General features: G+C 44.1%; 1 protein-coding gene across 1 annotated transcript; it reads left to right on the top strand.

Annotated features, from left to right (window-relative positions):
- The first annotated feature begins 35,145 nt into the window (after nt 1-35,145).
- On the top strand, nt 35,146-63,813 carry LOC145348201 (uncharacterized). Its single transcript, XM_080196434.1, has 5 exons — nt 35,146-35,276; nt 50,470-50,604; nt 52,596-52,773; nt 56,244-57,061; nt 61,941-63,813. The coding sequence occupies exons 2-5, from the start codon at nt 50,488-50,490 to the stop codon at nt 63,516-63,518; spliced, it is 2,691 nt and encodes an 896-aa protein (XP_080052560.1). The 5' UTR covers nt 35,146-35,276; nt 50,470-50,487; the 3' UTR covers nt 63,519-63,813.
- The last annotated feature ends 8,276 nt before the right edge of the window (nt 63,814-72,089 follow it).

The raw sequence follows: 72,089 nt of genomic DNA, 5'->3' as shown, positions 1-72,089 counted from the left end.
ATGGTAGGAAGGACTATTACTTATGTGGCGAAAAACTGCAGCAGGCGATGGTGCAGAGGGACCTCGGGGTCCTTGTGCATGAGTCGCAAAAACCCAGCCTACAGGTGCAGCAGGTGGTCAGGAAGGCGAATGGGATGCTGGCCTTCATCGCGAGGGGGATTGAATATAAAAGTAGGGAGGTCTTGCTGCGGCTGAATAGGGCATTGGTGAGGCCGCAGCTGGAGTACTGTGTGCAGTTTTGGTTGCCGCACTTACACAAGGATATTTTGGCCTTGGAGGGAGTGCAGAGGAGGTTTACTAGGCTGATGCCGGAGTTGAGGGGTTGAGCTATGAGGAGAGGCTGAATGAACTAGGTTTGTACTCGTTAGAGTTTAGAAGAATGAGGGGAGATCTCATTGAGACATATAAGATGATGAATGGGATGGATAGGATAGAGGTGGAGAGGCTCTTCCCGCTCAGAAAGGACAGTAGGACTAGAGGGCACAGCCTCAAGATAAAGGGGGGGGTGGTTTAGAACGGAGCTGAGGAGGAACTTCTTCACTCAAAGGGTGGTGAATCTCTGGAATTCTCTGCCTGTTGAAGTGGTGGAGGCTGCCTCGCTAAATATTTTTAAGACGCGGGTTGATGGGTTTTTGATAAGCGAGGGGATTAAGGGTTATGGGGAGAGGGCGGGAAAGTGGAACTGAGCCACGACAGATCAGCCATGATCTTATTGAATGGCGGGGCAGGCTCGAAGGGCTAGATGGCCTACTCCTGCTCCTATTTCTTATGTTCTTATGAAAACCCTAAAGCTTTCTGTAGGTATGTCAGGAATAAAAGAATGACTAGGGTAAGATTAGGGCCAGTCAAGGACAGTAGTGGGAAGTTGTGCTTGGAGTCCGAAGAGATAGAAGAGGTGCGAAATGAATATTTTTCGTCAGTATTCACACAGGGAAAAGACAATGTTGTTGAGGAGAATAAAGTTGAAAGAGTGCAGAGAAGGTTCACATGGATGTTGCCAGGACTTGAGAAGCTGAGTTACAGAGAGAGATTAAATAGGTTAAGGCTTTATTCCCTGGAGCGTAGAAGAATGAGGGGAGATTTGAGAGAGGTGTATAAGATTTTGATGGGCGTAGATAGAGTGAATGCAAGCAGGCTTTTTCCACTGAGGTTAGAGAAGAAAAAAAACAGACGGCATGGATTAAGGGTTTAGAGTGAAAGGAGAAAAGTTTAAAGGGAATATTAGGGAGGGTTTCTTCACGCAGAGTGTGGTGGGAGCATGGAATGAGCTGCCGGATAAAGTGGTAAACGCGGGGTCACTTTTAACATTTAAGAAAAACTTGGACGGGTTCAGGGATGAGAGGGGTGTGGCGGGATATGGTCCAAGTGCAGGTCAGTGGGAGTAGGCAAAAAATGGTTCAGCACAGACAAGAAGGGCCAAAAGGCCTGTTTCTGAGCTGTAATTTTCTATGGTTCTATGGTTAATACTGAGATACAGGCTATTAGACTAGACAGGATTGAGGTTCATAAGGAGGAGGTGTTAGCAATTCTGGAAAATATGAAAATAGATAAGTCCCCTGGCCCAGAGGGGATTTATCCTAGGATTCTCTGGGAGGTTCGGGAGGAGATTGCAGAGCCTTTGGTTTGATCTTTAGGTCGTCATTGTCTACAGGAATAGTGCCAGAGGCTGGAGGGTAGCAAATGTTGTCCCCTTGTTCAAGAAGGGGAGCAGAGACAACCCTGGTAATTATAGACCAGTGAGCCTTACTTCTACGTTGGGCAAAGTTTTGGGAAGGATTATAAGAGCTAGGATTTATAATCATCTAGAAAGGAATAATTTGATTAGGGGTAGTCGGCACCATTTTGTGAAGGATAGGTCGTGCCTCTCAAACCTTATTGAGTTCTTTGAGAAGGTGTCCAAAGAGGTGGATGAGGGTAAAGCAGTTGATGTGGTATACATGGATTTCAGTAAAGCATTTGATAAGGTTTCCCATGGTAAGCTATTGCAGAAGATATGAAGGTATGGGATTGAGGGTGATTTAGCAGTTTCGATCAGGAATTGGCTAGCTGCAAGAAGGCAGAGGGTGGTGGTTGATGGGAAATGTTCATCCTGGAATTCAGTTACTAGTGGTGTACCGCAAGGATCTATTTTGGGACCGTTGCTGTTGTCATTTTTATAAATGACCTAGATAAGGGCGTAGAAGGATGGGTTAGTAAATTTGCGAATGATACTAAAGTTGGTGGAGTTGTGGCAGTGCGGAAGGATGTTGCAGGTTACAAAGCTGCAGAGCTGGACTGAGAGATGGCAAATGGAGTTTAAAGCAGAAAGTGTGAAGTGATTCACTTTGGAAGGAATAACAAGAATACAAACTACTGGGCTAATGTAAGTTACTTGGTAGTGTGGTTGAGCAGAGAGATCTCGGTGTCCATGTGCATAGATCCCTGAAAGTTGGCACCCGGGTTGATAAGGTTGTTAAGAAAGCGTATGGTGTGTTAGCTTTTATTGGTAGAGGGATTGAGTTTCGGAGCCATGAGGTCATGTTGCAGCTGTAAAAAAACTCTGGTGCAGCCACACTTGAAGTATTGTGTACAGGTCTGTTCGCTGCATTATAGAAAAAATTTGGAAGCATTGGAAAGGGTGCAGCGGAGATTTACCAGGATGTTGCCTGGTATGGTGGGAAGGTCTTATGAGAAAAGGCTGAGGGACTTGAGGCTGTTTTCGTTAGAGAGAAGAAGGTTAAGAGGTGACTTAATAGAGGCATATAAGATATTAGATAGGGTGGACAGTGAGAGCCTTTTTCCTCAGATGGAGATGGCTAACACGAGGGGACATAGCTTTAAATTGAGGGGTGATAGATATAGGACAGATGTCAGAGGTAGGTTCCTTGCTCAGAGAATAGTAAGAGCGTGGAGTGCCCTGTCTGCAACAATAGTGGGTTTGCCAACATTAAGTGCATTTAAATGGTCATTGGATAAACATATGGATGACATTGGAATAGTGTAGGTTAGATGGGCTTTAGTTTGGTTTCAGAGGTCGCCGCAGCATCGAGGGTCTGTACTGCGTTGTAATGATCTGTGTTCTATATGTTCCACACAGACAGTGACCGAAGCCAGGAGTCGAACCCAGGTTCCTGGAGCTGTGAAACAGCAGTGCTAACCACTATGCTACCGTGCCTTCCACTGGGTTCAAATGGGTTACGACTGCACAAATTGCTGAGGAGCAGCAGGGTGAGACCAACCAATCCAATGATGAGGCACCTTTTGCTCGCCTGTGGGAGACCAGCATGGAAATTCCAGCAGAGATAAACACGGACACTTACATAGAGGTGGACGATGCCGTATGGTAAACGATGGAACTCACATTTGAGGTTACCGTTGATGCAGGACATTCTTCAACCAAGGTGGCCGATAGCTCTTAAGAGTTCAATAAATGCCCAGCCACTCACCCACATATCTTCCTGGCTGATGCCACAAAGACTATAGAGATGTTTTATGATTTCACACTGCAGCACGAAAACATAGAGAACATGTTTGATTATATTAGCGATGTGGTGGACCGTTTTGCACATGTCCAAAGACAGCATCTTAAGCAAAAAAAAGGTGTTTTTCCAGTGTGAACTCCCAACATTTTTTAAAGACAAACTTTGAGTCCATTTTAAAGCATGACCAAAATGAATAAAGGTTTTGCTACACACATACTGTTTTATTGTGTTTTAATTTGACATTTGAATCTGTTGTTGTTGACACAGACCACCTTTGTAGTCATATCGTGTTACAAAGATGCAATCATGTGGTTATTCCTTGGTTATCACAAAGCTCTGATCAATCCAAATTTGTGGGTGGATCCCCTGGGTTTCGACTCATTGGGATCTTATTGTACATCTTTGCTTTTAATCTGTAGTAGTTTTGCCCTTTAAGCGAGGCACAGCGCAGCATTAGTCACACTTTGTGATGGAAAGATATTGAAGATTATTTGCTGCAATGAGGAATGGAATTACACAATATAATTTTCTTTGTTGGAACCTACTTTTGACCAGCTGTTGGTCTCAATTCTTCCCTCTCTTGGATGTCAGAGTCACTACACAAAGCCTCTCCTGAGACAGAACCCAGGGAAACTCCTCCCTGTTTTTTATCAACCAGCAAGCAATGATAAAATCTTCATTTCCAAGCTCATGTACACATGCAGTAAATTATTCTCTTGCCCATCAGGAGCATCCCTCCCCATAGTCATACCACCCATTCAATCCTCCCCTTCAGACCTTTCAAACCAAACCTCCCTTACTCCTATGCTGGGGCCCGGCAGCCAACACCCCAGCTAATGTGGATTGCATTGCACATGTTCAAAGGCAGCAAAAAAAAAACACATGGAGCTTGTCCTTCAGCCTGGCTTTCATAACATCCTCTCCTGTGGGAACTGGCTGTAATCCCAGCAGTGGCTACCACTCAAATCCATTGGATTGGCTCTCTAAAATGGGGCTATCCCCACCCCCATTCCCCCAGATGGGGGCAAGGGCAGAGGCCTTGCCCTGAACCAATGAACATCCCACCGAGTGTAAAATGACTGTGGGGCAACTGACTTTTTGTGGGCAGGCTCCCAACTAACATTTGAATTGAGGTGGGAAGGGTGGGAAACACAGTGCCCTGTCATACCCTGCCCATAGAGATTTACAGCACAGAAGGGGGCTAATTGATCCATTTTATCTGGTGCTGACCAAAATGAGGTATTCAGCCTGTTGTACTTTCCTTTTCTGGATCTGTAGCCTTGTAAATTATTGCATTTCCCGTACACATCCAAGTACTTTATTAAATGTGATGAAGGTGTCAGCCTCTCCCACCCTTTCAGCCAGTGAATTCCAGAGCTCCTCCCACCCTCAGGCTGAAAATTTCTCCTCAACTCCCAGCTAGTCCTTCTGCCAATATCTTTAAATCTATGCCCCGTATTGACTTCTCTGCTGAGGGAAATTGGTCCTTCATATCAACTCTTATCTGAACCCGTCTAATTTCATAGACCTCAATTCTACTTCCTTTGTTCCAAAGAAGGAAGTGGAATTTCTGCAGGGCGGAAAATGGGAATTGATTGTGCATTGGTGAGAAGCAGAATGCAAAGATGCCATTAGGCTAGGGGCAGCTTGAGGGACAGCAGCATGATATCACAAGAAAAGAAGTGTATCATGTTTCGCTTGGGCCTGTGAGCAGAGAACACAGCACACACAGCTCTGCTGCTTCTATCCCTGCATATCTGTTCTCATGTTCCTGGTTTAAACAAATTAACCCACAGCATGTTTACCCAATTCCTTATGAGTGATTAGTAATTTAATATCATTATCAAAACACAACGTGGTGCTCAGTAGTGGTAAAATAGCCTGGCAGCAAGATTGCAGATACAACATAGTGAACAGCCTTAGATTGTGCTACATTGCATGAGACGACCCTCGACACATTGATTAGACCACTATGAAACCACGGAGTCTGAGAATATTGAAAATGCAGTGTGCTGTCTGCACAGAAAAGCTTTGAAGACACAGTGCAGAGATCGTGCTTGAATAAAGAGCTGGTGGACAGATCAGACAGATCACCTGTGGTGAGATTGCAATACACAGTCCGTCACTTTGTGAGTGGGACAGTGCATTGAGAGGGCCTGTACCAAGTTAGTTCCGTCAGGAAAGGCTAATGACCTGAGGTGAACTGGATCAATAGTGAGTGAGGGAGAGTCAAATAAAAATAAACTAAACAAATTGTCATAAATGACAGCCAGAGAAGATTGTAATGGGAGACTTTCAGAGTTGATGAACAATAAGTTAAAGAAAATAAGGAGCAAGGTCAAAGGAAGATTGTTGGAATGTCCACAAAATTCCCCAGTTTGAATTGGGATGCAATTGATCTACTATCTGAATTCAAAATGTTTTGATATTTTGGTTCAGGCATGTCGAAACCCGACAAGCAAGCCATAAAAATTTGCTCCACAATGTGGAATGAAGATCTACACAGGCTGAACACATCAGAATTAATAACAGAAGAGCTAATCGATCCCCAGAAGCTATAGACTACATTGGAAGACTGGTCTAGAATTGATCCATAGAGTTCATGGCATTTCAACAAGAACCTACAGAATCCATAGACTACTTCATCAGCAGATACAGAGAAAAGGAACAAATTGTGGTGATTCAGATGCACAACTAGCAGACAGATTCTTGAGTGGATGATTGCACTCACTCCCATGGAAGAATTCAAGGCAGATTGGCCAGACAAGCCCAAAATGTAAAGCATCAATGAACATAACTACATGATTCTCACAGATTAATGAAGTTTACAGGTGTTAAGTACAACCCAACTATTGTCACACCTACCGGAACACCCAAACTGAGCAGGACATGTGTAAGGTGTGGCCTTCTGATGGAAAGATAGCCATCTTTCTATCAATTCTGCATTGCATTTGGCAAAAAGGGCCTTTGGTGGCAGTAGTGCATGACAGCAAAGGTTGTTGTGTTTATTTGGTGTGACTAGAGAGATCATTATGGATATTGGTTTGCAATATATTGATAATCCAGTTCAGGATATGTGTGAGAAGTGAAATATCGAATATGGTCTGAAAGATATGCTGGTTAGGTGCATTGGCCACGCTAAATTCTCCCTCAGTGTACCTGAACAGGCGCTGGAGTGTGGCGACCGGGGGATTTTCACAGTAACTTCATTGCAGTGTTAATGTAAGCCTACTTGTGACACTAATAAATAAACTTTAAATAAATAAAGTAAACTCTATCACTGACAGAGCTCACGTTCTGCACACCAATTTACCTACTCATCCATTTCACTCTCTCAGAAACAAAACAGCAATTTCTGAATTTGCAAGACAAGATGACCAGCATGCATGATAAAAGTGAGGGTACAGAATTGCCAAGTTTACAGTTAGAACAACAAGATCGAATCCCGTAACCCACCAAAGGGACACATTACAACGAGGTAAATGCGCACATTGAAATTGCCAGCACGATGTTGTGGGCATCGCAGAGACATGGCTGCAAGGGGATCAGGGCTGGAATCTAAATATCCAAATATATGAGTCTTATTGAAAGGACAGGCAGATGGGCAAAGGGGTCAGGTTTGCACTGTTAGTAAGGAATGAAGTTAAATTGATAGCAAGAAGTGATATAGGATCAGAAGGCATAGAATCTCTGTGCGTAGAGTTGAGGAATCGCAAAGGTAAAAAGACCCCAGTGGGAGTTATGTACAGGCACCCTAGCAGTAGTCAGGATGTGGGGCAGAAAATAAATCAGGAGATAGAAAAGGCATATATAATAGGCAATATTTCAAAAATTGTGGGGCACTTCAATATGCAGGTGGACTGGAAAAATCAGGAAGGTAGTGGATGCCAAGAAAAGGAATTTGTGGAATGTCTAAGAGATGGTTTTTTTTGGAGCAGCTTGTGACAGAGCCCATTAGGGAACAGACAATTCTAGATTTGGTGATGTGTAATGAGGCACACTTGATCAGGAAACTTAAAGTGAAGGAACCCTTAAGGAGCAGTGACTACAATATGATAGAATTTACCCGGCAGTTTGAGGTGGAGAAGCTGGAATCAGATGTAATGGTATTGCATTAAATAAAGGTAACTGCAAAGCCAAGAGGGAGGAACTGGCCAGAACTGATTGGAAAGGGAGCCTAGGAGTGAAGATAGTGGAACAGCAATGGCAGGAGTTTTTGGGGATTATTCTTATAGAGGTCTATAAAATAATAAGGGGCATAGATCAGCTAGATATCTTTTCCCAAAGGTAGGGGAGTCTAAAACTAGGAGGGCATAGGTTTAAGGTGAGAGGGGAGAGATACAAAAGTGTCCAGAGGGGCAATTATTTCACACAGAGGGCGGTGAGTGTCTGGAACAAGCTGCCAGAGGTAGTAGTAGAGGTGTTTTTTGTTTTTTAAGAAGCATTTACAGTTACATGGGTAAGATGGGCATAGAGGGATATGGGCCAATTGCAGGCAATTGAAATTTGTTGCAGGATTTAAAAAGAAAGGTGCATGGACAAGTTGGGCCAAAGGGCTGTTTCCATGCTGTAAACTTCTGTGACTTTATCTCACAGACACATCTTCACAGCAGTCAGAGGCAGTGACAGCCAAGCCTCTGACACTCGGAGAGCTGTTGGATAACAGGTACCTGCTAAGTTCAAAATCGGATGATGAACATTTGGACTGCACCAGGAATGCCTTTAATCCCACTTTCTGACCTTTTGACCTTATGGCCTCAGTCCCAGGAATACAACTGTCACTCAGCCCCCCCGCGTTACCTTCAAGACTGAACACATCACCCGTTCTTCCCCGGCTCCAGCTCCCCCAGCCCCAATCACCATCCCTCTGCCTGCCACTTTTACCTACCCACCTTCAATATTCCCCTTCCCCCTTCACCCTCATGTCTCTATCAACTCCATCCCCCCACAACTCCTCCTGCTAGTCTCTGCGAGTGGAGTGCATCCCTGCTTGCAAGGTATAGCCAACACTGCAAACAGCCCAGCCAGGGACCCACAAAACACACTGTGAGTAGCACTGTCTGTGTTATTACATACTAACACTCAATCTTTTTGTTGAAATTATCATTGTTTTGCCATCACGACTTATCCAGTAACTTGAAATTTTTGTTGACACTGTAGCATCTCTGATGTTTCTGGAGGTAATAACAAATGTAGTTCTCAGCTTTCTCGTTAAGAGTAGTAATGTAGGCAAACCGAGGATAGTCACACGAGTAATGTTTCTGTAAAATACCAAAAAGTTATTGACACGATATGATATCAAATCTTGCTCTCTTGAAGCATTAAAAAAAATTTTAAGGTTGCATGAATCTCGCAGCTAATCCATTGTAAACCCTGCAGCAAATCCTGTCAGTGGCTGACTGTACATTCTTGCTCATTTTGGGGTTTGTGCTCATTTTAAAATATAAACTCAGGTCTTTTTTGAAGTTCAATGTTTCAGGTGTAATTTTTATTTCATCATCGTGACAGCCTCGGAATGCTTGTGGAAAAGTTTTGATTTTTTTCTCCCCCCCCACCAGCAGTAAAATAACTTTGGCTTCATCCTGGAATTTCCTCTTGCACCCATCACTATTCTGGTCATTGGCAGGGGGTGGCTGCAGCTCCCCACCTTCTGATGTGATCGATGTTATTCCACAATTCATAGCCCTGCAGGTTTATCATGTTAAGATAACTTCCCAGGTACCCAAACTTCTCCCCCCACCCACCTTCAACCCAAAAGTGCTGGACAAAAACTAAATGAAAGTTAAATGAACTGTTTCCTCAAACAGAATCATGATAGTCCTTCTGCGAGGCTTGTTTAGCCTCCATTCTCCCCATCAAATTTGGGAAAACAAGGCAAGGGCAAGTCCTCAGGCTTAGTTAAAGGCTTTCCTTTGGGCATCTGCCCATAACCAACATTGATGGCTTTTTAGAGGACAGTATAAGAGTGCCACAATAGTCGACAAGTTAGGTAGAAAATTGCCATAATAGTTGACCATTCACAGAATTGAAGGACTTCAATTCTGTTACGTTCTTTGGTGCAGGCACCTCTCTTGTTGCCTTTAGTTTTTCTTCTAGTGGATTCAAGCCTTTGGCATTGATTCACAATCCTAAATAAGTGATCTCATTGGCCTGAAAAGTACATTTTCTCTTTTCGAACAAACACCAGCTTTTTTAAGCTTTTGAGGACTTCCTCCAAATTGGCCCGCTGCTCCTTGAATGATGCCCCTGTTATTAAGACATTGTCTAGATACATGACCACTCGGGAATCCCTTGCAGGAAGCTTTCCATGGTGCGCTGAAAGACAGCACAAACAAATGAAATGCCGAATGGTAACCTCGCATGTTGGAATAAGTGTATTAATAGTGACAAATTTCCTGGTCTTTTTCCAGCTCAAGCTGTTGGTATGCATGTGTCCAATTTTGTGTACTTGAGGCCTCCTGCCAGTTTAGTGTAAAGATCTCCTAACGTAGGAATATGATATCTTTCTATTTGGGCAGCACTATTTAGAGTCAGCTTGTTGTTGCTGCAAATCCTCACTGTTCGGTCTGGTTTTAGCACTGGAACTATCAACGGAGCCCACTCTGACAATTGTATTGGGCTAGTTATCCCTAGGTCTTCCAATCTCTTCAACTCCATCTCAGTGTTTTGATGTTGTGCGTGAGGACAGGCTGGACTTGAAAGAGTTTTGGTGTTGTTTCAGGATTTACATAAATTTTAGTCTTGACTCCTTGTATGTGCCTCAGCTCTCTTTGAAAATCTTTTGACAAATGCACAACCCCGTCTGTGATCTTGAATATTTCCAGCCACTTCAACTTAAATTGCTTCAACCACTCTCGTCCCACAAGGCTAGGCCTCTGTCCTTTCACTACCATCAGGGGAGCAGGCTGGTGCTGGTAAGACACCAGTGTTGACATTGTGCCCAAAAACTTAAGTGCCTCCCCCATAAAGTTTGCCAACTGTGCAGAGGTTTTGCTGAACCACATCATCGCTCGGGAAAATCAATCCAGTTGATTAGGAGGTTGAAAGTACATCAAAAAGCTTTGATACTTTTTCGCAGCCAATAAAATAACATCTGAAGAAAAGCAGAAAATTATTTTACTCATGGTTTGTGGGCCTCAAACTTGTAACCTCGTAAGAAGCCTTATATCTCCGGACACCCTGGATACAAAATCCCTTGACCAGCTAGTCACTCAAATCAGAGCCCACTATAATCCCCAACCCTCCATTATTATGCAAAGTGTAATGATCTTATGAGACCAGTCTTCTGTCACCACCACCTGTTAAATCCAGATCAGAAACTTCCAAGTTGATATATGAAGTTAGCCTAGATAATAAATTTTACATTTGATTTTGATATGGGTGAGCACTGCAGGTATCATTCCAGAGACCCACTAGGAAGTTTTAATTTAAGAACACAGTTAAATAAATGAAAAAAAAGCATAACTTTACCAATTACAAGAATTAAATACAACACAATGTAGCTAACAGCTAGTTATCTCTGCTGTTCCAAGTTAAACACCATTCCACAAATATACACCCTTCTTCAGACTTGGCACAGAGGCAAGTATGCTCACATGATGCTGGATTTGCAGTTTTCAACACCTATGTGAATTGGTCCTTTGAATATTAACAGAGACAGAGACACTGTCTTCTTTCACCAGCTTCTAGCAGTGACTTAGAAATAAAATTAGAAACTTGGAACGCTCTGTAAGAAAAAAGCTGCCCTGGGGCATATTGCCTAACCCTTATGTGAGAAATAAAAGAATGACCAGGGTGAGGTTAGGGCTGGCCAAGGATAGTAGTGGGAACTTGTGCACGGAGTCAGAAGAGATAGGAGAGGCGATGAATGAGTACTTTTCTTCAGTGTTCACCAAGGAGAAGGGCCATGTTTTTGAGGATCAGAGTATGATACAGGCTGATAGGCTGGAGGAGGTAAATGTTCTGAGGGAAGGTGTATTAACAATTTTGAAAAACCTGAGGGTCGATAAGTCCCCTGGGCCAGATGGGAAATATTCTAGGATTCTTTGGGAGGCAAGGGGGGAGATTGCAGAGCCTTTGGCTTTGATCTTTGGGTCCTCACTGACCACAGGGATAGTACCAGAGGACTGGAGAATGGCGAATGTTGTTCCTCTGTTCAAGAAAGGAAATAGGAATGACCCTGGTAATTATAGGCTGGTTAGTCTTACTTCGGTGGTCAGTAAGTTAATGGAAAATGTCCTGAGGGATAGGATTTATGACCATTTGGAAAGATACAGCTTAATCCGGGATAGTCAGCACAGATTCATGAAGGGTAAGCCTTGCCTCACAAATTTGATTGAATTCTCTGAGGAGGTAACTAAGTGTGTAGACGAAGGTAGAGCAGTTGATGTTGTATACATGGATTTTACTAAGGTGTTTGATAAGGTTGCCCGCGTAGGCTCATGATTAACTGGCCCTCACTGCACACTAGTCAGCAACTCAACTGGCTTCTGTTAATTTACTGTCTCTTCTTATGTGGTCATGTGACTTGATCAAATTGGTCAGTCACAGGATGAATAATCTTTGGTCATAACTCATTTCACTTTGTGGCTGCCAATAACTGGAACAAGATACAACTAAAGCTGAAGTGAACTAACTTTATTGCTATGGATGCCTTTTACCTAAGGATTAAGGCTCTGCTCACTGATACTTCTACTTGCTAAATCATCAATTCTCTTTCATTGCAAATTTGCGTTTTATTGTTTGTAATGTCTAAATGTGTGTTGTGTAATTTCTATTGTTGCAGTGTTAGGCTCTTGGCCAACTCATTATTCTAAATGACACACCTGGTTAAATAAAGGTTAAATTAATAAAATAAATAGGTTGAGTCTGAGATAATGGAAATAATAACATGGATATAAAATGAGTGAAGTATCATATCTAATAAAGTGCTTCAAGCGCCGAATTGATGCTTGAACAATTTCTGCCAGAGTTGGAGACACAATGCAACTCGCGGTTTTCACAGCGAGTTGTCAAAGTCAGCTAGGTTATTACAATGTAATTGATTCAGTGCATTAGGCGCCAGGAGGAACCAAAGGATGAATCATCCGTGGTAAAATATAGAATGCTGTGGGAGGAAATAACAGTGATTAGTATGGGAACAAGAGAACAAACATTATAACACAGAACCTTATGTCTGGACAAAGCTTCTGTCGCATTTGTCTCAAAATCGCTGTTTAGATTTCGGCTTGTTATCAATAAACTAGAATGCTTCCCGGAAAAAAAAATCTGTTAATTTTCCTGTATTCGTGCCTGAAGCTGCAAATCCACCATGCATTCGACTTTGAAACTGCAGTTGCCTGAAGGCCACTGAACAAGCACTGGATTTCTCGAGAGATCAGATGCACAAAGGTCACACAGTGCCTGCAGCTTGTACTATTTACAGGATCCAGTGCAGCAAGTCACCAAAGTTTCTTTGACAGTGGTTCCCAAACCCAGAAGGACACTATCATCTCCTACTTCCTTATAAATGATGATACCATGCGGACTTGGAAATAAAAGCTGTTCCTTCATCACCGCTAGGTCAAAATCCTAGAAACCTCTATTAGGTTGCATTGTGGAAGTAACTTCACCACACAGAGTGCAGAAACACACAGAAGATGGAAATTTCCTATCCTGCTCGCCACGGGCATCATAGCAGGCAGGACAGGACCATGGAAAGGTCTGTTGACTTTGGGCGGGACTTTCTGGTCTTGGGGAGAACGTGGCTGGAAAATCCTGCCCTCAGTAAATGTTTCAGGTTGGTGATAGAAGTCAGTTGAGGTGAGAGGCAGAATTTTCCACTCTGGAGACATTCACCTTTGGTGATCCTGAGGTGGGGCTATCATCAGTTTGTAGAGCAGGGAGTGTGTTCCTGTGTTCCAGCAGGGACTATAGAAGTTCAGACAAGTGTCAATAGGAGTGCATCATTAGCTGTTGGCCAGTGGTGCTTTCTGAGGAGGATGTTTTCCTTGCAGACATCAGGAGGTTAAATATGTGCGAGCACAGGAAGCCACTCAAGCTGTGTTGGTCTCAACATTCCAGAAATAATCCTCATGACTTCCTGCAGGTGCATATTCACCACATTTGTGTGGCAGTTCCCAAACCATGTTGAGCTGCTCAACATACTGTGCTCTGTACCCTGCTCTATACTTGACTGATTTGATTGCTTTGATTTGGTTTCTTATTGTCCCATGTATTAGCATACAGTGAAAAGTAATGCTTCTTACATGCTATACAGACAAAGCATACCGTACATAGAGAAAGAAAGGAGAGGGTGCAGAATGTAGTGTTACAGTCATAGCTAGGGTGTAGGGAAAGATCAACTTAATGCAAGTCACGCCCATTTAAAAGTCTGATGGCAGCAGGGAAGAAGCTATTCTTGAGTTGGTTGGTATGTGTCCTCAGATTTTTGTATCTTTTTCACAATGACAGAGGTGGTGGAGTCCTTGATTATGCTGGCTGCCAAGGCAGTGGGAAGTATAGGCAGAGTCAATGGCTGGGCAGCTAGTTTGAGTGATGGACTGGGCTTCGTTTACAACCCTTTATAGTTTCTTGCAGCCTTGAACAGAGCACGATCCATACCAAGCTGTGATATAACCAGAAACAAATGTTTTCTATGGTGCATCTCTTAAAGTTGGTGAAAGTTGTAGCGGACATGCCATATTTCCTTAGTCTTCTGAGAAAGCAGAGGCGTCGGTGGGCTTTCTTAACTCTAGTCGGCATGGAGGGACCAGGACAGGGTGTTGGTGGTCTGGACGCCTAAAAACTTGAAGTTCTTGAAGATTTCTACTTCAGTCCCATCGATGTAGATAGGGGCATGTCCTCCACTATCTTTCCTGAAATCAATGACTATCTCTTTTGTTTTGTTGACTCCGAGGGAGAGGTTATTGTTGTTGCACCAGTTCACCAGATTCTCTACCTCTTTCCTGTACTCTGTCTCTTGATTGTTTAGAGATCTGACCCACTATGGTGGTGTCTCCAGCAAACTTGAAAATCAAGTTGGAGGGGAATTTGGACACACAGTCATAGGTGTATAGGAGTATAGTAAGGGGCTGAGGACACAGCCTTGTGGGCACCAGTGTTGAGGATGATCGAGGAGGAGGTGCCGTTGCCTATCTTTACTTATTGCGGTCTGTGGGTTAGGAAGTTCAGGGTCCAGTTGCAGAGGGAGGAGCCGAGCCCCAGGCCACAGAATTTGGAGATGAGTTTTTTCGGAATAATGGTGTTGAAGGCTGAGCTGTAGTCGATAAATAGGAGTCTTTGTTATCTAGGTGTTCCAGGGTTGAGTGATGGGCCAGGGAGATGGTGTCTGCTGTGGACCTGTTGCGACAATAGGCGAACTGGAGTGGATCCAGCCAATCTGGGATACCAGAATTGATTTCTGCCACGACTAACTTTTTGAAGCCCTTCATAATGATGGACGTCAGACACACTGATAATCATTAAGTCACACTAACAAGTTTTTCTTTGGTACCAGGATGATGGCTGTCTTTTTGAAGCATTTAGGAACCTCAGATTGTTGTAATGCGAGGTTGAAGATGTCTGTGAATACTCCCACATAGGATCTGAGTGCTCGTCTCAGTACCTTCTCCTGGCCATCACTAAGGTTCAAGGGAAACTGAAAGATCTGAAGGTGGATAAATCACCTGGACTGGATGGACTACGCCCCAGAATTCTAAAAGAGATAGCTGATGAAATTTTGAAGGCTTGGTGGTGATCTTTCAGGAATCACTGGAGGAAGGGAGGGTGATGAGGAGATGCTGGCATTGGACTGGGGTAGACACAGTAAGAAGTCTCACAGCACCAAGTTAAAGTCCAACCGGTTTATTTGTAGCACAAGCCACTAGCTTTCAGAGCGCTGATCCTACATCAGGTGAGTGGGATTTCAGTTCACAAACTGTCAGTTCACAACTGCCCTGGCTGGAGACAATATACATCTCTTTAACCTGTGCTTAACCCTCTCTCCACTCACATTGTCTGTACCTTTAAGACTTGATTACCTGTAAAGATTTGCATTCCAACAATTATTTGTGTCTTTGTATGCCCTGTTTGTGAACACAACTCCCACCCACCTGATGAAGGAGCAGCGCTCTGAAGCTTGTGGCTTGTCCTACCAACTGTGGGACTTTAAGCTGATGTTGTGAGACTTCTTACTATGAACAGATGGGAAGAGGATTAAGAAGTTCAGTTTGCTTCTGTCTCCTGTCTATAACAGTAGTGTGTTGGCTCTGTTGCCCTGGGTGGTACCCATCAGTTTCTGCACAAGATTCTGCCTTGTTCCAGCTTTGTCTTTTGCACTCATGTGCTGGGCTCCCCCATCATTGAGGATGGGGATACGTATGGGGTCTCCTCCTCCATTGGAATCACCTATCTATCACATACTGCTTCCAGAGTATGACATTCAAGGACCTGCGTTTTATAGCTTCTCTTGGTTGACACCTCATTTTTTGGTATGCCTGGTGCTGCTCCAGGCATGCCCTCCGACACTCTTCGTTGAACCAGAGTTGATTCTCCAGTTTGATAGTAATGGCAAAGTTAGGGATATGTTGGACATAATACAGACTGTTGTGTATAGTTCAGCTGCTGCTGATGATCCACAGCATGGATACCCAGTTTTAGGTTAATATATCTGCTAGACATTTATCCCATTCTGTATGGTGGTAGTGCGATACAATATAATGGAAGGTATCCTCAATGTAAAGATGGAATTTTGTCTTCACAAGGACTGTGTGATGATCATTTTTACTAATACTGTCATGGACTGATGCAAATGCGACAGTTAGATCGGTGAGGACAAGGTCGAGTAGGTTTTTCCCTCTTTTTGATTTTCTCCACCTTCCACAGACCCAGTCTGGCAGCTATAAAACCATAAGACCATGAGATATAGGAGCAGAATTAGGCCACTTGGCCCACCGAGTCTGCTCCATCATTCAATGATCCCCTTATTAATCAAGAACCTTTCTACCTCCGTCTTAAAGACACTCAACGACCTGGACCCCACAGCCTTCTGCGGCAAAGAGTTCCACAGATTCAACAATGCCTGGCTGAAAAAATTCCTCCTGATCTCTTTTTAAAGGATCGTCCCTTTAGTCTGAGATTGCGCTCTCTTGTTCTAGTTTTTCCTACTCGTGGAAACATCCTCTCCACATCCACTCTATCCAGGCCTCACAGTATCCTGTAAGTTTCAATAAGATCCCCCCTCATTCTTCTAAACTACAACAAGTACAAACACAGAATCCTCAACTGTTCCTCATACAACAAGCTTTTCATTCCAAGGCATCATTCTTGTGAACCTCCTCTGCACCCTTTCCAAGGCCAGCACACCCTTGCTTAGATACAGGGCCCAAAACTGCTCTCAATACTTCACATGGGGTCTGACCCGAGTCTTATACAGCCTCAGAAATACATCCCTGCTCTTATATTCTTGCCCTCTCAACATGAATACTGACATTACATTTGCCTTCCTAACTGCCGACTGAATCTGCATGTTAACCTTAAGAGAATAAGAACATAAGAACATAAGAATCAGGAGCAGGAGTAGGCCATCTAGCCCTTCGAGCCTGCCCCACCATTCAATAAGATCATGGCTGATCTGAAGTGATCTGAAGAATCTTGAACAATGACTCCCAAGTTCCTTTGTGTTTCTGATTTCCTAAGCATTTTCCCATTTAGAAAATAATCTATGCTTCCATTTTTCCTTCCAAAGTGCATAACTTAATATTTTTCCACAATGTATTCCATCTCCCACTTATTTGTCCACTCTCCTAATCTGTCCAAGACCTGTAGTCTCCTGCTTCCTCAATACTACCGGTCGCTTTACTTACCTTTGTATCATCTGCAAACTTAGCAACAGTGCCTTCAGTTCCTTCCTCCAAATTGTTAATGTATATTGTGAAAATTTGTGGACCCAGCACTGACCCCTGAGGCACACCACTAGTCACCGGCTGCCATCCTGAAAAAGGCTCCTTTATCCCCAGTCTCTGCCTTCTGCCAGTCAGCCAATCCTCCATCCATGCCAGAATCTTACCCTTAACACCATGGACTTTTAATTTATTTAACAGTCTCCTATGCAGCACTTCATCAAAGGCCTTCTGGAAAACTAAATAAATTATGTCCACTGGTTCTCCTTTATATAACTTCCTTGTTATCTCCTCAAAGAACTCTAACAGATTTGTCAGACATGATCTCCCCTTGACGAAGTCGTGCTGGCTCAGTCCTACTTTATCATGCACTTCCAAGTACTCTGCGATCTGATCTTTAATAATGGGCTCTAAAATCTTGCCAATGACTGAAGTCAGGCTAGTTGGCCTATAATTTACCATCTGCTGTCTCCCTCCCTTTTTAAACAGCGGTGTTACATTTGTTACTTTCCAGTCTTCTGATACCCTTCCTGCCTCCAGTGATTCCTGAAAGATCACCATCAATGCCATCTCTTTTAAAACCCTAGGCCTAAGCTATCTCCTTTAGGACTCAGCCAGCTTGATCAGTCGTGGTGCTATCAAGCCACTCTTGGTGATGCATTTGAAGTCCCACCGAAAGTTCATTTTGTTCCTTTACTCCCTCAGTATTTCTTTTCATTGGTGTTTAACATAGAGGGTAGACTTTCAGTGTTGAGCTGATATATTCTTGGTGCTGGTCCTGTTTCTCAGCTTGGTTGGCCCAGAAAGAATGCATTTTCCAGCGGGATTTTGCTATTTGGACCAGGAGCTCAGTGGCTAGGGTTCACTTGTCTTCTTGACACTATTAGCTCACAGGTTTTCAGGTCAGAAAGCTTGTATTTACAGGAGGACCACATGAATGTTGCTGTCTCCCACACGAGAAATGACCATCAGTGGACAGCTGGCATGAATCAATGCTTTCAAAAGAGAAGGGGTGGAGAATGTTATCTTTTGCAGGCCAACACCTCATCTTTACTATCATAATAAGATGACAAATGTCCATTTCAAAATGATGATGGCATAAGTGGCAAGTGCAACATAACAAGCATTGAAAAGTTCAGTTCTTGAGTACTAGTCCTTGCCCACACATGTTGGATGCATAGTGCCAAGGGCTAAAATATGAAGCCAGTCTCGTATTAGTGCTTCAGGCCTGATGAGCTTTTTCGATCTTTTGTCTTTCTTCTCAATACTCCTTTCAATCTCTGGTTTCATAATGCAGCACAACTCTCTAGTTTGGCTATCTATATTCAAAATTTTAAAGTCCCTAGGTTAGCCCAGAGCCCTTCAAACAGCTGCATATTTGCTGCACAAAAAATATTTTTAAAGATTCATTTACGGGATATGGGTGTTGCTGACTAGGTCAGCATTTATTGCCCACCCCTAGTTGTCCTTGAGAGGGTGATGATGAGCTTCCTTCTTGATTCACTGCAGTCCCTGAGCTGTGGGTACACCCAGAGTGCTGTTAGTTGCTTTGAATACACCCATTATATAGATGATCAAGCTATTGGAATAAGAATAAGAAAAAATGTATGACTCATTCAGTGTCCTCAAAGTCCATACGAACATATGTACTGCACAAATTGTCCTAACATGGAAAATGAAGGTTTTTTCCAAGTCCTTTCTGAAAGCACAAAATGACTTTTTTTTATTTTTCAACAAAATAATTGTATTATCTTTGGTTTAATTGATCCTGTGGTTGTGATACAACTAAAAGGCGAGCCTATGGTCATAGTATTTATACGATCATTATTTTGAAATGGATAATTGTCTTATTCTTATGTTATTTATGGAATTTTATGAAATTGATTCTACATGTTCAGCCAGCATGAAAATAGGAAAGTTCCTGATTCATTTTTTGGGTGTGTTTTCATGCTCAACCTTACGCACTTAACCCTTGAAAAAATTGTGTTGACTGTTCCTGGTTGCTGCAGGCAGTGGATTGGACTTAATTCACCATCCAGCCTGTAGAGGGAGCTACTGTGCATAGGCCGACCTCTGATTCTGCACATGCTCAATAGCAACTGTAGGAATCTGAGAGATAGAGAGAGCAACCTCAACCAGCTCCCCCACACCCCATCCCATATTCGCAGGTGCCTGTGGCAAGTCATGAGTCCCACAACGCATGGGCATCTAGCCCCTACCCCCGCATCCAGACCGATCAGGTTCGCCTCCCAATCCAAACACGACTTCAGAGCAGGAGCCTCTTCCCACCTATCACCAATCTGATCTCGTTGCAGTGGCAGTAGGCCACCCGCCACCACCACCGCACCCCCTCCCCCCTCCCACCCCCCGATCCGTTGCAGAATACACAGCGGGCCCCAATCTGGCCTCCCTTCATGCCCCGCCACCGACACTGCCTACTGGGCACTGCCTAGGTGCCAGGCTGGCACTGCCCAAGGGGCACTCCCCTTTCCCTATGCTTCCCCAGGGGGCCTGAATGGCCTCCGAGCCCACTCAGAGGCCAACAGGACTTCTCCCCGTTCGTGGGGAGCAGTTGTTTTCCTCACCGGAGCGAACCTCTACTGGCGAAGCCATAAAGGACGATCGAGCGCCGGGCACACCAAAAACACGTGGAAATTCAAATTTAAATATATTTAAATAATTTATTCAGCCTCTTGCTCATTTCTGGTGAGAGGCTGACCTTGCCGGAAATCTGGCTCTCGTAAAATCGTGAGAGCTGAGAAATCGGACAAGTCTTGGCTTTCGTGTGTTTTTACTGGCTTGGTGTGTCCATAAATGGGCAGGGTGAGCCGATAACATTCCGCCCAAGGTATCAGATTATAAAAAAGGATGGAACAGTTCATTGTGACATTTTCCCTCCTCCTCTTCAGAAAACACAGAAATACTGGATGCAGTTGCCAGTTGGCCCAACACCCTCAATACTCAGTCAATGCTTTCTAAAAAAACATAACTCACTAAGTTATACTATTAGGTTCTAGATAGTTTCATGCTGGACAAAAGTAAAATACCGTACTGCTGGAAATCTGGAAGAAACAAATACTGTAAAAAGTCTGACAACACCAGGTTTAAGTCCAACTGATTTATTTGATAGTACGCTCACTAAAACATAAGAACATAAGAACATAAGAAATAGGAGCAGGAGTAGGCCATCTAGCCCTTCAAGCCTGCCCCGCCATTCAATAAGATCATGGCTGATCTGTCGCTGCTCAGTTCCACATTCCCGCCCTCTGCCCATAACCCTTAATCCCCTCTCTTATCAAAAACCCATCAACCCGCGTCTTAAAAATATTTAGCGAGGCAGCCTCCACCACTTCAACGGGCAGAGAATTCCAGAGATTCACCACCCTTTGAGTGAAGAAGTTCCTCCTCAACTCCGTTCTAAACCGCCCCCCCTTTATCTTGAGGCTGTGCCCCCTAGTCCTACTGTCCTTTCTGAGCGGGAAGAGTCTCTCCACCTCTATCTTATCCATCCCATTCATCATCTCATATGTCTCAATGAGATCTCCCCTCATTCTTCAAAACTCTAACGAGTACAAGCCTAGTTTATTCAGCCTCTCCTCATAGCTCAACCCCCTCAACTCCGGCATCAGCCTAGTAAACCTCCTCTGCACTCCCTCCAAGGCCAAAATATCCTTGCGTAAGTACAGCGCCCAAAGCTGCACACACTACTCCAACTGCGGCCTCACCAATGCCCTATACAGCCGCAGCAAGACCTCCCTACTTTTATATTCAATCCCCCTCGCTATGAAGGCCAGCATCCCATTCGCCTTCCTGACCACCTGCTGCACCTGCAAGCTGGGTTTTTGCGACTCATGCACAAGGACCCCGAGGTCCCTCTGCACCGTCGTCTGCTGCAGTTTTTCGCCACGTAAGTAATAATCCTTCCTACCATTATTCCTACCAAAGTGGACCACCTCGCACTTGCCAACATTAAATTCCATTTGCCAGTTCCTGGCCCATTCGCCCAGCCTATCTAGATCCTTCTGCAGACTCTCCACACCCTCCGCGCAATTTGCCGTTCCACCAATCTTGGTGTCATCAGCAAATTTCGACACCATACACTCGGTTCCCTCCTCCAGATCATCTATATAAATGGTAAATAGCTGAGGCCCCAGCACCGACCCCTGGGGCACTCCACTAGTCACCAACCGCCAATTCGAATAGCACCCATTAACCCCCACTCTCTGCCTCCTATTTGACAACCAATCCTCTATCCATGCTAACACCCTACCCCCAACTCCATGTCCCCTGACCGGGTTAGCCCCTTCGTCAGGTGAATAGAGAGTTCTGGCCTCAGACAGAGCATATAAAGCACAGACAGTTTACAGATTACTGATTAGAATGCGAATCTTTACACCTAACCTGCTGTTCAAGTCCTAAAGTGGCTGACAATGTGAGTGGAAGGAGCACTGATCACAGGTTAAAGAGACGTGTATTGTCTCCAGACAGTACAGTAAGTGAGGTTTTGCAAACCCAGGCAAGTCACGGGGGTTACAGATAGTGCGACATGAACCCAAGATCCCTGTTGAGACCGTCCTCATGTGTGCGGAACTTGGCTATCAGCCTCTGCTCAGCGACTCTGCGCTGTCGTGTGTCGTGAAGGCCGCCTTGGAGAACGCTTACCCGAAGGTCAGAGGCTGAATGCCCGTGACCACTGAAGTGTTCACCAACAGGAAGGGAACAGTCTTGCCTGGTGATTGTCGAGCGATGTTCATTCATCCGTTGTCATAGCGTCTGCATGGTCTCCCCAATGTACCATGCTTCGGGACATCCTTTCTTGCAACGTATCAGATAGACAACGTTGGCCAAGTTGCAAGAGTATTTACCGTGTACCTGGTGGATGGTATTCTCACGTGTGATGATGGTATCCATGTCGATGATCCGGCATGTCTTGCAGAGGTTGCTGTGGCAGGGTTGTGTGGTATTGTGGTCACTGTTCTCCTGAAGGCTGGGTAGTTTGCTGCGAACAATGGTCTGTTTGAGGTTGAGTGGATGTCTGAAAGCAAGAAGTGGGGGTGTGGGGATGGCCCTGGCGAGATGTTCATCTTCATCAATGATATGTTGAAGACTCCGGAGAAGACGTCGTAGCTTCTCCGCTCCGGGGAAGTACTGGATGATGAAGGGTACTCTGTCCACCATGTCCCGTGTTTGTCTTCTGAGGCGATCGGTGCGGTTTTTTGCTGTGGCGCATCGGAGCTGCCGATCTATGAGTCGAGCGCCATATCCTGTCCAAGGTCAAGGTCCTAGCAAGGAGCTGTCTCCATGCTTGCTTCTACACCACACTGATTCCTAGGTGCCTGTTATGTGTCCTCTTATATCACTGTATGGGTAGAATTATGCCCAGTCTCACATTAATCCTTTATATGCCAGACAACAAACAAAACTGAGATGAGATTAAGCTTAAACTGATTTCATGGGATGGGTTTCAATAAACTGGACAAATCAGTCAATGGGTAAATCAAGAGATAATCAGCACATGACATTCAAAAAAAAATTCATCTAGGTGCAAATTTAGTTTATACACTTAATGGGCAAGAGTTCTACTTCTCAAAAGAAAACAGCCAGTGTTGCCAAAAAACTAAGGGACACCATAAAACTAAGAAAAAAGCAACAGAAATGCAAAGCCATCATAGACCCTAGTATGGATTTGGGAGAGATATGAAGAACCAGAACATGACAAACAGATCACAAGAAATGTGAAAAAATATAAAAATAAAGTAAAAACAGAAGAAATAGATGCAGGAATTGACCATATGGCCCCTTAAGCCTGCCCTGCCATTAAATACATTCATGGTTGATCTTCACCTTCAACTGCACATAAAGCACACAACCTTTGAGGATGTGACAAGGAGAATAGATAGAGGGAAACCGGTGGAAGTCGTGTATTTAGATTTCCAAAAGGCATTTGACAAGGTGCCGCATAAGAGGCTGGTGCATAAAGTAGAAGTCAATGGAATTGGAGGAAGTGTGTTAGCATGCATTGAAAATTGACTGTCAGATAGAAAACAGGGATTTGGCACATATGGGTCCTTTTTTGAGTGGAAAGATTGTTCACTATTTACATTAATGACATAGAACATAGAACCCTACAGTGCAGAAACAGGCCCTTCAGCCCATCGAGTTTGCAGCGACTACAATCCCACTCAGGCCCTATCCCCATACCCCTTCACATTTGTCCGCTAATCCCTCTAACCTACACATCCAAGGACACTAAGGGGCAATTTTAGCATGGCCAATCAACCTAACCCACACATCTTTGGACTGTGGCAGGAAGCCAGAGCACCCGGAGAAAACCCACGCAGACACGAGGAGAATGTGCAAACTCCACACAGACAGTGACCGGAGCCGGGAATCGAACCCAGGTGTGCTACCGTGCCGCCCGACCTGGAGGAAGGAACAGAATGTAAGGTTTCCAAATTTGCTGATGATATGAAGATAGGTATAATGGCATATCTCTAACTTCACTATTACCATCAAGCCAGGGGATCAACCCTGGTTCAATGGAGAGTGCAGGAGAACATGCTAAGAGCAGCACCAGGCATATGTAAAAATGAGGCGTCAACCTGGTGAAGCTCCCAAGCAGCATTATTGCATGCCAAATGGGATAAGCAGCAAGTGATAGACAGAGCAAAGCAATCCTACAACCAACGGATCAGATCTAAGTTCTGCAGTCCTGCCACATCCAGTCGTGAATGGTAGTGGACAATTAAACCACACACTGGAAGAGGAGGTGCCACAAATGTCCCCATCCTCAATGAAGGAGGAATCCAGCACCTCAATGCAAAAGATAAGGCTGAAACATTCGCTGTAATCTTCAGCCAGAAGTGCCAAATAGATGATTCACCTCGGCCTCCTCCAGTGGTCCCCAGCACCCCAGATGCCAGTCACCAGCCAATTTGATTCACTCCACGTGATATTAAGAAATGGTTGAAGGCACTGGATACTGCAAAGGCAATGGGCCCTGATAACATTCCGGTAATAGTACTGAAGACTTGTGCTCCAGAATTTGCTGCTCCCCTAGCCAAGTTCTTCCAGTACAGTGACAGTGCTGGCATCTACCAACAAAGTGGAATATTGCCCAAGTATGTCATGTAGACAAAAAGCAGGACAAATCCAGCCCGGGCAATTACTGCCCAATCAGTCTACACTTGATCATGAGTAAATTGATGGAAGGGGTCATCAACAGTGCTATCAAGCAGCATCCGCTCAGCAATAACCTGATCAGTGACGCCCAGTTTGGGTTCCACTAGGGTTACGGCCTTGCTTTAATCATGGATGAAAGAGATGGATTCCGGAGGTAGGTGAGAGTGACAGCCCTTGACATCAAGGTTGCATTCAACCGAGTGTGGCATCAAGGAGCCAGGGCAAAACTGGAATCAATGAGTATCAGGGACAAATTCTCTGCAGGTTGGAGACATACCTAGTACGTGGGAAGATGGTTGTGGCTGTGGAGGGTCAGTCATCTCAGCTCCAGGACTTCTCTGCAGGAGTCCCTCAGGGTAATGTCTTAGGCCCGACCATCTTCAGTTGCTTCATCAATGACCTTCCCTCCATTATAAGTTCAGAAGTGGGGATGTTCGCCGATGATTGCACAATGTTCAACACCATTCATGACTCTTCAGATACTGAAGCAGCCCATATTCAAGTCCAACAAAATCTGGACAATATCCAGACTTGGGCTGACAAGTGACAAGTAACATTCGCGCCACACAAATGCCAGGCAATGACCATCACCAATAAGACACACTCTAACCACCATCCCTTGACAGTCAATGGTGTAACCATCACTGAATCCCCCACTGTCAGCATCCTTGGGCTTACCATTGATCAGACACTCAGCTGGACTCGCCACATTAACACAGTGGCTACAAGAGCAGCTCAGAGGCCAGAAATACTGTGGCAAGTAGCTCATCTCCTGACTACCCAAAACCTATCCACCATCCATAAGGCGCAAGACAGGAGTGTGATGGAATACTCCCTGCTTGCCTTGATGGGTGCAGCTCCAACAACACTCAAGAAGCTTGATACCATCCAGGGCAAAGCAGCCTGCTTGATTGGCACCAAATCTACAAACATGCATTCCCTCCACCACCGACGCTCAGTGTGTACTATTTACAAGATGCACTGCAGCAGTTCACCAAAGATGTTTAGACGGTGCCTTCCAAATCCACGACCACTTCCATCTAGAAGGACAAGGGTAGCAGATTCATGGGGACACCATCACCTGCAAGTCCCCCTCCAAGCTGCTCACCATCCTGGAATTCCTTTCCTAACTACATTGTGGGTCAACCCACAGCACATGGACTGCAGCGATTCAAGAAGGTGGCTCACTACCACCTTCTCAAGGGGAAGTAGGGATGGGCAATAAATGCTGGTAAGCCAGTGGCACCCTTGTCCTATGAATGAATCAATAAAGTTTGAAAGGACAGGTTGGGATGAAGATATTATCATTCTGCAATGGGCTATAAATACATTGGAGACTGGGTGAAAACCTGGCAAAGGAGTTTAATGTGGGGAAATGTGAGGTCATGCACTTTAGTAGGAGGGATCTAAATGCAGAGTATTATCCAAATGGAGACAGACTGCAGGTGAGTGACATGCAGAGGGATCTTGGTGTTCCAGTACATGAATCACAAAAAAAAAGCAGGTATGTCCAATAAGTAGCTAAGAAATTTCAATCTGCATATTGATTGGTCGACCCATGTTGGACGAGGTGGGCTCGAGGAGGAGTTCTTGGAATGCTGCCGGGATAATTTCCTTGAACAGTGTGTGTTGGAGCCGACGAGGGAGCGAGCTATCTTGGATCTGGTGCTATGTAATGAGGCGGGTAGAATTAGGGACCTTGCGGTGAAGGATCCTCTTGGAGAGAGTGATCATTGCATGGTGGAGTTTCTGTTGCAGATGGAGGAGGAGAAAGTGGGTTCCCGGACACGCGTCCTTTGTTTGAATAGAGGGGAGTATGGTAGGATGAGAGAAGAATTGGCGAATGTGGACTGGGAGAGCGCGTTGGAAGGTAGGTCTGCTGAGGAGCAGTGGAGGATCTTTAAGGAGATCTTTCTTGGTGCTCAGCAGAAATTTATTCCGATGGTCAAAAAGGACAGTAGGAGGAGAGGTAATAAGCCGTGGATAACAAAGGAGGTGAAGGAAAGTGTTAAATTAAAAGCGGAGGAATTTAGAGTAGCTAAGAGCAGTGGGCGAGAAGAGGATTGGGAAAGGTTTAAATGTCAACAAAGATTGACAAAGAAGTTGATAAAGGAGGGTAGGAGAAGCTATGAAGCTGGGCTAGCGCTTAATATAAAAAAGGATAGCAAGAGTTTTTATAAATATATAAAAAGGAAGAGGCTGGCTAGGGTGAACGTTGGTCCTTTAGAGGATGAGAAAGGGGAGCTAGTGGTAGGGGATGGGGATATGGCTAAGGTATTGAATAACTTTTTTGTTTCTGTCTTCACGGAGGAGGACGTGAATAATTTGCCAGGTGTTAGCGATGGAAAGGTGGTAGGACTGGAGGGTCTTAATGACATTACTGTTACTAGAGAGGTGGTGCTCGACAGACTGGAGGGGCTGATTGTGGACAAGTCCCCAGGACCGGATGGAATGCATCGAGGGTTCTGAAAGAAATGGCGGAGGTTATAGTGGATGCCTTGGTGGTTATTTTCCAGACGTCGCTGGATTCCGGGGAAGTGCCGGAAGATTGGAAAACGGCTAATGTTACGCCGTTGTTTAAGAAGGGTGCCAGGCAAAAGGCAGGGAATTATAGGCCGGTTAGTTTAACGTCTGTGGTAGGTAAAATGTTGGAATCCGTCATTAAGGAGGAAATTGCGAGGCATCGTGAAGGGAATTGCTTGATAGGGCAGACGCAACACGGTTTCATTAAAGGGAAGTCGTGTCTGACAAATTTACTGGAGTTCTATGAGGATGTGTCTAGGGCAGTGGATAGAGGAGAGCCGGTGGATGTGGTCTTTCTGGATTTTCAGAAGGCGTTTGACAAGGTACCTCACAAGAGGTTATTGCAGAAGGTCAGGGGACATGGAGTTGGGGGTAGGGTGTTAGCGTGGATAGAGGATTGGTTGTCAAATAGGAGGCAGAGAGTGGGGGTCAATGGGTGCTATTTGGATTGGCGGTTGGTGACTAGTGGGGTGCCCCAGGGGTCGGTGCTGGGGCCTCAGCTATTTACCATTTATATAGATGATCTGGAGGAGGGAACCGAGTGCAGGGTGTCGAAATTTGCTGATGACACCAAGATTGGGGGAAAGGCAAATTGTGCGGAGGGTGTGGAGAGTCTGCAGAAGGATCTAGATAGGCTGGGCGAATGGGCCAGGAAATGGCAAATGGAATTTAATGTTGGCAAGTGTGAGGTGGTCCACTTTGGTAGGAAGAATGGTAGGAAGGACTATTACTTACGTGGCGAAAAACTGCAGCAGGCGACGGTGCAGAGGGACCTCGGGGTCCTTGTGCATGAGTCGCAAAAACCCAGCTTGCAGGTGCAGCAGGTGGTCAGGAAGGCGAATGGGATGCTGGCCTTCATAGCGAGGGGGATTGAATATAAAAGTAGGGAGGTCTTGCTGCAGCTGTATAGGGCATTGGTGAGGCCGCAGCTGGAGTACTGTGTGCAGTTTTGGGCGCCGCACCTGCGCAAGGATATTTTGGCCCTGGAGGGAGTGCAGAGGAGGTTTACTAGGCTGATACCGGAGTTGAGGGGATTGAGCTATGAGGAGAGGCTGAATAAACTAGGCTTGTACTCGTTAGAGTTTAGAAGAATGAGGGGAGATCTCATTGAGACGTATAAGATGATGAATGGGATGGATAGGATAGAGGTGGAGAGACTCTTCCCGCTCAAAAAAGACAGTAGGACTAGGGGGCACAGCCTCAAGATAAAGGGGAGGCGGTTTAGAACGGAGTTGAGGAGGAACTTCTTCACTCAAAGGGTGGTGAATCTCTGGAATTCTCTGCCCGTTGAAGTGGTGGAGGCTGCCTCGCTAAATATTTTTAAGAAGCAGGTTGATGGGTTTTTGATAAGAGAGGGGATTAAGGGTTATGGGGAGAGGGCGGGAAAGTGGAACTGAGCCACGACAGATCAGCCATGATCTTATTGAATGGCGGGGCAGGCTCGAAGGGCTAGATGGCCTACTCCTGCTCCTATTTCTTATGTTCTTATGTTCTTATGTTCAAACAGCATTTTGGCCTTTATTGCAAAGGGGTTTGAGTATAAAAATTGGGAGGTTTTGCTGCAATTGTATAGGGTGGGGCCTCACCTGGAATACTGCATACAGTTGTAGAATCATAGAATCTACAGTGCAGAAGGAGGCCATTTGGGCCCTTGAACCTACACCAACAATAATCCCACCTACTTACTGTCATATCCTTGTAACCCCACATATTTACTCTCTTCATCCCCCCTGACCTTAAGGGGCAATTTATCATGGCCAATCAACCTAACCCGCTCATCTTTGGACTATGGGAGGAAACCGGAGCACCCAGAGGAAATCACACAGACACGGGGAGAATGTGCAGACTCCACAGAGACAGTGACGTAAGGCCAGAATTGAGCCTGGGTCTGTGGCGCTGTGAGGCAGCAGTGCTAACCACTGTGCTACCGTGCCACACTCACTAGTCTTAAAAAGGATATAGTAACATTGGAGGCAGTCCAAAAGAGATTCACCAGGCTAATTCTTGGGATGAGAGGGTGTTATTAAGAGAGACCAACTAGTCTGGGTCTGCATTCTTGGAAATCAGAAGGTGACCAAAGCTGACCTTATTCAAAAACATAAGATCCTGAGGGGGTTTGACAGGATGGATAGTGAGATGTTTTCACTGGTGGGAGAGTCTCAAACAAGGGGACATAGCAACTAGATAAAGGGCTGGTCATTTAAATCTGAGGTGTACAGAAACTTTTCCTTGTAGAGGGTGGTGAATCTCTGGAATTCTCTGCCCCAAAACGTGGTGGAGGCAGGATCATCAGAAGTATTTAAAATGGAGAGGTGGATAAACAGGGCAAATATAGATACAAACTCAATTACAAGATAATAGTCGGAATGCAAGTCTTAACAGGTAACCCAGTCTTTACAGGTGCAGACAATGTGAGTGGAGAGAGAGTTAGGCACAGGTTATAAAGAGGCGTGAATTGTCTCCAGCCAGGACAGTTACTGAGGTTTTGCAAGCCCAGGCAAGTCATGGGGATTACAGATAGTGTGACATGAACCCAAGATGCCAGTTGAGGCCGTTCTCATGTGTGCAAACTTGGCTATCAGTTTCTGCTCAGTGATTCTGCATTGTCATGTGTTGTGAAGGTTGCCTTGGAGAATGCTTACCCGAAGGTCAGAACGCCTTAGACTGTTGAAGTGTTCTCCAACTGAAAGGCAATACCCCTGCCTAGTGATTGTCGAGTGGTATCCATTCATCTGTTGTCATAACGTCTGCAATGTCTCCCCACTGTAGCATGCCTCGCAACATCCTTTCCTGTAGTATATCAGGTAGACAATGTCACAAGAGTGTGTCTCGCATATCTGGTGGATGGTATTCTCACATGAGCTGATGGCATTTGTGTTGATGATCCGGCACGTCTTGCAGAGGTTGCTGTGGCAGGGTTGTGTGGCGTCGTAGTCACTGTTCTCCTGAAGGCTGGGCAGTTTGCCGCGTACAATGTTCTGTTTGAGATTGCATGTTTGTTTGAAGGCAAGTACTGGAGGTGTGGCAATGGTCTTGGCCAGGCATTCGTTTTCATCGATGACATGTTGAAGGTTCCGGAGAAAATGTTGTAGCTTCTCCACTCTGAAGAAGTATTGGACGACATGTCCCGTGTTTGTCTTCTGAGGAGGTCTGTATAGTTTTTCATTGTAGCACATCGGAACAGTCAATCGACGAGTTCAGCACCACATCCTGTTCTTACGAGGGCTTCTTTCAGCATCTGTAGATATCTGTTGCCATCTCCATCAAGGACAGTCAACTAAGCACTTCACTGTACTGCAAGCCTACAGATAAGCTCACGATGCTCCACTTCTCCAGCTTTCACCCTAAACACGTTAAGGAAGTCGTCCCCTACGGACAAGCCCTCTGCATGGACAGAATCTGCTCAGATGAGGAGGTTCGCAACAGAAGGATCGTCCTTGTAAGAACAGGATATAGTGCTCAACTCATCGATCAACAGTTGTGACGCGCCACAGTGAAAAACTGCATAGACCTCCTCAAAAGGCAATCACAGGACATGGCAGACAGAGTACTGTTCATCGTTAGTACTTCCCCAGAGCAGAGAAGCTACAACATCTTCTTCAGAGCCTTCAACATGTCATTGATGAAGATGAACATCCCCACACCCCCACTTCTTGCCTTCAACCAACCGTGCAACCTCAAACAGACCATTGTCCACAGCAAATTACCCAGCCTCCAGGAGAATAGTGACCATAACACCATACAACCCTGCCGCAGCAACTTCTGCAAGGCATGCCGGATCATCGACACGGATGCCATCATCTCACGTGAGAACACCTTCTACCAGGTATGCGGTACCTATTCTTGTGACTCAGCCAACATCGTCAACCTGATACACTGCAGGAAAGGATGTTCCGAGGCATGGTACATTGGCAAGACCGTGCAGACGCTACGACAATGGATGAATAGACACCGCTCGACAATCACCAGGCAGGAGTGTTCCCTTCCTGTCAGGGATACTCGAGTGGATACTTTATTATCCAGTAACAAGTATAAAGCTGTTCCCAGCTCCCAAGCACATGCTGCATTTTACTTTTCCCAGCTGGGTAACTTCCAGAATTAACATTCACTGTGAGGGTTACTTTGGAAATTCCTTTCTCTAACTCAAGCTAGCCTCTGTTAAATGCTCATTAATTCTTTTCAATCAGAGTGCAAACACCCACCTACATTCTGTGTGGTGAATAATAGTCAACATTTTCTCTGATTCAGGTACAACACTGGCTGCCTGTATCTCCTATTCTTTGCCTTGCAAGCTGCTTCAAATAGACATGTGAATAGCTATAAATTAAGATAGGAGAGTGTGCAATGAGACCTGGATGTCCTTGTACACTAGTTGCCGAAGGGAAGCATAGTATGTTGGCCTTCAGCTACAGAAGCAGAGATATCTTGCGGCCTTGGTCATGCTACACCTGGAATATTGTGTGCAGTTGTAGTCTCCTTATTTGAGGAAGGATGTTTTGCTGTATGTAGAGGGAGTGCAAAGAAGGTTTATCAGACCAACTCCTGTGTAGGGGGAGATTGAGTTGATTAGGATTATATTCATCAGAGTGTCGAAGAATGAGGGTGAATCGCATAGAAACCTATAGAATTCTAACAGGAATAGACAGGGTAGATGCAGGAAGTATGTTCCTGATGTTCCAGAGCCACGAGTTACAGGAGGACTGAGATGAGGAGAAGTTTCTTTACTTAGAGAGAGGTGGGCCTGTGAAATTCGCTACCACAGAAAGCAGTTGAGGTTAAAACATCTTATGTTTTCAAGAAAGAGTTATATATAGCTCTTGGAGAAGGGGATCTAAGGATATGGGGGAAAGGTAGGATTAAGCTATTGAGTTGGATGACCAGCCATTATCATAATGAACTGTGGAGCAGGATCAAAGGGCTGAATGGCCTACTCCTGTTCCTAATTTCTATGTTTCTTTGTAAATGCTCCAATGTGGATTAATTAACAAAATAAATAGAATCATTAAAAGCAAATCATGCTTAAGTAATTTTGTTTGTTTTTTTGACAAGATAACAGAGAGGGTTGATAAGGGTAACTTGTTAGTTGATAAGGGTAATTTGTGAATATGTGGACTTCCAAAGGCATTTGATAATATCATATACATAAGAAGCCCATTGTGCAGCTTCTTTGATTTTCTACCTGTTTGTGTATGTATTACTTCTGTTCCCTTGAAATAGCTAGACAAGTCACCGAATAGTTCAAAATGATTTATTCTATACTATAGGACTCTGGGTCATCAAGGCCAGCCAGAATACATAATTCAGGAATTCACAAGCAGTTATAGTTTCACATTCAATTGCAAGTAATTATCATATACTAATCAAGGTATAGGAATTATCTCTATCCATTCACAGCTATTGAATAAGGTTACATCATCTATAAGATAGATATTAAAAACAACCACAGTCATTGCACGCCAGCTCAATTGTTTCTAACATAGAAATCTGTTTCTAACATAAAAGTCCTACAGTACAGAAAGGGGCCATTTGGCCCATCAAGTCTGCACCGACCACAATCCTACCCATGCCCTACTCCCACATCCCTACATACTTACCCACTAATCCCTCTAACCTACACATCTCAGGATGCTAAGGGGCATTTTGTTTTTGTTGCAAGGCCAATCAACCTAACCTGCACATCTTTGGGCTACAGGAGGCAACCGGAGCATCCAGAGGAAACCCACACAGACACAAGGAGAATGTGCAAACTCCACACAGACAGTGACCCAAGCTGGGAATTGAACCCAGGTCCCTGGAGCTGTGAAGCAGCAGTGCTAACCACTGTGCTACAGTGCCGCCCCAAATATCCAATATTGTAATAGCCAATCAACGTGAAGACTTAATCAAATTAGCTGACCTAATTCATCATTGTTACAAGTTATCAATTTGTGTCTGTGGCTATCACTCCCTCCTCCTATGTCTAGATGTCTGATTTAATAAATTCTCTCATTCTAAAGCCTTGATGTTTATCTATGTTAACTTTTATGAAGACTTCTGGTTTGTCTCACAGCAACTTAAGTTATTTTTAAACTTGTGTGATTATTAACCCTTTCAAGATTTATTACCAAAGTTGAAGCCCATAGAATGTGGCTGTTTGGGTAGGGTAGCAGAGTAGTGGGGAACTGTTATTTTTTGGACTAGAGGAAGATAAACAGTGGTGTTCACCAGGGGTTGTTACTTGGGCCATTGCTTTTCTTTACATATATTTATGACCTAGGTATGTGTTGATTATTAAGCCTTTTCAAAATTTGTAGACGATACAAAAATTTGAAAAATTGTCAAAGGGGTTAAAAATGATTGAGTGTTGCAAACTGGGAAACTGCTCAGGCTGCAAGGTACAGCTGCAAAAGCAATAGACGGGGGGGGGGGGGGGGCTTTGATCAACCACAATGTAGCTAAAGCCACTGCTTAAGAGTGCCAGACAGTTATGGACCACAGGCATGTGTTTGCTGATAGTATAGCTATGTGTGTATGTCTCGTTTATGACTGGAAATTGTAATTAGGAAAGCATAGAGTTGCTATAATTGATTATTACTATGGGAAATAAATGAAGTAATCAGAACTATTGGTTGTGATTGGATATTGTTTACCTTTCAATATTACAATTTTGTTGTATGTTAAGTACTTGTAGTTGAGCCTAAAGGTATAATTACCATTATATCTTTTTGCTTGGGGAGCTTGTGGACCACATGGTGGAAAATAGGTTCCTTGTTACAGCTTGAATAAAGATCCAAAATGAGAACTCTCCGAGTGTCTCCTGATCATTCAGGGGAGTGAAAGTACCAGATAGCTGAAGCGTTGTGTAACTCCCCTAACAATTGTGAGATGGGTAGTGACAGCATTGAATTGTGCATACGATAGGTTAGTTGAATGGGTGGGCATGTGGCAGATGAAATTTAATGCAGAGAATTGTGAAGTGATACACTTTGGTAGGAAGAGTGAGGAGAGGCAAAACAAAATAAATTATACAATTCTAAAGGGGCTACAGGAACCGACAGGAGGTATACGTGCACAAATCAATAAAGATTGAAAAATAATTAAAAGGGCACATTTATAATTAAAAATTAGTTACAAAAACAAGGAAGTTATGATGAACCATTATAAAACACTGATTCAGCTTCAACTGGAAGAACGTGTGACACTGGAAGGATGTATTTTAGAAAGGTTGTAGAAAAGATTTGCAAGAATGGATTCAGGATCGTGGAAATTCATTTATGCGCATAGAGCGGAGCTTAGTTGTTTCCTTGGAGAAGGCTGAGTGGAGATTTGAAAGAGGTATTTAGAATCATTAAGGGTCTAACTCGATAGAGTGGAGAGAGAGACATTCCATTGGTGGAAAGGTCGAAGATCAGAGGGCACAGATTTAGATCATTGGTCTAAAAAAATTAGTTGCGACGTGAGGAAAAAAAATCTTTTACTACTCTGCCACCCAAACAGCACATTCTATGGGCTTCAACTTTAGTAATAAACCTTGAAAGGGTTAATAACCACACAAGTTTAAAAATCACTTAAGTTGCTATGAGTGTGGTTGGTTCTGGAATGCAGCGCCTGAGAGTTTGAAGGAGGCAGACCGAACTGTAGCTTTCAACAGAGAATATTGAATCATCGCCTGAAGAGACAACATTGCAGAGCTATTGAGAAAGAGCGGGGAGTGGAATTAAGTGCCTCGCTCCTGCGGACAGCCTGCATAAACACCACAGAATAAATGGCCTCCTTCTGTGCTTATAAACATACTTAGACAGGAGGATGGAAATGTGAAACATTGCTACTGGTTTAAAATTGGCAAAAAAAGCCCCAAAAGCAAAATACCGCGGATGCAGGTGACCTGAAATCAAAACTAAACAAAAAGGAGCAATCTGAGATAAGAGGTCCCTGGAAGACCTTTTGTCAGACTTGAGCTTGTTGTTATCTTCCATATATGGAGTTGGACTGTTCGGAACTCCACCTCCAGCTGCATTCTGTGGGTCAATAGTTACAGTATGAAAAAAATCATAGGCTGCTCAAACTGTGACTGATGTTCCAGCTGGCGAATCGGACAGGCGAGCTACTTGTCTGAGCGAGGAGTCGGGAGGTGCGGCTGGGCGGATCTGTACTTTGTCTTGAGCTGAAGGTGACTTTCCAGGAGAGTGGGGCACATTCGGACAAGGGCCAGACTGAGTGTCAGAACAACTCATCACACCTTCAACACCAGGTCTGATTTGCTTTTAGCTTAACGCTTTTGGTGCGACTCGTTCTTTACTTAACACGGCGGGAGATCCACGGGTTAAAAACTTAATTGTTTAGAGAACATCCCCGGACCCCCGCCAAGGCTTATTTAATTAAAGAATGCGACATTTTGCAGGAAGTTTAATTGGAGGTGGCTCGATTTGTTGACGCTGCTCTGCTGAACTGAGGGGGGTTGGAGTACGTGTTTGCAACAAAATATCTGCAATTGTTATTATTCTTTTAATTTTACGTGACTAATCCAAAAATCTACGCCATCTCGGAAGAGAATATGCAATGCCCCGTGTTGTAGAAAAAAATTCAAAGCACTTCCTGGATCGACTCCTTGACTTCCTAATTCAGAATGTATCTTTCTTTGCACACACACACACACACACACACACACATAATGGTTTGTGATGATTTTGTTTTTTTTCAATCCTATGTTAAAGAGGTCAAAAGCGCTTTCAATTCAGCTGTGAATTGAAAAACATGCAAAGAAAAATGAAGGTTTTAGACCAAAAAAACCTCTCATCTCTTAAAGACTATAATATCCAAGAGGTGATCTTATATCTTGTTGCAGGGCCAACCAACACCTGGGAGCGTCAGTAAGCCAAGTTTACATTTTTTCATATCCATTCAGCACAGTTGGTCATTGTGCTGAAGAATTTCAGGCACGCCTGGGAAACATTTTGACCAGGTCTTTAGTTCTACACCATTTTGTCTTTCATCCCCTGTGAGTACATTTGCCGGGGACAGCAATTCTACCCGCACCAGCAGGTGGCCTGTGTCACTATTCCTGCTGTTTTTATGATGATTATAAAGTACAATACCATACATGGCAAACGTGATCTTTTTAAGTTGACCTTGTACCAACCGCTGGACCAGTTTATTTGCCCTCTCAGAAGGTGGCCAGAAAACATCAGATCAGCTTGCCATCTTAATGGGCTAATTCCTTCCCGGATTGTAGACAATGTGGTGTAAGTAGGAAGGACGTTACAGAATTTTGAGGTGATGAGATGTTACATTTCCAAGTCCAGCTGGTGTGTGACTTGAAAGTGCTGGTGATCCCATGTACTTGCTGCCCTTGTCCTTCCTGCTGCTAGAATTGTGGTTTTGGGAGATGCCTTCGAAAGAGCCTTGGCAGATGCTGCAGTGAATCTTGTTGATGACACATATTGCTGCCATCATGTCAGTGGTGGAGGGAGTGAATGTTTAAGTTGGCGGATGGATGCCATACAAATAGACTGCTTGTCCAGGATGGTGTAGAACCTCTTGAGTGGTTGTTGAAGCTGCACTCCTTCAGTCAAGTGGAGAGTATTCTATCACACTCCTGACTTGTACCTTATAGATGGCTTCAAGGCTTTGGGAAGTCAGGAGATGAAATAGTTGCGACAGAATTCCCAGCCTTTGATTTGCTCTTGATTTACTGTCAACACAGTATTTATATGACTGATGCAATTCAGTTTCTGATCAGTGGTGACCTGCAGGATGCTGATTGGAGCGGCATGATAGCATAGTAGTTAGCACTGCTGCTTCACAATACCAGGGACTGGGGTCGATTCCTGACTTGGGTCACTGTCTGTGTGGAGTTGTTGCCATGTCTGCTTGGATTTCCTCCAGATGCTCCAGTTTCCTCCCACATTCTGAAAGACATGCTGTTTAGGTGCATTGACCCGAAAAGGTGTCAGACTGTGGTGATGAGGGGAGTTTCACAGTAACTTCTTTGCCGTGTTAATGTAAGCATTACTTGTGACTAATAAATAAACTTTAGATTGTGGGGGAACCGACAATAGTAATGTTATTGAATGTTCTAGGTGCTTGTGTGGGATGAATATTACTTGCCACTCATCAGCTCAGGCCTTGAATATTGTCAAGGTCTTGCTGCACACAGACAGACATGGCTGCATTATATGAAGCATTGCGAACATTGCAATCATTTCGCGAAAATCTTCACATTTAACTTTTTGATTGAAGGTCATTGATGAAACAACTAAAGAGGGTTAGGCCTTGGACACAGCCCTGAGGAATTCTTGCAATAATGTACTGGGCTGAGATGATTGACATAATAATGTCTGACTCAAAATCATTTAAGTCATAGCACCAGAGGTCAGGCTTTTAATTGGCTCTTTCAGCTATATAGATAGTCCCTAGGGTTGCAAAATGCCCAAGCAGAAGATGAAGTATTGTTTCTCCAGCTTGCACTAGGCTTCACTGAAGCATTGCAGTAGGCCAAGGATGGACATATGGGAATGAGAACAAGATGCTAAGTTAAAATGGCAAACAACAGGAAGGTTGGTGTTATGCTTGTGGACTGAGTGAAGGTGTTCTGCAAAGCAGTGTTTAGTCCTTTTGAGTTTTGAGGTTTGGGGAGAGATAAGTGGTGGTAAGGCAGCATATGCATCTGCACAGTACAACTAACTGTGCAGGCATATCTGCAGCTTTGCCATCATTTTAGTATGACTTGTTGAAGATAGAAACCAACAGTTTCTTTTGGGCATACAACTTAGGCCTGTATCACTTCTAACTAGAAAGCATTCAGTCAGTGCATTTATGCACATGTACATAGAATTATAGAATCCTACAGTGCAGGACGAGGCCCTTCGGCCCATCGAGTCTGCACCGAACACAATCCCACTCAGGCCCTATCCCCATATCCCTACATATTTTACCCACTAATCCCCCTAACCTACGCATCCCTGGACACTAAGTGGCAATTCCTTAGCATGGCCAATCAACCTAACCCACACATCTTTGGACTGTGGGAGGAAACCGGAGTATCCGGAGGAATCCCACGCAGACATGAGGAGAATGTGTGTGGAGTTTGCACAGTGACCCAAGCCAGGAATCAAACCCAGGACTCTGGAGCTGTGAAGCAGCAGTGCTAACCACTTGTGCTACCGTGCCACCATATAATAATATGCTTCAACATGCTTATGAAAAGAAAAGTAGATAAAGAATGCTGTGCATTTTTAAGAAAATGGCAATATTCGTCCATTTTTACCAAAGCAAGTCAAAAGATTTTACGCTGAATATATCTGTAGGTAGTGTCTCTTGCCAAAGACTGTGAATCATGCCATGTTGAGATATATGGCAAGTATACAGGCGAGCTATGAGAAGGAAAGTTGGAAAACTGGAACAGTCATTGAAAAAGCAACAATGTGCATTTCCAAATGTGCATAATGTATGTGACAGCACATTAAAAGCAAGTTTTGCAATTGCTCAAGAAATTGCAACTTCTTCATTTTTTGAGGTGGAGTTCCTGAAAAAAATGCACAAAGAAATCTGTGAATATTGTATGTCCAGATAAACAAAATATCTTTAATTTGATTATATTTATTATTGTTACATGTATTAACATACAGTGAAAAGTATTGTTTCTTGTGCACTATACAGACAAAACATACCGTTCATAGAGAAGGAAACGAAACAGTGCAGAGTGTAGTGTTACAGTCGTGGTTCAGAGCATATCAGGGGCGATCTTCCCAAAAAAATTCTAAGGAGGCAATCTGATGAAAACAATTCTAAGTCCAGGATGAGCGGGAATACAGAGTTTCTGATCCTGGCTGGGGGCCTCAATGGCCTCTGGTTCTACTGATGAGGCCATCATGTCTGGTCCCCATTGCTGGAACCCCTCCTGGTGAGACCACAGAAGCAAGTGAGCCAGGGCGATAATGTACTGGGCTCAGTAATCACATTAAAATTAGATGCAAATTTAATTTGAATAACTTTTTCGGCCTTGCGCTGGAAATGGGTGCGAGGTTGATCTTGCCAGATATCCAGTGCCATTAGAATCACGAGGAGAGAAAGTAGGCACGAACCTGATTTTTCGGCTCTTGCGGGATCTTACCAGCTTGCTCTGCCCATCGGCTGACAGGGCGCGATGGTAAAATTGCCCCCTAAATGTCATAAATGTCTGAAAAGAGGAGTGTTCCACATTGCAGTGCTGAACTTGCCCAAAAAACCAATCTTCCCATACCCTGTCAGTTTTTTTGATAACTGGGAGATTTTTTTAAAGTTTATTTATTAGTCACAAGTAAGGCTTACATTAACACTACAGTGAAATTATTGTGAAAATCCCCTAGTTGCCACATTCCAGCGCCTGTTCGGGTCAATGCACCATACCAGCACATCTTTCAGAACGTGGGAGGAAACTGGGGCAACGTGCAAACTCTACGCAGACAGTGACCCAAGCCAGGAATCGAACCCGGGTCCCCGGTACTCTGAAACTGCAGTGCTAACACTATGCCACCATTGCCATTCTGGTCGCCTGACCAGGAAGATAGTAGATGGTAGGGAAAGGATGGAGCCTAAGTACGTTGGTAAAGTCGGCTGCACACTGCTCGAGGCGCCATTGCACAGGGCACCCCGATCTATAAGAACGTAAGAACATAAGAAATAGGAGCAGGAGTAGGCCATCTAGCCCTTCGAGCCTGCCCCGCCATTCAATAAGATCATGGCTGATCTGAAGTGTCTCAGTTCCACTTTCCCGCTTTCTCCCCATAACCCTTAATCCCCTTGCCTACCAAAAACCTATCTACCCGCGTCTTAAATATATTTAGCGAGGTAGCCTCCACCACTTCAACGGGCAGAGAATTCCAGAGATTTACCACCCTTTGAGTAAAGAAGTTCCTCCTCAACTCTGTTCTAAACTGCCCTCCCCCCCCTTATCTTGAGGCTGTGTCCTCTAGTCCTGCTGTCCTTTCTGAGCGGGAAGAATCTCTCTACCTCTACCCTATCCATCCCTTTCATCATCTTATACGTCTCTATAAGATCCCCCCTCATCCTTCTAAACTCCATCCCACTCGGCACTTCTGGCTGAACATTGCCTCCCACTGATCACACCCCCCTTGACAGCAACCCCCTAACCATTCTCATGCACTTACAGAGCTCACCTCTGCCTTGCGGAGATGCCTCCCTTTCGTAGCTCCTTCCCTAGTAGACAGGAGAATTCCACCAATTACTTCTACTAGAATATGGCAGTGGACACTCTTGTTGATCCACGAATGTGCCTTCAGACATCAGCCGGGGCTAAGATAGCCAATGCAGATGCCTTATGTTGTCTCCTGTTACCTGAAAGCATGTCATTCCCTCTAGTTCTGCCAGGAATATAATAGCTTTAAATTTCTTGGATTCTTACCTGTAACAGACAACACTAATGGACTAATAGAGACCCATTGTTATCGAAGATAACACATATGATGCTGCATGGATGGTGAAATGAGAGTGCTTCAGAGGAAATGAAACCTTATCAGCTCAGGAAACATTAGCTCAGTTATGAGATGGTGTCACTCTTTGTGGAGCAAGAGTGGTTGGCCCCACATCAGGAAGAGAGTTATTGCTCGAAGAATGGCACAGTGATCATTCTGCCATGTTGAAGATGAGGGCGGCATGGTAGCACAGTGGTTAGCACTGCTGCATCACAGCTCCAGGGACGTGGGTTCGATTCCCAGCTTGGGTGACTGTTTGTGTGGAGTTTGCACATTCTCCTCATATCTGAATGGGTTTCCTCCGGGCGCTCCGGTTTCCTCCCACAGTCCAAAGGTTAGGTTGATTGGTCATGCTAAAAATTGTCCCCTAGAGTCCTGAGATGCGTAGGTTAGAGGAATTAACGGGTAAAATATGTAGGGATATGGGGGTAGGGCCTGGGTGGGATTGTGGTCGGTGCAGGCTCGATGGGCCGAATGGCCTCCTTCTGCACTGTAGGATTTCTGTGAATTCTGTGAAATGCTAGCAAGAAGCTGTATTTGGTGGCCTCGCATCAATGCTAATATAGAAAGTGTTGTCAAACAGTGTGAACTGTGCCACTTCCAGCAAAAGTTCCCAGCTACAGAGACAAGGCAGAGTTGTCAGAAAAGGAATCGCGATTTGTCAAAACTAGAAAGAGCATTTGAAATAGACAATCGAGTCTTTGTGAAGAATTTTGGAAGTGGACCAGATTGGGTCTCAGGAGTTTGGTGGCCAGGATGGGACCACTTGTTATGAGGTGGAAGTGCAGGACAAGCCAGTGAGCACAGAGATTATTTGAGTAGTGGGGGGAGTTGAAGAGCCAGTGCCACTGCCTTATCTAATTGTAGCAGCAAGTAGTGTTGATGTTTGTCTGAGGAGTGAAGTGGCTGATCAGCCAGTGGCAGGCCACAGTGTTGCTCCCAGTGAAACAGAGGAAGTAGTAGGAAGTGAAGCGCAGATTCCAAGATAAAGTCCAGGTGAAGCAAGTCTAACCAGAACCACCAGTTGAGCAACATAGCCCCCGGAGAAAGAGGAAATCCCCTGACAAACTGATAGTAAACTGTGTTAATAATATTCATTATTGCTTTTGTTTTGGAAATTGTACAAGTTAGTGATGTGTGGTATAATAGTGAACTTAAAGGAGGAGGGATGTAAAAGCTGGCCCCTACATTGGTTCACATGACCCTCCCAATCGCCCAATGGGTATGAGAACACAGAGGGTGCGTACATTGCAGAATATGAGCTTTTGCAGCCAGAGTAGATCTAGAGTTGAAAAGTACTCTGTGTATTTATCTGTTTGTAAATAAATCATTACAGTTTGTTATGCTACCTGGTGATTGCCAATGCTTGCCATTACAATACAATTCAAATCGTAAGTTCTGTGCATTTCGTTGCATTCTGCGCCAAGAAACAGTCTGTGCTAAAACCCAGGATATGGAACATGTAAAGAGTATTGTTATAAAAAACAATTAATTTTATCCGAACTGGTGCTCTCTATCACTGACAATTCCACCAGCTAATTCAGGAAGTTCACCACGGATGACCTAATTACACTGAAATGCGCTGGCTCAGCTGTGGGACAGTGTTCAAGTGCTTCTTAGAAATGAGATGTGCGATTGAAGAATTTACGTATTTGTGAACAAGAAGAATAAACCTGAGGCTGAACTATTGAACACTGAATAACTGGCAGGCTTTGCCTTATCGATTGACATCTTGATTGGACATAGAACATAGAACACTACAGCACAAACAGGCCCTTCGGCCCACAAGTTGCGCCAATCACATCTATACCTACCAGGCCATAGAACAATTTGTAACTTCCAATGCCGTTAGATCCCATATACTCATCCAGGAGTCTTTTAAAAGACCCCAGTGAGTTCGCCTCTACCACCACCGAGGGCAGCCGATTCCACTCACTCACCACCCTCTGAGTAAAAAAACTTTCGCCTAACATCCTGAACATAGGTATGTAAGGATGTAACCATAGAACAGAGAACATTACAGCGCAGTACAGGCCCTTTGGTCCTCGATGTTGCCCTGACCAGTGGAACCAATCTAATGACCCTCTAACCTAAACTATTCCAATGTTATCCGTATGCCTATCCACTGACCATTTGAACGCCCTTAAAGTTGGCGAGTCCACAACTGCTGCAGGCAGGGCATTCCACTACCCTCTGAGTAAAGAACCTACCTCTGACATCCGTCCTATAATTACCACCCAGTTTAAAGCTATGTCCCCTCGTGTTAGCCATCACCATCCGAGGAAAAAGGCTCTCACTGTCCACCCTATCTAACCCTCTGATCATCTTGTATGCCTCAATTAGGTCACCTCTTAACCTTCTCCCTAACCAGGTTGTCACTGAGCTTGAGGACAGTGTTTGTACCTTTTGAAAATAAACAAATTCTTTGACAAAAACAACTCTCACTTTGCAACATGGCATTGACTCTGTTTACACTTCCCACTGCCTCAGCAAAGTACCAGCATAATTAAGGATCCCACGCACCCCGGATATTTTCTCTTCTTATGTTCTTCCTTCAGATAAAAGATACAAAAGTCTGAGGTCATGTACCAACCAACTCAGGAACAGCTTCTTTCCTGCTGCTGGCAGATTTTTGAATGGACCTACTTTGCATTAAGGTGATCTTTCTCTACACCGTAGCTATGACTGTAACACTACAATCTGCACTCTCTTGTTTCCTTCTCTATGAACGGTATGTTTTGTCTGTATAGAAACAATACTTTTGACTATATGTTAATACATGTGACAATAATAAATCACATCAAATTATTTTCCTGCATTGAAATCTCTGCTTAGAAGTAGTGACTCTTCAGGTGGTGTGAATTTGAAGAGATATGTTATAAGGATTACTGAACTGAGAAAAGAGTTTGAGGAAAGATTTTCTGACTTTAGGAGCCATGAACATGAGTTTTAGTTATTCAGTCCACCCCATTTTCTTTTCTGTCTTCTGTCATCAAGCCAATTTTGTATCCATTTGGCTACCTCACCCTGGATTTCATGAGATTTAACCTAATGCAACAATGTTCCATGTGGTATCTTATCAAAGGCCTTGCAAAAGTTCACGCAGGCAACATCAACTGCACTGCGCTCATCTAACTACTTGGTCACCACTTCAAAAAGCTGTCAAATTTGTCAGACGTGATTTTCCACTCACAAAGCTATGCTGACTGTCCCTAATCAATCCTTGCCTCTCCTCTCTAAATGCCTGTAGATCTTATCTCTCAGAATAGCTTCTACCAACTTACCCACTACAGAAGTTAGGCTCACCAACCTGTAGTTCCCAGGCTTTTGCCTGCAGTCCTTCTTAAACAAAGGCACAACATTTGTCACCCTCCAAAGTTCAGGCACTTCACTGTGGCCATCGATGATTCTAAATTTTCTGCTGGGGACCCACAATTTCCTCCTGAGCCTCCCATGACATTCTGGGATACACTCCATCAGATATTGGGGATTTATCTACCTTGATGGGCTTTAAGACTTCCAGCAGCTCCTTCTCTGTAACATTCCTCAAGACATCACTGTTTATTTCCTAAGTTCCCCAACATCCATGCCTTAATCAACAGAAACTGCTGATGAGAAATATTCAGTTAGGATCTCACCCATCTCCTATGGATTTGCACATAGATGATTTTGTTGATCCTTAAGAGGTCCTGCACTCTCTCTTGTTACTCTTTTACTCTTTATGTATTTGTTGAAGCTCTTTGGATTCTCCATTGCCTTATCTGCCAAAGCAATCTCATGTTCCCTTTTTGCCCTCCTGATTTCTCTCTTGACTCTACTGTGACACCCTCTATATTCTTCAAAGGATCCCCTTGATCCCAGTTGCCTATGCATGTCATGTGCCTCCTCCTTCTTCTCAAGCAGGGCCACAATATCCCAAGTCATCCAAGGTTCCTGACTTTGATCAGCCTTGCCCTTCACTCGAAAAAGAATTTACTTACTCTGAGCCTTGGTTAACACTCTTTTGAAATTTGTCCACTTACCAGCTGTCCCTTTGCATGCCAATAGACTCCCCCAGTCAACTTGAAAATTCCTGTCTAATACAGTCAGGTAGTCTTCACCTCAGGGCCTACAACAATGGTTCAGGTAAAGTAACAGGTTTAAAATCCACCTCTGACTACTTCCCATTGGGAAAACTTCCACTTGCTCAGAAAGGCAGCTCGTACTCCACTAAGCCCATGGAGAGATCTACTGATGAACGCAGAATGGCTTTCGTGGCTATGGTAACGTCCCTCCTCTCCTTAGGTATGTGTCACTCCCAGCATCCCGACTACAAGGAGATCCTTTCCATCGCAGAGGTCCGTCAAAGTCGGGGCTAGACCTTATCCAGAGGAAACGTCACCCGGTTACCAACGTGAATTGCTGCTCAGGTTCCACTTCAGTCTCCATCTCTGTGTCTGTATCTTCACGATCTGGAGGGGTTAACATGGAGTCAGCTTGAAGCTGAAGGATGACACTGACAACAGCTATCTCCATGTCTGGTGGTGGGATATGGCAAGTGTGAGGTGGTCCACTTTGGTAGGAAGAATGGTAGGAAGGACTATTACTTACGTGGCGAAAAACTGCAGCAGGCGACGGTGCAGAGGGACCTCGGGGTCCTTGTGCATGAGTCGCAAAAACCCAGCCTGCAGGTGCAGCAGGTGGTCAGGAAGGCGAATGGGATGCTGGCCTTCATAGCGAGGGGGATTGAATATAAAAGTAGGGAGGTCTTGCTGCAGCTGTATAGGGCATTGGTGAGGCCGCAGCTGGAGTACTGTGTGCAGTTTTGGGCGCCGCACCTGCGCAAGGATATTTTGGCCTTGGAGGGAGTGCAGAGGAGGTTTACTAGGCTGATACCGGAGTTGAGGGGGTTGAGCTATGAGGAGAGGCTGAATAAACTAGGCTTGTACTCGTTAGAGTTTAGAAGAATGAGGGGAGATCTCATTGAGACGTATAAGATGATGAATGGGATGGATAGGATAGAGGTGGAAAGACTCTTCCCGCTCAAAAAGACAGTAGGACTAGGGGGCACAGCCTCAAGATAAAGGGGGGGCGGTTCAGAACGGAGTTGAGGAGGAACTTCTTCACTCAAAGGGTGGTGAATCTCTGGAATTCTCTGCCCGTTGAAGTGGTGGAGGCTGCCTCGCTAAATATTTTTAAGAAGCGGGTTGATGGGTTTTTGATAAGAGAGGGGATTAAGGGTTATGGGGAGAGGGCGGGAAAGTGGAACTGAGCCACGACAGATCAGCCACGACAGATCAGCCATGATCTTATTGAATGGCGGGGCAGGCTCGAAGGGCCAGATGGCCTACTCCTGCTCCTATTTCTTATGTTCTTATGTTCTTATATGCTCAGGCAGGGATTCCCTCATTCTGAGATGGTCCAAGTGCTTCTTTCAGGTTTTACCCTGAACTTTGACCTTGTAAGATACAGGTCTCATTTTCTACACAGTAAACCCAGGGACCTATCTGGACTATCCCCAAAGTTCCTCACATGACCTAGATCACCTGTTGTAAAAGTTTATTCTGTCTTGCAATCATTCTTTTTTAGTTTCCTGTTGGGATTCCAACCTCCCTGCCAAGTCTGAAAATATCAGGCTCAATCTGTTATGAAGGCATCATCCCATTAATAGCACCACTGGACAGTGTTGTCCTGTAATCAAACAAAAATCGTGCCAGCTTAATCTCTGGATGCTGCTGGTTGTTTCTTCATGCCATTTTTGAAGGATCCCCCTCCACCTCCTGTCCCTGACCTTAAAACCTATGTTCTCTCATGACTAACCCTTCAAGTAAGGGGAACAGCTTATCCACTCCTTATCCACTTTGTCCATGCCTCTTATAATTTTGTACACTTCGATCAGGTCGCCCCCTCAGGCTTCTCAGCTCCAATGAAAACAACCTGAGCCTGTCCAACCTCTCTTCATAACTTAAATGTTCCATCCCAGGCAGCATCCTGGTGAATCTCCTCTGCACCCCCTCCAGTGCAATCACAACCTTCCTTTAATGAGGTGACTAGAACTGCACATAGTACTCTAGCTGTGACCTCATCAAAGTTCTATACAACTCCAACATGCCTTCTCTGCTTTTTAATCTATGCCTCGACTGATAAAGGCAAATGTCCCATATACCTGATGATGGGTATAAAATGTTGTCCTGATGTGTTGATACCATTGGAAAGCATCTTCATTTTTGGTACTCTGGCTGGCCATTATACAGTGCCATTAATATTGATGTCATCCTGGGGGCAGAACAATTACTCAGGACCCCCAAAGAATCATCCCGTCCTCAACAGTAAGTTCAGCTTTCTTAATGAGGTAGAGATTCATTTCTTCAGAGGGTTGCCTTTGTAACCCACCATACAGGATCATGTGCCTTCTTTTGGACAAGGTTGGACTCAGGCTTTAATCTACCTTGCTGACATTGGCAAGGTCTCCAAAATGTTCACGGTCACTACAACTTCTTCCAATGCTGGTAAAGGAACCAGGCATCTGAGCAACAGGAGGCAATTCAGTGCGTCAGCATTAGCAATCCAGGTTCCAGGGTGATATTCCAAATTATATTCATAGGCCACTAACTAGAAGGCCCAGTGTTGTATCTGATCCTGAGGGGGCTTTACAGAGTAGATGGTGTGATTAAAACCCGCACATGCGCATTCACCCAAAAAAAACTCGCACATGCGCATGTTTGATTCACTGCCCCTTACCAGCTCTGGCCAATGGGAAAAGTCAGAGGACCAGAAGGACTCTGGTCCTCCAGCCAATCAAAGCGCGAGCTCAATGTGTGAATGAAGCTTGGGTTTCAGACAGACTCAAACTTCCTCCTGTCTCCAACATTTGTGAGTAAAACACTATTACAGAGCTTTCTCACTGGAGACGCCTGTTTTTGTGGAATTGTGAAAAGGCCCAGTAAGGGTTTATGGTCAAAGTAAAGTTTATTTATTAGTCACAAGTAGGTTTACATTAACACTGCAATGAAGTTACTGTGAAAATCCCCAAATCGCCACACTCCAGTGCCTGTTTGGGAATACTGAGCGAAAATTTAGCATGGCCAATTCACCCAACAAGCACATCTTTGAACTGTGGGAGGAAACTGGAGCACCCAGAGGAAACCCACACAGACACGGGGAGAACATGCAAACTGCATACAGATCCAAGCCGGGGATCGAACCCTGGCCCCTGGTGCTGTGAGGCAGCAGTGCTAACCACTGTGCCACCATGCCAACCCGTTTGTGGGTTTATGGTCAGTAACTATAAAAAAACCATTGACCAGAGATGTTATCGTTCGAACTTCTTCACACCAAATATAATCGACAAACTTTCCTTCTCAATTTAAGAATACCTTTGCTCTTCATCCGAAAGGGTCCTGGAGACATATGTGATAGGCTTTTCTGTCCAGCAATGTGACATCACCACAGCAACCCTGTATGGGGAAGCAGCACAAGTTATTATGAGTTCCTTCTTAGTGTTGAAATAAGCCAGCAAGTTCGACAACAGTAACTTTGGTGTTCCAAGTTTAGAAAAAAGCCTCTGCCTGTGGAGCTTCCCAGCACCATCTCTGGTATTTTGGTAGTAGGGCATGCAACAGGGCCAGCATGGAAGCCAAGCTCAGGATAAATTTCCCATAATCATTGACTAATCTCAGGAAGGAGTTGTTGCTTCCTTGATGGCCTTTCCCTTATCCTCTATTGGCTGTAACCTCTTGCCATCAACACAGTAGCTTAAGTAGGGTAGCATGGCAGCACAGTGGTTCGCACTGCTGCCTCATAGCATCAGGGACCTGAGTTCAATTCACAGCTTGAGGAGTCTGCACATTCTCCCCAGGTCTGCATGGGTTTCCTCTGGTTTCATTCCACAGTACAAAAGATGTGCTGTTTAGGTGCACTGGCATGCTAAGTTCTCTCTCTGTGTATCCGAACAGGTGTGACTCGGGGGTTTTCACAATAACTTCATTGCAGTGTTAATGTAACCCTAGTTGTGATTAATAAATAAACTTTAACTTTAAAATAGACCCACTAATTTCACCAAGTATTTTTTTCCCCAGTGTAACTTTGAGGGAATTGTACCTCTCTGCTAATTGGGGAATCCAGGACAAGACAGTTTTAGAACCAAACTTTTCTGCAGTGAAATCAGCAAACACTTCTCATGCAAGGGGCAGAAGTCGGTTTCACAAATGGCAAATATGCTTGATCAGTTGTTAATTTTAAAACTAAAATTGTTCTCTTGTTCAACAAATATATCAAGGCAAAGCTGGGTATTTGGAGTTAGGTCAGCCATGGCAGAACAAGACTTGAAGAGATAAATGGTGTACTCTTGTTTCTGTGTTCTGACAAAAGTAGGCAAGACTTGATCCCAACAACACTGGACATCAAAATGATACAAGATCTGTGACCAATTGACAAAATGAAAGTTACTCTGGAGCCTGTGGTATTGGCATTCACGGATTCTTTTTCGTGGGGGGCTGAGTGACAGTGTGACATCAGTGTTAGCTGTGGGTTTGCAGATAGCTTATGTGATCTATCTTGGCCTTACAAGCTCTCCCACAATGTGGACATCAGTTTTGGCCTGCAGACATAGTAGTGGATTATTGGCTTGAGCAGCTACCCTCTCTTTCTGTGTCTCTCACCATTCTATCTGAGTGGCTCCTCTTATTGTTTGGAAGGTTTTGACAACACTTTTTTTGATGAATTGCCACCTGGGTCGCAATTACATGGGCATCTCTGGAATTCTCTGCCCGTTGAAGTGGTGGAGGCTACCTCGCTAAATATATTTAAGACACGGGTAGATAGGTTTTTGGTAGACAAGGGAGTTAAGGGTTATGGGGAGAAAGCGGGAAAGTGGAACTGAACCACTTCAGATCAGCCATGATCTTGTTGAATGGCGCGGCAGGCTCGAAGGGCTAGATGGCCTGCTCCTGCTCCTATTTCTTATGTTCTTATCTAGTCATGCTAAAGCAACCTGACCTTCACAGAGGCTTTGAGATTCACCAAAGATTCACCAATTCAACAAAGATCCTCAGACAGCACATTACAAACTCATGACCACTTCCATCTAGAAGGACAGGGGCAGCAGATAAATGGGAACACCACCACCTGCAAGTTCCCCTCCAAGCCACTCACCATTCTGACTTGGAAATATATCACCGTTCCTTCGCTATCGCTGGGTCAAAATCCTGGAATTAGTGGCATTGTGGGTCAATCCACAGAAAATCGACTGCAGCGATTCAAGAAGGCAGCTCACCACCACCTTCTCAAGGGCAACTAGGGATGGACAATGAATGCTGGCCAGCCAGCAATGCCCATGTCCCACGAATAAGTGTGAAAAAGAGATTGTCTTTGAAGCATTTCACTAGGCCCTGAAGTGAGTGTGACGTAACTCTGCATAGAGCACCTATTTTAATAGTCTTGAGCCAGGAACCCCGATGACTGAGAAGCTCTGACGAAGGGTCATCTAGACTCAATGTTGGCTCTTATTCTCTCTGCACAGATGCTGTCAGACCTGCTGAGATTTTCCAGCATTTTCTGTTTTTGTTTTAGATTGGAGCATCAGCAGTGTTGTGTTTTTATTCTGATGACCTGCCCTGCCCATCTCAACTGATGTGAGATTAATTAGGCCTCTTGGAACAGCTGTATCTTAGAGGATTCTCATTTTTGTTTTATTTTTTCCTCTCACTTGATCTGCGTGCTATTTTTAACACAGCATTGTTGTCGGGCTTTGGCATAGTACCTAGAAGTTGTTTAAGCTTCAGCACAGTACAAGTGTAGGGAAATGAAGCGTGATAGACTCCGAGTTTAGTTTCGGCCTGATATCATCGTGATTCTCAAAAACTCAAGTATATGTATCAAAAACTCAAGAATTTGGTGCTGCTTTTTTTTTTCATTGTTGAGACTTATCTGACTAGCTTTTGTAAACAAGTAAGAATGAAAGGATAACCTTTTAAAATGTAATTTTTTTTAAAGGTTTAGAAACTAATCACAATGTCATATGTGAGTGATGAGCTATTCAAGTATATAAGGCGGAGAATGCCAGACTTCCTCATAATAAACACCGTGGAATTGTTACCACATCTTTCTTGCCTTACTCAGATGGACCAGGTAATTTCATTTCTCTCACTGCAGAACATTAAATCATAGTTATAATGGCAATGAACATATCATCAATTTTAGTAGTTTTTTCATTTCTTTGTGCAAGCCAAACACAATTTTGATTTATTTCACTGGTTTAAGTCGTATTTCTAAAAAAATGTTAGCTGTACTTATAACAGCTGTTGTGGAGTTGTTCAAACTAAAATTCAGTGAATTATTTTTCATGTTCAAATACCTGAATCTTGAGGGATGGTTTACAAATACCATGGACGGAATTTAAATCCCACATCTCACCACCACTTTTTTTATTTTTTAAACTTTATTCCAATCCAATCAAGTCAAATTAAAGCCAATTCAGAGTCCCAACAAGTCGGGACATTCCCGATCCAAGCTGACAAGACACGGCTCTCACCTCCTGTCTTGGGCTTGACCTACATGATCCAAGCTGTTTGGAGGCGGTGTAGCTCCTCCTCCAAGGCTTGCTCTAATTTGCATCTTAGCCCAAAGGCCCAGATGCCGCTTTGAAAAATTGCTTCAAATGAAGCTGAAATGTAACCTAATGACTTCAACCAAGTGCAGCATGTCGATACTACACCTGATCTTAGCCAAAAGGCCGACAGACTCCACAGAGACACTGAGCCCAAGGCCGCCAATTGAAGCCCATCTCACCACCACTATCCCGGAAGAGGGCGAGAAAGCAGGATGTTTGTTTAGTTGGGTGGGAAGGCACAGAGTGGAGAGCCTGTCGATTCCTCCCATTTAAATCAGGGTGGGAAAGGTCAAGGTCAGCTTTCCTGCCTCTATGTAAATTGAAGTCCTTAACTGACCAATCACTGAAAGGCCTCCATCCCAATGCAGTTGGTATTCTGCCAGCTGGGAGGACTGCTATGTGGACAGCTTGCCAAGGTGGCTAGCCTGTGGGTTTGGGAGAGGAGCAGAGAGGATAGGGATGACAGGGCTCCTGATTCAATTCCATATGCAGGGCCCTATCCCCATCGGCAAGGACTTATCCCACCCCTTCCACCACCACCATAAACAACACACTGCCACATTACCCGAAGCCCAATTCACTGGCCCAGCAAACCCACCGCCTCAATCACCTCCTCCGTGGTACTTCAGCACTGACTGTGGTTCCCAACCGTCTCATTGGCCAGCGGCTCTTGGAAGTAAAAATTTCATCTTCAAAGACCAGTAACCTCGATGGCAGGCAATAAACTTTTGACGGGGTTTCAGTTATCAGTGTGGGGTTGTTACTGGCTTTCCGGTTGGTGGATGGAAACCTTGCTGTGGCCATTAAATTCAGCCCTATATGTAGATGTGATTGGAATGCAGAAAATATTTAAAGACAATGTAGTATGATTTGATTTATGAAGTGAAAACATGAATAAGATATGTGAACTTCCCCATGTCCTTCTGAGTTCACCTCTGGCTTAAGCTGTTTCCCCAAGTCACTTACAATGGCCTTTTGAATTCCCAATCATTTTTTACAGCGCCAGGAACCCAGGTTCACTTCTGGCCTTGGGTCAGTCTGTGTGGAGTTTGCACATTCTCCCTGTGCCTGTGTGGGTTTCCTCCGTGTGCTCCAGTTTCCTCCCACAATCCACTGATGTATACATTAGGTTGATTGGCCATGTTAAATTGCTCCTTAGTGTCAGAGGAATTAGCAGGGTAACTACGTGGGGTTACAGAGTTAGGACCTAGGTGAGATTGTTGTTGACCCAGGCTCTATGGGCCCTATGGTCTCCTTCTACCCTTTCGGGATTCTATGAAATAAAAAGACCAGCAAAGGTGATGGAAAGAAGTTAAAAGAAAATGCAAATAGTTGAGGATGAAAAGTTTACCAAAGATCAAATCTAACAGAAAAGGCGAAAAATCAATAAAATTAGATGGGTAATTTAATGGTTTTTTTCATGGGTCGAAGAGAAAATAGGCAATTAATTTCAAAATTCTTATCCTGAAACATGCACTTCAGCCAAAATCTCTTCCTTTTACCCTTTTAGGAAAAAATACATGCTACAGCCAAACATGAAGGTAATGAGGCGGCTGTACCTATTTTATTGGATTTTGTTAGAAGACGGAACAATTGGGAAAGACAGTTTATAAATGCCTTAAGGAAGAAAGAGTACTATAGTCTTGCAGATGATTTGGAGTATAAACTTGAATCTCTTGCTCCAAGAAGTAAGTATCATGGTGGTGATTCCTCCATTAAAATGTTTGACTTTAACTATGATTATATGCTTACCATCTTAGTTTTTGAAAATGTTAACATTAATTTACATTTTAATTTGCCTCCTTCAGAACCATTTTGCTTTAGCGTTGTGGATATAATAGGGCTGGTATAAACACATTTAAGACTTTTACTTTAATATCTTTTCACACTGGGGCAAACAGAAAATATGTGACCCGATTGGCCCCATTTTGGAATAGCCTTTCCTGGTCTGCAAGACTGTCTTCTACATCCCAAGACTTCCTCCTGTATGCCGAGACACTCTCCCACTGCTGGCTTTCTTCTGTTCTTTGTAAATCTTGCCCTCTCCCTATAACTCGGTCCTACTCCCTGTGACTTATTCTGCTCCCTGAGACTGTCTCCCACTCTCCATGACACTTTCTCGCTCCCCATGACTCACTCCCACTCCCCAAAGCCCCCTGCTACTAGCTCTGACTCTCTCCTGCTCCACATTATTTTCACCTGCTCCTTGTGATTCTCTCCCACTCCCTGTGACTCTTCCACTCCCTGAGACTCTTTCCCACTCCCAATCCTTGAGAATCTCTCCCGCTCCCTGAAACTCTCTTCTGCTCCCAGTGAGGCTTTCCTGCTCCCAATGATTCTCTCTGTTCTCAGTGACTGAGGCTCCGTCCTGACTCTCTCCTGCTCCCTGTGGATCCCTCCCACTCTCTGTGACTCTCTTCCACTCCCCAAGTCTCTCTCCCACAGCCTGATACTCTCCCCCACTTCCCATGACTCCTCTGCTCCCTGTGATTCTCTCCTGTTCCCTATGACTCTCACCAGCTGTCCAGGACTCTGTCCCGCTGGCTGAGACTCTTTCCCACTCACCAACTCTTTGCCAGTCACCACTTATCTGCCTATCTTTCCCACTCGCAGCTCCTCTTGCTTCCTTGCAGACTTCCTCTTTCTTGATGGCCCTCTCCTCAGTCCTCATGAACAGAGAGTCACGAGAGGGAAGTAACCAACAGGAGGGTGGTGATGGTCAGGAATGCACTGCCTGGAAGGATTGTGGAGGCGGGATGTCTCATATCCTTTAAAAAGTACCTGGATAAGTACTTGACATGCCATAATATTCAAGGCTATGGGCCATGTGCTGGCAAGTGGGATTAGGCGGGCAGGTCAAAGGCTTTCATGCGTCAGTGTAGACTCAATGGGCCGAAGGGCCTCTTCTGCACTGTAGTATTCTGTGATTCTGTGATAGATAGTAGAGGTTGTGTGTTTGGAAGGAGTTGGCGAAGGAGCCTTGGTGAGTTGCTGCAGTGTGCCATTGTGCATCAGTGGGCGAAGGAGTGAATACTTAAGATGGCAATTGAGAAGGCTGCGTTGTCCTGGATTATATCACGTTTCTTGTGTTGTTGAAGCTGCACTCATCCAGGCAAGTGGGGAGTATTCAGTCAGACTCCTGACTTGTGCATTGTAGATAGTAGATCAGTTTTTGGTGAGTCAGGAGATGAATTTGCAAATCAGCCGGTGTTGCCACTTGTGAAATTGTCTGCCAGTGTAATATATTGTGTTTCCAGACTGCAACATCTCATGACTGCAACACCCTGACTAAGAAATAAGACTTGAAGCCAAGGGGCTTGAGGGGATTAATGTGCTTTACTGACAGCAGCCAAAGCTTTCTGGGTATGATGAGATAGATACAGAACAGAACTGAACATTTGGAGAAGATCTTCGTCTTTGGAAGCGAGCAAAGCCAAAGTTGTAGTGCTTCTGATTTAGTACTGCGTGCTATCAACTCAGCATTAGAATTTGGGCATTAGAATTTTCTTTTAGAGAGAAAACAGTGGCAGAACTTTCAAAAATCATTTGGATGATTAGATAGTTTCAACCACAAACTGAGCAGCATCAGTTTTCTGTAATTCCGAAATACTTACTTAAGTTTTGAATTAAAGTGGTATCAAAACTCGAAGCACAGAGTGTGATTAGGAAGTCTTGCACATTGCTAGATTCAAAAAAAATAAATACAGTCTTTCTGTAGAAATTTTATCTATTCTCTCATTTTTCACAGCAATTGATATCTGAAAGAATACATTGATAATTCCCAAAGCCGAACACCTTTGTGGAAATGCTCACTCTTTTTCAGATCACTTTGTGAGGCTTGTTGTGAATATTCGTGAGATGGAGCAAGAACTTTCTGGAATAGTGCTTCAGTTCTATTTTAATGGCAAAGGCCCAGTCTTAGAAAGAGAAAGAGAGTTTTGTATTTAATCAACAAGGCCCAAACATACCTATTTTGTTATGTATGTTACATAGCTTCAGAGCTAGGCATTTTTATACCAGGAGTGTTTGTCAAGATTGGTGCCTTGACTTTCTACATTTACCTACAAACAACAATTTCTTTGAGTTTTGCTCTCCATTTGAACTGCATGTTTACCACAGATTAACCAAAGTAAAAATTTGCGTTCACTTGGTCCAATCTTGTGCCTTCCTCTGTTATGAATTTGATGGTGCGGGCAACATTTACTCAAGGGGGGGGGGGGGGCGGTCATGAAGGAAGGAACGGCAGTGGTGGGGGGGCATGGGTTGGGACCCTGCCACCTTCCTGTCTCCACCCCAGTTAAGTCCATGGACATCCTTCTTGCCTCATCTCCAATTGAGACCTCCAATTGATGTGAGTGGGCAGAAGTGAAGCCTATGGTTCTGCAAACAGTGGGCAAGGCCCTGTCTCCCATATTAAATCCTGGCCTCTCTCTCTGCCGAATGTGGAGTCCTGCATCTTTTGCACCTGTTATCTGTTTTCTTCTGGTTCTTTTCCCTGATTCTCCTTTCCTGTCTTCCTTCTTTATCTGTATGCTCTTTTTGATCTCTTTAATGTTTTTCTTTCCTTGCCCTTAAGCATTCTCCTCTTCATGGCTGAAAAGTCAGAGAAGTAAATTATGCATAGGCAATCCAGTTCTTCCTTGAGCAGAGGCCTGAACAATCCCCATCCACCAGCACTCTCCTCTGCCTGGCTGAACTTTTCTCTCACTCAACAACTGCTTCTTAAACTTGTCTCACCTCATTCTTCTAAACTCCCTCTCATACAGGTCCAACCTTTTCTCATAAGTTAAGCTCTTCATTGCAGGAAACAATCAAGTGAACTTTCACTGAACTTCTTCCAATGCAATTTTATTCTTTCTTAAGTAAAGAGACAAAATTGTGTGCTGTACGCTACATGTGGTCTCACAAAGACACTGTACATCTGTAGTAAAGCTTCCCTACTTTCATATTCCATCTGCCTTGCAACAACTGGAAAGATTCCATTTGCCTTCCTAATCACTTACTGTATTTGCATATTAACTTTTTGTCATAATTCAGTAGACCAAAAATCTTGCTGTTTCAAAAGGTGTTACGTGTCACTTAAGTATAATGTCAACATAACTTTATTTTTCAAAAAGAATATATTTTATTGGTTAATTACTTAATTGTCTTTTCACAGGGAATGTTGCTGTTTCACATCCTAACCGTGCTACTGCTCAGTCTTCATTGGTTCCTGCGGTTCCTCCCTCAAGTGCTCCAGCTGCTGTTTCCCTCCCACAAAACCCTTCAACCTCAGTGATCATTGCTGACAATTCAACTTCCTCTCCTGGAGTCTGCCCTCCGGCAAGCTATTTGCCAACTCATCCCTCATCCAGTCAACCTGTGCTGCAACCCTCAGCTGGCACACCTGTAGTACCATCTTCAGCAAACATACCAGTCATGCAGCCTTCAACAAACATATCTGTAGCACAGTCCTCACCAAACGTACCTGTAGTACAGCCCTCATCAGACATATCTGTTGCGCAACCCTCTGCAAACGTACCTGTTGCACAGCCCTCTGCAAACATACCTAAAATGCAGCCATGGGCTGGCACATCTGAAGCACAGTCCACAACAAACATACCTGAAGTGCAGTCCTCAGCTGGCACATCTGTAGCACAGTTCTCAACAAACATACCTGAAGTGCAGTCCTCAGCTGGCACACCTATAGCGCAGTCCTTGACAAACACACCTGTAACGCAGAATTCAACTGGTACACCTGTAGTGCAACCTTCAGTTGGCATACCTATAGTGCCCTCCTCGGCACCTGCTGCCAACCTGCAGCCCTCGGCTTTATTCGTTGCCACTTCAAACCCTTCAACTGCATCGTCTTCTGTGTCTTCGGCTGCCTCTAATTTTGTCACTCAGGGTGCTTCCATAGAGTGTAAAATGCCCATTCAAGAAATAGGAAAGTCGATGGATAGCAAAGAATATAAAGATGCCAAGTTGCCTATGCAGGTAATGTGGCAATTTATCCTTCCGGCCCTTAATTAATATATGAAACTCCATTGTTCAGCTCTCATTCAGATTTCCATGGGGTTAACTGAAGGTGATATACAATTCTTAAGCGGATTCAAATGTAATTTGGTTTTTATGTTACTTGATGAACATTTTTATACGCTGACTCTATTGCAAGTTTGAAAATAAGTAACAAATTATGGCTTGAGGGTTTATTATGCCTTGCTTTGCTTTTTTTAAGTAAAGGTGAGCTACAAAAAAGTGTTACAAAATGACTTGCAAGTCCAATTAATATAATAAATTAAGGGAGATGGAGTGGCATAAGGGGATGCAGCTGGGTTCTCTGTGAAGAACAGATCGCTCAGCGAGAAGAGGTCAGAGGATATCATGAATACAAGAGCTTTGATGGAGAGTGAATTAGTTGGTGCTATTGAAAGGAGAGGTCAATACTGGATGCACAGTAACTCAGAATGCTGAGTATGGATCTCAGGATGTTAATTGTCTAGGAGATACCTGTGTATCTGCAACATAAAGGAATCCATGTGGAATAAATCCGAGCCAGAAACAATTGCTGAGTAAGGAAAGTTGGCTGGAAAGACAGGTTTTCCTTAGACACTTGATCAAACATGAGAAGAGAATTGGAAAACAGTGAAGATGAACAGGATAAAGGAGAACAGAAATCCCGTCAGGAAGAAGAGCAGAACTTCTTCAAAGCAGGCATTCGTGGAAAAGGAGTGGAAGTGACTTAGACACTAATTGAAAAGCAGAGTACTGCGGATGTTGGAAATCTTTGTCCTTGGTCAATTGCACTATTTCAGTGAAACTCAATGTAAGCTTGAGAAACAGCACCTCATTCTTCACGTAGACACTTTACAGCATTCAGGAGTCAACAGTTTACTTGCCACAAGGAATGTCTACCATTTCGCTAGATTCCTGGTTGATATTTTATGACGTCGTGCCTAAAATCTGGCAATACAAAAATCCGCAATGTCTGAAGACCAGACTTGTTTTTTAAGCTACCATGCTTAAACTCAACAGTTTCAGACCCCATAAATTCTGTTTCCCAGTTTGTTTCATTTTCTTTGCATGTTTCAGTTTTCTTCTTATTTCTGATTTCAGACAGCAGTACATTCTTTGTCCTTTTTTTTGCTCCCAACTTCATTTCCTTTAGCCTTATAGGACAAAGTCTTTTGACATTCGATCTCTTCTGTTTCCAACCCTATCATAGACCTTCCTTTGTTGTTGCTCACCCACCCATTTCTCAAAACCATCTCCAGCCTTTTCTGGTTCTGACGAAAAGTCATTGACTGAAACATTCTCTCTCTGCAGATGCTGCCTGACCTGCTAGTACTTCCAGCGTTTTCTGCTTTTATTTCCGATTCCAGCATCCATAGTATTCTGCTGTTCCATTAGGATACAATATTGGTATAAGATGGAATTAACCACTCCTTCCAAAGTCAATGAGCTTTTGAATAGTTCACCACATTTTCCAGTCCCCTGTCATCATGTTGAGGCCACAAAATTCAGCCCATGGCGTTTCAAACTGGCAATCTTGGGATTGAGTCCGTGCCAGATTTCAGATCTTGCTGATCTTCAGATGGATGATTTTGACCGGCTCCAGTTGGCTTAAGAGTCGCTTGGACTACTTGGAGCATGGAAAAGGCAGATGCACCTAGCTAATAATTACTTGATGTGCCACTACACCAATGCAATACCTAATCAAAGCCATAAGTTATTTTACTCATCTAATAATAATTAAAATTCGTGCCTGGTAGCTTTAAAGCAAGTCTGGTTTTCAGACATTGCAGGTTTTTGTATTACCAGATTTGAGGCACGATGTCATAAAACATCAACCAGGAATCGAGTGAAATGGTAGATAGGGAGTACAAAAATAGTTCTTGTGGCAAGTGAATTGTAAACCGATGTTAAAAATTACCAGAAATAACCATCAGAATGTAACTTGCAAACTTAAACATTATATAAATGTCAGCATGACATTATTGTAGCTGTTTTGACCTCAGAAAGTGTAGTGGAAATGATACCAGGGCTGAGAGATCTTGAGAGAACGCAGATCTGGAATTGTTCTCCTCAGTACAGGGAAGGCAAAGGTTAAATTTATTTTAAGTGTTTAAAATCATGAGGGGCTTTAAGAGCGAGTCAGGAGAAAAATGACAAAAGAGCTGGAAGGGTGATTGATAAAGTCAATTATTATGACTTGGAATATACTGTCTAAAAGAATTGTGGAAGCAGATTCAAACATAACTTTCAAAAGAGAATTGAATGTGTTACAGGCAAATGGACAGGGAATGGTAGGACAGCTCTTTCACAGTGGATTGGAACAATACGGTGGAAAGTTAAAAATACTCATTGAGCTGTGATCGTATAGAATTAAGGTTGGGGTAACTAAATTTATAACAAATAAAATCAGATTGCATTTGCTCTGCCAAATTTTGGAGATGACAATCTGAGGAACTTTGTGAGGGCCCACAGTCACGATTCTTCAGAAGCTCCCCTTTAAAATGAAGTAGCATAGATGATGCTGGATAATATTTCAACATTTCCCACCCCTATTCCCCCCCCCCACCTGTCATCCAAAATCTAGACATCATGGGGAGTCACCAAATGCAGTCTTGTAAGTGTGTGCACCACATTTAATAATGAGATGACATACTGGAAATCTGAACTTAAAAAAAATCCCCTTTGCCTCCTCTGGCTCTTTGCCAGATTAGCTCCTGATTTTATTGCATGTCTTCCATTTTCTTCTTGGGCCAAACCTGGTTCTTTTGATTTGGTCTACAGCTCTCTATCCTCTCTAGATCACAATTGCTTGTGCTATTGTGACCCAAAGGACTTTGTTTTCTTTGGGTCACAATTGTAAAGAAGCATTTTGTACAATTTATGCCTAACGTGAAGGAGTATTTTATTAAGAATCCGACACCATTTCAATTTCTGAGAAAAATGATTATAAATGGCTAAATTGTCTTTTTCCATGTTTTTTTCCGGAGAAACTTTGCATTCACTTTTAAGCCCCTCAAGATATTAATGCAGTGCCTGTATTTAGCAATAGATGTTTGGTGTCAGCCTTTTTAAAATCAACAACTTGCACAAGGTGAGCAAGTAGTGGCTCAAAATTTGCTCTGAGCATTGCATGAATGGCCCAGCTATTCATTAGACTTGCAGTAGTTCCTGAATTTTCTGTTGAATTTTGCTCAGCAACTTATACCCGATAAATACCCAAACATTAAGGTACCTCTGCATGGCATCTGGATAAGGGTAATTGTATATCTCCTTAACCAATCAGATTAAAATACAATTGATAAGCAGAGCAGAGGCTGAACTGAGAAGCTAGCTTGAACAGAGAATTCAATGTCAAATCAAAGTACCATAAAAAGGAAAAGAAAGATTGGACCAAGAGAGAAAGAGAGAGACAAAAGCGGGAACAAAAATGAAAAATATCTCCGACAATAATTAAAAGCTGAAGGAATGATCTTCTACATTTTAAAATTAATTTTCAGTCTCAGAAAGATGGTTTTGAGCAACAAAAATCTTCCATGTTGTTAAAAGGATACTTAGACTGAAGAATATAATTTCTAATCTTACAAATTCAGTCTTAATTATGACTGAAGTACAGTCAAGTACCGTTCAGTACACTTAAATGGTGGCTGGAATTTTACCGCCTCACTTGTCACTGGAATCAGAGTGGGCGAAGAGCAGACAATGGGAAGGTCCATTGACCTCAGATGGAATTTTATGGTTTCTGGATGAATGGGGCCGTAAAACCCTGCTCTGTGTGTCAGAGATAATGAGATGACGTTTTCAGGAAACTTACAGAGGAATTCTGCATCTGATACAACAATGTTTGGACTTCTGCTTTTGGTTATGCATATGTAGTTGATGAGAGTGACCGTTTGATATGCATGCAAGGGCAAGCCTGATAACTCCATCCAACTATCTTAAACAAATGACTGGACTCCTGCCATATCATCATGTGCTGTGAGAAAAAATGTTAACTTTCATTCTGGGGAGATGCTAAGATTAAAAATGAGTGTAAAATAAGTTGGAAATGACCAACAGTCTGTACTTGACCCTGAAAGTTCATAATTATGGATTAAAGTTTATTACTTTGTTTTGTCTTTGACATTTTAAGATGTGTGAATGGCGGCGTTGGAAGTCTCACAACACCAGGTTAAAGTCCAACAGGTTAATTTGATAGCATGAGATTTTGGAACGCTGCTCCTTCATCAGGTGAGTGGAGAATTGGGTTCATAAACAGGGCATATATGGACACAGACTAAATTACAAGGTAATGGTTGGAATGCAAGTGAACCACTTCAGCAGTCAAGGGATTTCAGCCTCTGATCTTCGGGTAAGCATTCTCCAAGACAACGCAGAATCACCGAGCAGAAACCGATAGCCAAGTTCTGATGCATGAGGATGGCCTCAACTGGGATCTTGGGTTTATGCCACACTACCTGTAACCCCTACGACTTGCCTGGGCTTGCAAAATCTTATTACCTGTTCTGGCTTGAGACAATTCACATCTCTTTAACCTGTGCTTAGCCCTCTCAACACTTGCACTATCTGTACTTGTAAAGATTTGATTATCTGTTAAGACTCGCATTCCAACCATTATTTTGCAATTGAGTCTGTGTCTATATATGCCCTGTTTGTGAACCCAATTCTCCACACACCTGATGAAGGGGCAGTGCTACCAAATAAACCTGTTGGACGTTAACCTGGTGATGTGAGGCTTCTTACTTGATATTTTAAGTGCTGGTTATTTAACATAACTTGTGTTTTACTGCAGTATTTATTTGTGGAAATATCTGAACACCTTGATTTACCCAGCTCTAATTTGACTTTGCTTTATCTTTGAAAGGAAATGTTGGTTCATTCACAGCCCAGCGATTCTTCCCGAGCTCCAAACAATCAGACCATAAATTCAGATCAGAATAACTACAGTGAGAAAAGAGAAGCAAAAGAATTATTCACCCCTGGCAATGATCAAGCTAAGAGAGAAACAAAAAACAATCAAGCTGGAGACAATGTAATTTCAACACAGAGACAAGTAGCTCCACACAGACCTCTGTATCAGTCAGATGATGACAATTTTCAGGATATTAGCAAACCAGAAATATTGAGGAGTGTTGTTGAAAATGTAGAATCAGGAACTGGAGCTGCCTTTAATTCACCTATAGGTGTCTGTTCAACAACAAGCAGTGATTTACAGTTCAGTGAAAGTACAGTGGACAACTCAAGAAGCAATCTTTCAGACAGTACCCTGCCATCCAACAACCTTAATCAGAGAGATAGGCCTAAAGAGGCCAATCCTTTGAGTTTGGGCGACAGCAGTAATAGAGGAGCTAATGCTTCTAGGGATTTCGATGACAAAAACTCAATAAAAGCACAAAAGATTCAAGCTCTACAAGGTTACCAGAATGATCAACAGCAAAGAGACTTTTATGATGTTCACAGTCCATTGAATATACAGTTGAACTTTGATGCTGAGAAAAAAATCAGTGGAATAGATGAAGCTGTAGACCCTGATCAGAAAGATGTTTCAAATCAAGACATAAATATTGAGTACGAGCCTAAGCCTTTTCAGGCGAGTAACGTTGAAATTACACAAATCATACCTGCACCTACAAGAACAGAGTCTGTTGATAATAGGGCTGAATCTGAAGTTGCTTTCATGAAAAATGTGCAATTAAATAACAGCACAGATTTCAACAGTGATGTACTCCTAATTTCTTCTGATGTTGGTTGCTGTCTCGACAAGATAGGTAATGTTGACTGTGTCAGAGACCCAAGTGTTCGTGGGGAACAAGAGTCCCAAAATGCAAATGTACTGAACAATAATCCACAGCTATTTGGCATGCAAGAGTCAGCTCAGATCCATAACATAGATGTCACACAGAAAAAAGCACTAAACCAAACTACTGAGCTTGGATGTGAACTGCAACCTACTGGAGATCAGAACCTTCATTTTAATAGTAATAAGACACATGAAAAATGGTTTCCAGAGATAGAAGCAGATAAAAATTCAAACCTGGAAGGAAATGCTTCAAAGAAAGGAGATTCGTTGGACCCTTGTGCAACGAGCTACAGTAAATGTGATACTAAACCAGAGGTAGAAAACACAGATCTATATAGGGAGGATATTAAGGAACACGTTGGACATATTTATCAGGAACCTGATTATGAAAATGAAACTGGCAATGATTATGAATTAGAAGCAACAAACTTGAGAAATGCTTGCAGGCTCAATTTTGGGAAAAGCTCTTCTTTTGCTTTATCCACTGATCATGTTCCTTTGGCCTCCAAGGAAACATCACAAGCAAGACAACCAGTAAACCCAAATGGGGATTCACCATCATCTAATTACCTACTCTTATCAGTGTCAGTTCTGGTATTATCAGTTGTTGCTGCATGCATATGGAAATACTACCGTAAATAGGGACCCATGCGACATTAAAAATTAATGTTAAAGTGATTTTAAATTTACAATATACTTTCAATTACCTAATGAGGAATAGGCAAATAATTTGCTTTCTGCTCTGGGAAATGTTCTTGTGCATTGCATTTTCACAACAAAACTATGGTTGCAACCTTTCCAGGACATCTGAATTAGCCAGAAAATATCCAAGTAGTTGACACATGCCTCTGTTGTAATTTGCAGTCAATTGTTTGTAAAAGTAAATGCAATTAGAGCAATTTCAAAGCAAGCTTATCTTGAATGAATTAATTATTCTGATTTGTATTTTTATACAGTTTGCTCGTATATACAAGTATGATTTCTTCAAAGATGTAAATTCATGTTGAACAAATTAGAATCAGAATTTTAAAGCAGCCTGCTCCCTTTCTCTAAACCATCACCCTTAGACTGAATGTGACAATGCCATTATTCTTGTTGCCTTGCCACTGTTCTGTTCCCTTCAGACTCAACAAGATCCTGTGAAATGTTGATTCTGTCCAACTGCGAACCAAACTGACCTTCATATCAAAACTCTGATCCATTGCCATGATGGTTAAGTTTCACTTCTGCAAACTTATCCATCTCTGCCCTTACATCAGCCCACCTTAACCCTCACAGCTGAAACCCTTAGCCATAAGTTTGAGACCTCCAGAATCTAGTTCTCTTTCTCTTCTGTCCTCTGCGTCTCAACCTCCAGAAAGTCCGGTTGCTCCAAAATGCAGCCACTTGCTCCAAGCTGAGTCCCACGTTCTTGACCTCACTGACCTTTCATTAGTTTCTGATCCAGTGCATTAAATTTAAAATTTTCACCCTGTTCTTCAAATCTCACAATGGACTCCTTCCCTTACATAGAACACTACAGCACAAACAGGCCCTTCAGCCCACAAGTTGCGCCGATCACATCAATACCTACCAAGCCATAGAACTATCTGTAACTTCCAATGCCATTAGATCCCATACACTCATCCAGAAGTCTTTTAAAAGACCCCAGCGAGTTTGCCTCTACCACCACCGACAGCAGCCAATTCCACTCACTCACCACCCTCTGAGTGAAAAACTTACCCCTAACATCTCCTCTGTACTTGCTTCCCAGCACCTTAAACCTGTGTCCTCTCGTAGCGACCATTTCAGCCCTGGGAAATAGCCTCCGAGAATCCACCCTATCTATTCCTCTCAACATTTTATAAACCTCTATCAGGTCGCCTCTCAACCTTCATCTCTCCAGGGAGAAGAGACCTAGCTCCCTCAACCTATCTTCATAAGGCATGCCTCCCAATCCAGGCAACATCCTTGTAAATCTCCTCTGCACCCTCAATAGCTTCCACATCCTTCCTGTAGTGAGGCGACCAGAACTGCGCACAGTACTCCAAGTGGGGTCTGACAAGGGTCTTATATAGTTGCAGCATTACCTCCCGACTCCTAAACTCAATCCCTCGATTAATGAAGGCCAGTACACCATACGCCTTCTTGACCACATCTTCCACCTGCGAGGCCGATTTAAGAGCCCTATGGACCCGGACCCCAAGATCCTTCTGCTCTTCAACACAGCTAAGACTCCTACCCTTAATATTGTACTCCTGCATCCCATTGGTCCTACCAAAATGGACCACTACACATTTATCCACGAGTTCCTTTCTTTCACGATTCCCTTCTAGTTTTGCAACTTCCTACTGCCTGACAATATAAGCTACTGCCATTTAAACTGTCTTACGGCGGAGAAACTATCATGGCAAAAATAACAGAGCTACCTAAAGTCCACTTCAAATGCAGCATTTCCCATTTTCACAGGATTAGAAATGATGCAGGGCAGGTGGTGGTGGGATGGGTTTCCATGCATGCTTGTTTTATGGAGGCAACTGGTCTTTTAAATATCAGCTGCCTCCCCTTGAGTTGGACTTTAGTAGCCTAGGGATGTGAAATTTGAACTGTGCAAATTCGGCCTGGTAAGAATAAGTCTGATGATGCCGCATTTCTTTGGGTAGTCAGTAGACCCCTTTGGAGAGGTAGGGTACCTCTGTGGAATTTGCTTGAAAATGTCATTCTAAGTCCCAGAGGGGGGAACCGAGTGCAGGGTGTCGAAATTTGCTGATGACACCAAGATTGGGGGAAAGGCAAATTGTGCGGAGGGTGTGGAGAGTCTGCAGAAGGATCTAGATAGGCTGGGCGAATGGGCCAGGAAATGGCAAATGGAATTTAATGTTGGCAAGTGTGAGGTGGTCCACTTTGGTAGGAAGAATGGTAGGAAGGACTATTACTTACGTGGCGAAAAACTGCAGCAGGCGACAGTGCAGAGGGACCTCGGGGTCCTTGTGCATGAGTCGCAAAAACCCAGCTTGCAGGTGCAGCAGGTGGTCAGGAAGGCGAATGGGATGCTGGCCTTCATAGCGAGGGGGATTGAATATAAAAGTAGGGAGGTCTTGCTGCAGCTGTATAGGGCATTGGTGAGGCCGCAGCTGGAGTACTGTGTGCAGTTTTGGGCGCCGCACCTGCGCAAGGATATTTTGGCCCTGGAGGGAGTGCAGAGGAGGTTTACTAGGCTGATACCGGAGTTGAGGGGATTGAGCTATGAGGAGAGGCTGAATAAACTAGGCTTGTACTCGTTAGAGTTTAGAAGAATGAGGGGAGATCTCATTGAGACGTATAAGATGATGAATGGGATGGATAGGATAGAGGTGGAGAGACTCTTCCCGCTCAAAAAAGACAGTAGGACTAGGGGGCACAGCCTCAAGATAAAGGGGAGGCGGTTTAGAACGGAGTTGAGGAGGAACTTCTTCACTCAAAGGGTGGTGAATCTCTGGAATTCTCTGCCCGTTGAAGTGGTGGAGGCTGCCTCGCTAAATATTTTTAAGAAGCGGGTTGATGGGTTCTTGATAAGAGAGGGGATTAAGGGTTATGGGGAGAGGGCGGGAAAGTGGAACTGAGCCACAACAGATCAGCCATGATCTTATTGAATGGCGGGGCAGGCTCGAAGGGCTAGATGGCCTACTCCTGCTCCTATTTCTTATGTTCTTATGAAATGGCTCAAAACAAATTCCAACTGTCTTCTTTTAACCCTAGGGAGTAGGAGTGTGGGGCTCTTAGTCTCACAGGGCAATTATTTTTGTGTTTACTGACTCATGTACACAGGTGTCAGGAAGAACCTTTGTGCTGGAGAAAGGCACAGAGCCAGTAACCTTGAACAGCTAGAATAAGGGTACAGGGTCAAGCAAAGACGCCATTGCTTGTGAACTAGGAAGGAAAGGGACGAGAGGCAAGACAACCAAGTGCTATCCTGTGTGTAGCGAACACAGGACATCATACCTCAATACGACAGAGAACCAGTGTCAAAGGCTTAGCCTTGAGGTGGTGACAGATGAATGTCACATGGTCCAGCAACAACTCAAGCCACACTGGGTCATTTGCACTCTTCCTTTCCCTTGTGTTTTCCTGGTGTGACATTCTGTGAATAAACATTTTTTTTATTCATTTGTGGGACATGGGCGTTGCTGGCTAGCCAGATTTATTGCCCATTCCTAGTTGCCCTGGAGAATACATAAGAACATAAGAAATAGGAGCAGGAGTAGGCCATCTAGCACTTCGAGCCTGCCCCACCATTCAATAAGATGGCTGATCTGAAGCGGGTCAGTTCCACTTTCCCGCTTTCTCCCCATAACCCTTAATTCCCTTGTCTATCAGAAATCTATCTACCCGTGATTTAAATATATTTAGCGAGGCAGCCTCCACCACTTCAATGGGCAGAGAATTCCAAAGATTCACCACCCTTTGAGTGAAGAAGTTCCTCCTCAACTCCGATCTAAACTGCACCCCCCCCCCTTACTTTGAGGCTGTGCCCTCTAGTTCTGCTATCCTTTCTAAGTGGGAAGAATCTCTCTACCTCTACCCTATCTAGCCCCTTCATTATCTTGTAAGTCTTTGTGAGATCCCCCCTCAGCCTTCTAAACTTTAACGAGTACAGACCCAGTCTATTCAATCTCTCTTCATAAGCTAACCCCCTCATCTCCGGTATCAGCCTGGTGAACCTTCTCTGCACTCCCTCCAAGGCCAATATATCCTTTCGCAAATGCGAGGAACAAAACTGCACACAGTACTCCAGTTGCAGCCTCACCAGTGCCTTGTACAGCTACAGCAAGACCTCCCTGCTTTTATATTCTATCCCCCTCGCGATAAAGGCCAGCATTCCATTCGCCGCCTTGATCACCTGCTGCACCTGCAGACTGGGTTTTTGCAACTCATGCACAAGGACCCCCAGGTCCCTCTGCACTGTAGCATGCTGCAGCTTTTCGCCCTTTAAATAATAATCCCTCCTACTATTATTTCTACCAAAGTGGATAACCTCACATTTGCTAACATTATACTCCATCTGCCAAGTCCTCGCCCACTCACTCAGCCTATCCAGATCTGTCTGCAGACTTTCCGCGCCTTCCACGCAATTCGCTTTTCCACTCATCTTCGTGTCATCAGCAAATTTTGTTACCCTACACTCAGCCCCCTCCTCCAGATCGTCTATGTAAATGGTTGAGGCCCCAGCACTGATCCCTGTGGCACTCCACTAGCCACCAACTGCCAACCAGAAAAGCACCCATTGATTCTAACTCTCTGCTTCCTGTTCGACAACCAATCCTCAATCCACGCTAACACCTTACCCCCAACTCCGTGCACCCTAACCTTTTGCAGCAACCTTTTGTGAGGCACTTTATCAAACGCCTTCTGGAAATCTAAAAACACCACATCCACTGGTTCCCCTCTGTCTACCACACTAGTCACATCCTCATAGAAATCCAATAAGTATGTTAAACACGACTTCCCCTTCACGAATCCGTGCTGTGTCTGTTCAATCAAACCGTTCTTTTCTAGGTGTCTTGCTATTTCCTCTTTGATGAGGTGGTGGTGAGCTGCCTTCTTGAATCGCTGCAGTCCATGTTCTGTGGGTTGACCCACAATGCTGTTAGGAAGGGAATTCTAGGATTTTGACGCAGCGACTGAGAAGGAACAATGATATATTTCCAGGTCAGGATGGTGAGTGGCTTGGAGGGAAACTTGCAGATGGTGGTGTTCCCATGTATCTGCTGCCTTTGACCTTCTCGATGGAAGTGTTGTGGGTTTGGAAGGTACTGTCTGAGGATATTTGGTGAATTGCTGCAATGCATCTTGTAGATTGTACAGACTGCTGCTACTGAGCATTGGTGAAGGAGGGATTGAATGTTTGTGGATGTGGTGCCAATCAAGCGGGCTGCTTTGGGCTGAATGCTGTCAAGCTTCTTGAGTATTGTTGGAGCTGCACCCATCTAGGTGAGTGGGGAGTATTCCATCACACTCCTGCCTTGTAGATGGTGGATAGGGTTTGGGAGTCAGAAGGTGAGTTACTTGCTGCAGTATTCCTAGCCTCTGACCTGCTCTTGTAGCCATTGTGTTTATGTGGTGCATCCAGCTGAGTTTCTGGTCAATGGTAACCCCAAGGATGTTGACAGTGGGGAATTCAGTGATGGTTACACCGTTGAATGTCAAGGGGCGGTGGTTAGAGTGTCTCTTATTGGAGATGGCCATTGCCTGGCATTTGTGTGACGTGAATGTTACTTGCAACTTGTCAGCTCAAGACTGGATATTGTCCAGACCTTGCTGCATTTGAAAATGGGCTGCTTCAGAATCTGAGGAGTCATGAATGGTGTTGAACATAGTGCAATCATCAGCAAACTTCCGCACTTCTGACCTTATGATGGAGGGAAGATCATTGATGAAGCAGCTGAAGATTGTTGGGTCTCGGACACTATCCTGAGGGACTTCTACAGAGATGTCATGGAGCTGAGATGACTGACCTTCCACAACCATCTTCCTATGTACCAGGTATGACTCCAACCAGCAGAGAGTTTGCCCGCTGAAACCCATTGATTCAAGTTTCACTAGGGCTCCTTGATGCTGCACTTGGTCAAATGCGGCCTTGATGTCAAGGGCTGTCACTCTCACCTTACTTCTGGAATTGAGTTCTTTTGTCCATGTTTGAACGAAGGCTGAATGAGGTCAGGAGCTGAGTGACCTGGTGAAACCCAAACTGGGCGTCACTGAGCAGGTTATTGCTGAGCAGGTGCTGCTTGGTAGTGCTGTTGATGACCCTATCCATCATTGTGATAATCGAGAATAGATTTATTGGGCGGTAATTGGCTGGGTTGCTTTTTGTGTACCGGAGGTAACTGGACAATTTTACACATTGTTGGATAGATGCCAGTGTTGTAATTGTACTGGAATGGCCTGGCCAGGGGATTGGCAAGTTCTGGAGCCCAGGCCTTCAGCACTATTGCTGGGATGTTAAGAGAGCCCATTGCCTTTGCAGTAGCCAGTGTCTTCAACTGTTTCTTGATGTCATGTAGAGTGAATCGAATTGGCTGGAAACTGACATTTGAAATGAGCAGGCCAAGATGGACCATAAGAACATAAGAAATAGGAGCAGGAGTAGGCCATGTAGTCCTTCGAGCCTGCCCCGCCATTCAATAAGATCATGGCTGATCTGAAGTGGATCAGTTCCACTTTCCCGCTTTCTCCCCATAACCGTTAATTCCCTTGTCTGTCAAAAACTTATCTACCCATGACTTAAATATATTTAGCGAGGTAGCCTCCACCACTTCAACAGGCAGAGAATTCCAGAGTTTCACCACCCTTTGAGTGAAGAAGTTCCTCCTCAACTCCAATCTAAACAGCCCCCCCTTATCTTGAGGCTGTGCCTTCTAGTCCTGCTATCTTTCCTAAGCGGGAAAAATCTCTCTACCTCTACCCTATCCATCCCTTTCATTATCTTATACGTCTCTATAAGATCCCCCCTCATCCTTCTGAACTCCATCCCACTTGGCACTTTTGGCTGAATGTTGCTGTGAATACTTCAGCCATACCTTTTGCACTGATGTGCTGTGCTCCTCCATTATTGAGGATGGGGTTATTTGTGGAGCCTCTTCCTCCCATGAGTTGTTTAATTTCCACCACCATTCTCGATTGGATGTGGAAGGACTGCAGAGCTTAGATCTGATCCGTTGATTGTGGGATTGCTTAGCTCTTTCTAGCTGTTTTGGCCATTTGGCATGCAAGTAGTCCTGTTTGGTAGCTTCACCAGGTTGACATCTCATTTTTAGTTATGCCTGGCGCTGGTCCTGGTATGCTCTCCTGCACTCTCCAATGTAAGGTAAAAAGGGCCTTGAGCCGTTAAGATTACAATGCACTCATACACTTCTGTGTGCTTACACAACTAACCATTTTCCCCATATCATCAATGGTTAATTTTGGTGGAGAAAATGACTCTGTGAATGCTTGGTGCAATGAATGTTGCAGTTGTGAATCCAAAGTTGTGTGCTGTGCTCTGTGACGACTGACAACCCTAGTGGTTTCTTTCCTCTTAATCCCATTGTTATGCCATGACAGTGCGTAGCTGTGAGAGACCTCATCAAGGGTCAACCGGTTGGGCGCATCATTAGAATCCCTACAGTGCAGAAGGTGACCATTCGGCCCATCAAGCTTTCATTGACACCAATCCCACCCAAGGCCTAACCCTGTAACCCCATGTATTTGCCCTGTGAATCTCCCTGACACTAAGGAGCAATTTAGCATGGCCAATCCACCCAACCTGCACATCTTTGGAGTGTGGGAAGAAACCAGAGCACCTGGAGGAAACTTACACAAGCAGGGAGAGAACATGCAAACTCCACACAGACAGCCACCAAGACCCTGTGCTGTGAGGCAGCAGTGCTAACCACTGTGCCACGATGCCATCTTAATAAATGGGTGGCAAGAAGACAAGTGGATGGGATAATGAGCATGGCACTGTTCATCATCCATCTATCCACTGCATGCTAACTGCATGACTGCAGAGTACCTGTAACAGGTAGTGGTGGTAAAACAATGTCATTTCCATGGCTTTATTTTGATAATCCATTCCATGCTTTCAGTTGTTCAGTGGAGTACAGTTAGATTAAGGAACAACAATGACAATTCTCCTATTGGGAAAATCCATAATGAACAATCCATTCCAGATCAACTTTTTAGAATTCATATTACAGGATGTGAGTGTTGCTTGCTAGTCCAGAATTTATTGCCCAACTCTAGTTGTCCTTCAGAAGGTTGTGGTGAGCTGCCTTCTTGAATCACTGCAGTCCCTGAGGTGTCAGTACACCCACAGTGCTGTTAGGGAGGGAATTCCAGGATTTTGACCCAGCGATAGTAAAGGAACGGCAATATATTTCCAAGTTAGTGACTTGGAGAGGAATTACCAGGAGGTGGTGTTCTCAGGCGGCTGCTGCTTTTGTCCTTCTCGATGGTAATAGAACATAGAACATTACAGCGCAGAACAGGCCCTTCGGCCCACGATGTTGTGCCGACCAGTTACAAAACAATGACCCACTAACCTAAACCAATCCCTTTTCGTCCATAAACCTATCCACGGATCTCTTAAACGCCCCCAAACTAGGCGCATTTACAACTGCAGCAGGCAGGGCATTCCAATCCCTCACCACCCTCTGGGTAAAGAACCTACCCCTGACATCCGTCCTATAACTACCACCCCTTAATTTAAAGCCA

This window comes from Carcharhinus amblyrhynchos, chromosome 1 (assembly GCF_965287045.1).
Source record: "Carcharhinus amblyrhynchos chromosome 1, sCarAmb.v2.hapA, whole genome shotgun sequence".
Lineage (NCBI taxonomy): Eukaryota > Metazoa > Chordata > Chondrichthyes > Carcharhiniformes > Carcharhinidae > Carcharhinus > Carcharhinus amblyrhynchos.
The sequence above is the reverse complement of the archived record's forward strand: the minus strand, read 5'-3'. Positions and strand labels throughout refer to the sequence as shown.

Coding starts and splice junctions, on each gene's coding strand:
- LOC145348201 (XM_080196434.1), top strand. CDS start 50,488: ATGTCATATGTGAGTGATGAGCTATTCAAGTATATAAGGCGGAGAATG. Junction 52,774..56,243: donor TGAATCTCTTGCTCCAAGAA/GTAAGTATCATG, acceptor GTCTTTTCACAG/GGAATGTTGCTGTTTCACAT. Junction 57,062..61,940: donor ATGCCAAGTTGCCTATGCAG/GTAATGTGGCAA, acceptor TATCTTTGAAAG/GAAATGTTGGTTCATTCACA.